This window comes from Cibotium barometz, chromosome 39, assembly GCF_041138505.1.
Source record: "Cibotium barometz isolate CiBa-2024 chromosome 39, ASM4113850v1, whole genome shotgun sequence".
In the NCBI taxonomy this organism is placed as follows: domain Eukaryota; kingdom Viridiplantae; phylum Streptophyta; class Polypodiopsida; order Cyatheales; family Cibotiaceae; genus Cibotium; species Cibotium barometz.
The window spans coordinates 11,671,323-11,743,411 of NC_141084.1; the positions used below are offsets into that span (position 1 = coordinate 11,671,323).

Consider the following 72,089-nt stretch of genomic DNA (forward strand, 5'->3'; position numbering starts at 1 on the left):
GCATCAGGAATATAATATATCTACAAGGGAAAGGGATCTAATGAGACATGTGTTGATTCAGATTTAGGGGGGGTGGTTCTCTATTGCCTTTGATGAATCTTGTTGGATGAAGGACTGGGCTTGGGTGAATGGGGTCAAATTGATGAAAGGTAAAACTAGGGCATTGTATGCAGAACTAAGGAAAGGGCATTTGAATGTGGATTACTGTAACATAATATGGAAGGTGATCTGGAGTCCTCGCTGTTGGAAAAAGAAATGGAAAGAATTGTGGAAGTGTCCTATTCCTGTTAAGTTTCAGGTGTTCTTGTGGAGAATCTACATGTGGGCTCTTCCTATTGGAGTGAAACTTGTGTAGAAGAACTTCACTAGTGGGTGCTGTCCCAGATGCAGAATTGCTTTAGAGGATGGCAAACATGCTTTTTGGAAATATCAGAGGAGCTTGGGGAAAAATAATGAAATGGGCGGAACATGGATTAGGGTTTGAGACAGAGTGGGGGGGCTGGATTAGGGTTTCAGACATAGTGGGTGGAACATGGAGTAGGGTTTCAGACATAGTGGGGGGATTGGATTTTGGGCAAATGGGTTTAATGCTCTGAGGGAGCAGATGTGCTATTCAATATAATAAGAGCTTGCTGTCTTTGGGAAATCTGGATTTCTAGGAACTGTATTGTGTTTCAGAATGCATTTGGATGTTGGCTGGATGTGACAGGAATGATGCATAAATGTATGTATATGTGTAGATCTATGATTTCTATGAATAGGTTAGAGATTGATGGTCTAGATTTGATGTTACAGAGAATACAGAAGGCATCAACTGATTATCGATTTGGCTTGGATCCCCTCTTGCATATTAGGGAAACCTAATTTGTAGTTGAATTGCTGCAGGTCTCTCCAGATGTGAAGCCTAAACAAGTGAAGCTTGGTCCCAAGATTAAAAGATGGTACTTGAAAGAGAAGCAGATAGACCATACCTTTGTGGCTTTCATAGAGAACCCACTGGGAACAAGGCCCACTATTAAGGTCTCGTCAAGGAAGGGAGATGTGTTGGAAAAACAGACCCCTAAAGCTTTAATGGAGGCTTCTATTCCATTTAATTATCACGTGCCTTGGGAACAATCCTCTTTTGTATTGGAGGAGGAGAGATGGAATCTGTTATGTGAATTGCTAAACAAGTGAATAGAGATGTGGGGGTAGGGATAGGATGTTGACACCTGGCGTCATTTTGATGTAAAACACTTTTTGCTAAGTTATATATATATATATATATATATATATATATTATTATTGGTCCCAAAAAAACTCAAAAAACCACAAATTTTAAGTATCTAGGAGCTTTTTTTGGTTCATCTAGGGATAATTAAAGGTCTAAGCAATTATTTCACCTTCACCTTGAGAAGACGTTGGAGCTACCAAAAGAAGAATATAGAAGAGGGTTGCCCGGTGCCAACAACGTGTGAAGAGGCCCTATATAAAATGACAGCTATAGCCAAAGTGGGTCTGCATTATTAAGAGTCTGGTGGTTTGTTGCAGTAATTTTAGATTTCTGTCAAGAAAAAGGGGAAAAAAAGAGGAGAAATGGCGGACGGGGATTCCAAGCCATGGTGGGCGATTGACAAGGCGGCCTGGAGGGAGCGCTTCGCCCTCTTCTACAAGCTCGCCAGCATCGCCGATGGCAGAGACAAGCCCTTGAAGCGTTGGTCGGACGCCGATGTTGAAGAATTCATCCACTCTGATCCCGTCTATGGACCTCAGGTTAGCTTAGCCCCCCCCCTTTTTTTTTTCATTCTTAAAAAAAGAAGAAAAGAAATGTTGGCTGCCATTTTTTTTTTGGGTAATATTAAATTACTGTTTTTCAAGAGCCCCTCTGCAATTTAGCCCTTTTGAACTTCAGCCTTTAATCTGTACGTCCTTCTTACCCCAAGGTTGCACATTATTTGTACATTTCGCTTACCCTAAGGTTGCACATTATTTGTACATTTCTCTTACCCTAAGGTTGCACATTCATCTGTACATGTTTCTTATCCTGAGGCTGCACACACATTTTTACATGTTTTTCCCTTCGATCTGTACACGTGTTTCTATACTCTTAGGCTCTTGTTTCGTACTCAAGTTTGCAACCAACTCTATACATGTGGCTTACCCAGTTTGCAAACAAATTTGCACATTTAGGATTGCAAAGAACCATGTACTTGGTTAAGTCATCAGTAGGGGTTGAATGAGTTGCCGATCCCCAAGCTATAGCCCCAGAGTGTGTATGTATTTACATATGTATGCATGTACATACGTATGTATTCGTGTGTGCACACACACACAAGGTTTTGGTTTGCCTGTCTTTCCCCTTTTTCATTTATGTAGGATTGGCAATGGCCTTAAGGTTTAACACAACAACTTTCGCTGTTCAGTTGAAGCTTGTCAGGCAAGCAGCAAAAGTCTCAGCAGTGGGAGCTGTTGTTGGAGGGCTGTCGACGTCAGCCCTGGTGTGGAGATTCGGAAAGAGTCCTCATGGTATGTTAAAGCCGATGGTAGTAGATTGGAATAAACCATGGATGTCACTGCTAGGTGTTACTTGGATATTATACACGGAGATGCCTTTTTTGTTACAAATTGTTGTGCTTGGAGCTCACTTTTTTGGTGAGTGATTTTTTAATGCAAACTATTGTGTTAGTTTGAGTTTATCTTACATTAAGCTTTTTTTTTCCCATTATTCTTGCCCCCCTCCCCACCCCCCCCCTCGGGGGCCGCCCACCTCCTTCTTTGAGCAGATCCTTTGTAGTCATAATTTGGTACTTAATTGGAGGCGGCTTGGTCTTCCTGCCTGAAGCTGTAACAACCCTTGGTCGCAATATGGCCACAATACCAATGGGGGCTAGCAAGGATTTGACTTGGGACCTCTCCTCCCCAAGTCACAAGCCCTCACCGCTAGGCTACGTGCCTATTGCTTATCGTTGTTATCTTAATTATTGTTGTTATGTTTCTTTGTAGTAGATTTTCAACCTGGTATTAGAGCTAGGTTAGCTAGCTAGGGGTTTAGCTTAAAAGAGAAAACTATACTCTTCTTCTTAGGTATTTTTCTTAGGGTTTATTAGAGAGAGAGAGAGGGCGTCTTCATCTTGGTGGAGAGAGAGAGAGAGAGAGAGAGAGAGAGAGAGAGAGAGATTAACATCTTCAAAAGCCCCCATGGGTCTATGAGACCAAAAAGTAGTTGAATGAATTTATATGGAGTCATGGAAAGCTGAAAAGGGAAAAAAAAACATGTGCAATGATAACCATAGAAGTACAAGTACACATCGTAAACTCATGTGGGTACAATGAGAGATAATAGTAGGTGTACATCATCATCATCCCGAAAATGTCGAATATGGGTAAATCTAGGACCTTAAAGAGGTTTTCTATATCCACTGCTCTTGGGGGGCATCCCTTCATCTCCATAGGAACTTGTGAATCTGAAGGTGCTGCATGGAGGTCCATCTTGGGCATGGGTGCCATGGAGGTCTGGCGTGTTGTGTTGATGGGCTTTGTCCAAGGTGACTCTTGGGAGTTGTGATGTAACATGCAGGGGAAGTATTCGTAATTTGAGGATCCTGTCACACAAATGGTCACACCGTCTTCTGTATTTTGAGTTTCGCGAGTCTAGCAATCCACTTTAAGACTTCAAACTTTAAGAGATTTGAGAGAGAGAGAGAGAGATAGAAATTGTACACCGTATGGGGTCCCGAATTACCCACTGAAGGGCCCCCTATCATGTTACCGGAATAGTGTTTGCTTTATTTCTTTGAAGGGACCGATGGTGGACTGATGATAAGCCAAACGCAAGAACTAGGAAGACCAAGAGTCGGGACTCCGGCTGAATTGTACATAGTTGTAGAAGCACCAATGATGACCAATCTCAAGCCTATGCACTTTTCCCAATGGATGTAGGAAGGTTGCAAATCTGAGGCTGAGAGAAGGGGCTGATTGGGACTGTTCTAGACTATGTATGAATGTTGAAAATGAGTATGAATGTTGAGTTTTACCTTCACCAAGTGGTTGTAGCAAAACGATGCATACGAGGGTGCTGAAAACTGTATGAATGCTGAAAACGCAAGAGGATCTGTAGGCTGAATGCTGTAGATGCTGTGTTTTACGGCATAGAGGCTGAATTGCTCAAGCATTGATGCTCCTAGATGCTGATGAGGAAAATGCTGAAGGATGAGGTGCTTAATTCTACAATCGCTTATGCTCCATGTGCTGAAGGCTCTAAGCGATGAGTGCTTGAATGCTGATTATGATATGAATGAATGAAAGGACTACATGCTCAACTATTTATATGGACAAGGGATGCTGGTCGGCTGGCTACAGAGTTGGCCGACTGCACTTGTCCAGGCAAAAATATATAAATGATGTAAAAATGCCCAATAAATGCTGTAAATTCTAGGGGGCAAGCATACTTCATGAGTGCACATGACGCATCGGAGACAAGGAAGAGTGGAGAGACATTATTCAAAGAGTTGTCCAATGCGGTGGAAGTAGTTGGTCCAGAGAAGGTGATACAGCTTGTGACCGATGGGGAGCTAGCAAATAGGGCAGCTGGTAGATTGTTGGAGGAGCGATATCCACATATCACTTTCTCCGTGTGCATGGCCCATTGTTTGAACAACCTGCTCAAAGACCTAGGACACATAAAGTGGGTAGCAGATACCATAGAGAAGGGCAACCAGATTGTGTCCTTCATTTACAGGCACACTTTCTTGTTGGCTAAGTTCAGGAAGAGGTTGCAAAGAGATCTTCGAAAGTATTCGGACACTTGTTTCGGATGCAACTTCTTGATGATGGAGTCCATACAGAAGAGCTCTAGTGCCCTAAAGCAACTCATGGGGTGAGTGATGAGTTTGACAAACATCATCTAGCACACACAAAAGCAGGGAAGGATTGCAAGACAAACATCGTAGACTCGGAATTTTGGGAGCAGTGGAGGAAAATTGTCGATCTAGGGAAGCCCATCATCCACTTGTTAAGGATGACAGATGCTTTGCAGCCATGTATTGGTCGAATTTATGAAGCAATGGACAAGATGATAGAGAAGGTGGTGCAAATAGAGACAAATAAAGTCTTGTATATGGAGATGAGGAACATATGCACTGACAGGTGGAGTGAGTACCATTCTCCCATGCATGCAGCAGCTCTTGTGGTCGACCCGTATTTCCAATCAGGGAAGCAGTATGCAGATGGGGAGGTGTTAGCTAGGTGGGACAAGGTGCTCGACAAACTTGTGCCGGATCCCACTCTACAAAGAACCATCAGGAATCAACTAGCTGACTACATGACTACAGGGCCCTCAAGAAGAGGTTTGGTAAAGCGAATGCTTTGCTGGATCGAATGACCACTGATCCATGTGTGTGGTGGGAAGATTATGGAGTAGATGCACCAGAGTTACAAGGGCTTGCCATCAAGATTCTAAGCCAAGCTGTTAGTTCGTCTTGCTTAGAGCAACTATGGAGCTCATTCAGCCATGTCGATTCAGAGAAGCGTAACCGTCTTGGCACTCTAAAAGCCAATGACTTGGTTTATGTGAGGGCCAATCTACGTCTTCTTGAGTGCTTGGAGTTTCCAGATGCTTGGAAGCATTGGTCCGAGGAGGACGAAGAGGATTTGGAGCGGATGGAGCATCCCTCTACTCCACCCGACATGGTTGCCAGTTCTTTTGCAACAGCAACAGGAGATTGTGGCTCGAACAAGCCTGATGATCATGACTTTTTCGAGCCGGAAGGCTTTTATTTCGGTTTTTGAGCTAGCCTCTCACTTATGAGACTTTTGTAACTTGTATTTATGTTTTTCATGGTTGTTCGTTATCTCTTCCAATAATTTATACTTAGTCGACTCCACCAGTCGGTTCTTACCGGTCCCGGTTCCTAGTGACAAGCGTTTCACGTTTCGACATGTTCATCGTTTCCGTTCCCGTTTCCCGTTTCTGGTGACTATGTTATGGTTATACTGTTGGACATCATGAAGTTGTAGATCGTGAATTCCATGGTCTAATTCCAATTTGTGGGTATGTGGATATCTTTTTGGGATATTGGCATTGTTATTAAATTCTGGATAACCCGGCATTGTTATTATATTATGGATAACCTGGTGCTAGACTCATGAAGCATCCCCAAAGCTTTTAACAAGTAAACTCCTTGGTAATTGTTGGGTGTTGGACTCACACACACACACACACAAACCTGCACATTAGGGTTAGGTGCAGCGTAGAGAAGCTGACACACAGAAATGAGAGAGAGAGCCAAAAGTGTGGTATCCACAAAATGCAAGTCAACCCTTGCATGTGTGCCACATCCATATAATATAGAAGTACAAAATATTATATGTTAGAGTGTCCTTTCACACTTGATGTCCAAGGGGAAAAACCACATGGGAAAAAGTGCCCTTGGTTAAGCCCTGTTCACACATAGCACTACCATAAGTGAGCATATGCCTACAAATCCCCCCTGTAGTGGAAGTGTGAAACTGTACAAGGTAGCAGATCACTCTCTGTTTTAGAGTAAGCCCAAAGCTTTGCGGAAAGCTTCAAACTTTTCTCGAGGTAAAGCCTTTGTGAATAGATCTGCAACATTATCCTGTGTAGGGCAATAAGATAAACTGATCTCCCTTGCATGTAGCCTCTCTCTGACATAGTGATAATGAATCTCTATGTGCTTGGTACGTGCATGAAATACTGGATTTCGTGCCACGGCCATAGCACTCTGGCTATCAGTGAGAATGGTGGTGGGTGTCTGCTGACACTCATGAAGATCAGCCACCAATAGTCTCCTCAACCATACACAATCTACTGTAGCTGTAAAGATTGCCCTGTACTCAGCCTCACAAGTAGATGTGGCAACAGTGGGTTGCTTTTTACTCAACCAAGATATGCATGAACTGCCAAGAAAAAAACAATTCCCACTGGTGGATTGCCTGGTATCATAATCACCAGCCCAATCTGAATCACTGTATGCATAAAGCTGCAAGCTGCCCCCCCTGGGATAGAACAAACCAAGATCCAGGGTACCCTTAAGATAACGAAAAATGCGTTTGACTGCTTGCCAATGCTTTGTGCCTGGGCTGTGCATGAATTTGCTCAACAAAGACACCCCAAAAGATATGTCTGGCCTCGTGTTACACAAGTAAATGAGGCATCCCACTGCCTGGCTGTAAATGCCGGCCTCAAAAGGCTCTCCAATATCATGCATAGTAAGCCGTACACCTGGTTCTACCGGAGTAGAAATGGGCTTACATTCATCCATGTGAAACCTTTTTAGCAAACTTTTTATGTACTTAGTTTGCTGCATAACAATGCCATCATCTGTATGCATAAACTGTATGCCGAGATAGTAGTGTAAAGGCTCCAAATATGACATCTCAAATTCAGCTTTCAAATCAGCTTTGAAATCTGAAATTTGTGCTTTGCTAGTATCTGTAATGAGCATGTCATCTACATACAAGATGACTATGAGAATATCGGCATCAATTTTCTTCACATACAATGTGCTTTCAGCTGGACTATTCTCACAACCTTGGCTGGCTAGATGAGCATGTTTCTTATCATACCAAGCTCTTGGAGCTTGCTTTAACCCATACAATGCTTTGTGTAACCTGCATACTTTATGTTCCTTGCCAGGAACTACAACACCAATGGGTTGATTTACATATACTTCCTCCTGTAAATCCCCATTTAAGAATGCAGTTTTGATGCAAAAGTCTCTTCATAATCTATTCCCTTTTTCTGGGAGTAGCCTTTAGCCACAAGTCTTGCTTTGTACCTGTCAATAGTACCATCAGACTTTCTTTTGACTTTGTACACCCACTTTGTTCCAATGACATGCTTGCCTTTAGGCAATTCCACAAGATCCCATGTATTGTTCTTCATGATAGAAGAAATTTCAGCTTGCATAGCTTGCAACCAATGCTCATTCTCATGTGCTTCTTCATAAGAAGAAGGCTCTTTTGAATCAAAGAGATCACCCATTGCTAATGCAGACTCCCCACGATGTATATTCAAAGCATGGCTGGAACTAGCCCTTGTTCTACTTGTGAGTGGAGCTGCAATTTTGCTTTCTTGCAAAGTTTTCAGCAACCATCTTGGCACTGACTTGGCTGTATCTATGGCTGTTTGCTTTTCCCTGACAAGATCTTCCACTTCTTCCATAGAAGGGGGTTGAATGGCTGGCTGTTCCACATGTTCTACATGAGGATTTTCTTGTGTAGGGGCTGGCTGATCTGAATCCCCCCTAATTGCAATGGGTAAAAGTCAATCAAACATGTCCTGTATACCTGTATCATTGCTTTTATACAAGCTGTACATGGGCTGTTCTAAATTTTCAGCAAATACCACATCTCTACTGACAAAAATTCTTCGTGTAGTTGGATTATAAAGACGGTATCCTATGCTCTCATTGCTGTAGCCCACAAAAATGCATTTAATTGCTTTGTCATCTAGCTTTGTTCGGAGTTGTTCTGGCACATGTGCATATGCCAAACACCCAAATGTACGCATATAATCCACTGTTGGCTTTCGGCTATACCAAGCCTCAAATGGTGTTTTGGTTTTCAAAGCTTTTGTTGGACACCTGTTCAACACATGAGTTGCACACATTATAGCTTCCATCCAAAATTTGTGAGGCAACTTTTGTGCTTTCACCATGCATCTTGCTATTTCCATGAGAGATCTATTTTTCCTTTTAGCTATACCATTCTGCTGCGGTGTATAAGGCACAGTACATTGGTGTTTGATGCCCTTTTGAAGCATATAATCCATGAATGTATTTGACATGTATTCTCCACCTCTATCTGAGCGGAGTGTTTGGACTTTACATCCATACATATTTTCAGCCATTGCTACAAAGTGTCGAAAGCATGTAAACACATCTGCTTTCGCTTTCAAGGGGTAAGCCCAAGCAAACCTGGAGTAGTCATCAATGAATGTGACGAAGTAAAGATGCCCTCCTATGGATGGTGTCCGCATTGGACCACAGACATCACTATGTATGAGCTGTAATTTACTTTCAGCTCTAACACCTCCATCTTTGGGGAATGGTTTTCGTTGCATCTTTCCCAAAATACACCCCTCACATACATGTCTTGGTGGAGACTCAAGAGGCGGCATATTATCAACTATATGATGCTTTTGCAAAAGTATCAAACTCTGAAAATGTACATGTCCAAAACAAGCATGCCATAGCTCTGCATCATGCATAGCAGGAGTGTGGGTAGCCACTGTATTTGCATCATAAGTGCGCTTGTCATAGCTGTCCAGCTTATACAAGCCTTTGTATCGTGTTCCAGAAGTGACTATTTCATAACCCTTTGATGGGTCTTTTACCAAACACTTCCCATCTTCAAATTCAACCTTTATACCTTGGTCGTTTATGGCTGAGACGGAGAGCAGATTTTTCTTTATCCCTGGAACATACAATACATTTTTCATACAAATATTGGCACCATTGGTTGCAATAAGTATGACATTTCCAATTCCCTTTATTGGATATGTGGTATGATTTGCACATGATACAGTGCGGCCATTTGAAGCATAAACCAAGTGCTGAAATACATCTTTGCATGAAGTGATGTGGCTCAAAGCACCACTATCAAAATACCATGATGCATTCTGTCTGTCAGATGCAATGCAAGACATATCAGTGTCTGAAGCACTTGGTGTGTCACTGTGACCAAAAAAGTGTACTCTTCCTGGATTACATTAGCTGATTACTGTGCTTTGTCATCAGAAGAGTCTGCTACTGCATTGCTTGCTTCTTTCCTTTTCTCTTTTGCAATCCGCTTCCTACATTCACTGATGTAGTGTCCAGGCTTATGGCAGTAGTGACATTTGCCCTTCTTTTTGGGCTTGTTTGCATCCCCTTTGTCAGACTTTTCACCACCAGAAGAGGGCTGTCCATGACCAGCCTTGCTAGACTGTTGTCTCCCATGCCTAAAGCTCTTTGCTTTACCCTTATCCTTGGCTGTAAATGCCTTGTCTCCACCACGGTTGCTCGATAAGTTTGCTCTTGTTTGCTCTTCCTGCAAGAGTAAACCCACAAGCTCTTCAAAAGTGACGGGATCAGCACCTCCTCTCATTGAGAGGTTGAGAGAGGTGTGAAAGCCCAAGTAGGAAGGTGGTAAAGAATGAAGAGTGTTGGTGACCATCTGTCTGTCTGGGATAACCTCATCAATGTTGAGCAATTGTTCCTACAAATCTTTCACTTTGGTGAGATGATCTGCCATGGAGTCACCCCCATCCATAGAAAGAAGATCCAATTGCCTCTTCAAGTAGGCAACTCTTGCCTCGTTGCCTACCTAATACATTGCTTCCAATGTGTCCCATGCAAGCTTCAATGTCTTGCAAGAACGAATGTGCGGAATAATAGTCCTTTTCACTGAAAGGGCTATCAATGACATGGCCTGTGCATCTCTAGGTTCTACATCAGGAGCTCTTTGAGCACCTCCCCTTTGAGGCGTGGCTGGGTGTATGGTAAGTGGGCGTGTGTCATCACCACACACGATGCTCCAAAGCCCTTTGGCTACCAGCAAATTACGGATCATGAAACTCCAGAGGGAGTAGTTAGATCCATCTAGCTTATCCTTCTGGGTGAGCACACCAAATACATCTGTAGCATTCTGTGCCATGTCAACAAAATATACCTGCAAGCAAACCAAGCACCAATGTGCACTGCCAGGCAACCAAATGTCCTGTGCAAATGTATGCTTGCAAATCAAAGCAAGTGTAAACTTGCACCAAATTGTCCAATTACACACAATGTGTATACATACGCGACAAATCGCGGCTGTAATGCCCAATTACATGCTCCAATCTGAAAATCCCCAATTTTTATGCACTCCAATCGCTTCAATGTGCATCTAATTGGCCAATTTTCACAAAAGCCCCAAATTTTTGCAAGCGAAAGAGGTTCAATTTGCTGATTTTGACCTCAATTTCGAAAACCCCCAAATTGCAACTTTCAATTTTCCTTTGAATTTGACTTGCACAGAAGTGTCTGCAAAATCTGCATATGACCTGCACTAGAATGGCTGCAAAATCTGTATTTGTATTTGGAAGAAAATGTGCAGGAAGAATACCTTTGGCAGCACGTGTGAAGCAGGAGCACACAGGCGAATAGAGTTGACGTGCAGAGGGTGAGGATGGGCAGCCGACGAGGAGTCGTCGTTGCAGCTAGGCAGCCGACGAGGAATCGTTGCAGCTGGCAGGTGTCTAGCTAGGCGGAGGGTGCGAACAACGGGCAGAAGCAAACACGGCGTGACGAGGTAGGCGGAGGCGGCAGCCGCGGGCTAGCAAGGAGGGCGCAGGGGGGGCCTGGAACGGGTTGGCCACGTGCGGAGGTCGGAGCAGGACGTGCCGGCCGGAATGGAGTAGGACGGCGTGGGCGTCGTGGGAACGGAACAGCAACGGGCGACGGCGGCTGGGACGGCACGACAGTCGTGAGCCTCGGGCGGGAGTCTGAGCAGCCGTAACAGAACAGCTGCAGCGACTCTGGTCGGCCGGAACGGAACGGCGAGGGCAGGAGCGGACCGGAGCAGCTATGGCGGACACTAGACGGAACGGAACAGAACACCGACGGACGAAGAGTCCACGGCCGGAAGGGAGCGCTGACGTGTGGTCGGCGGCCGGAACGCAGCAGCGTCGGAGCAGGGCGGTGGTGGTGGGCTCCCCACTAGTGCCGCCCGTTTCTGGTGGCCGGACGGTGGAGCAGCGAGACGGAACCAACGGACGGAAATCCACAGTCTGACGACGGAAATTCACAGGCTTTCTTCCAGCAGCAGAATTTCAGGGCCAGCTCCCAGCTCTGATACCAATTGTTGGGTGTTGGACTCACACACTCACACACACAAACCTGCACATTAGGGTTAGGTGCAGGGTCACACACAGAAATGAGAGAGAGAGAGAGAGAGAGAGAGAGAGAGAGAGAGAGAGCCAAAAGTGTGGTATCCATAAAATGCAAGTCAACCCTTGCATGTGTGCCACATCCATATAATATAGAAGTACAAAATATTATATGTTAGTGTCCTTTCACACTTGATGTCCAAGGAGAAAAACCACATGGGAAAAAGTGCCCTTGGTTAAGCCCTGTTCACACATAGCACTACCATAAGTGAGCATATGCCGACAGTAATATGACAAAATCCAAGGAGGTTGTCCGGTTCTAGTGTGGTGTCTAATATTTAAGTGTGCTTGTGGTTTTAAGTGTATAAAGTGTAGCATGCAATAGGTTGATTGTCGTAACGTGCAACGTGAGTCTGTGCAATTCCACTTTGAGAGAGTAGAGAAGAGAGAGACAGAAAATAGTAGTTGACATTGTATTGGGTCCCAATTTACCCATTGAAGCCACCCCCCACCACTGCAAGCAGGAGTATTTACTTATATTTCTTTGGAGAACTTTTACAATGAATATGAATTGCGACTGAGGACTACTAAACGCAAGGACGAAGTAGACCGAATGCAGGCTGATCCAGATGCTGTCCAAGCTCCTTTGAATTGCTCTTTAATGACCACTATGCAATCCCAAAACTGAGGGATGCACATATGCTGGCTGAATGCTGAAGATACTCTTCGTGGAAGCCTTGGGGATGCTGCTGAAAGTATGCACAAGGGAGCCGGTGGCTGCACACTTGAACTACTACTGTAAACTGATTTGTTTGATGGATGAATAATGTTGAATGCTAAGCGCTGCTTATATATGATGTATGCATGCTGGTCGGTTCACTTCAGATACTGTTGGCCAGTATACTTGGACAAAAAATGCCATTTAGCAACATTAAATGCTGCACAATATTCTCTTGCTGTCCTTTAATGCCTGGCCAACTGTTAGAATGCTGCCAACCTGTTGCTGATGGTTTTGATGATGGTTGACTGATGCCCTTAGGCATCTAGTGCTGGCCGACTGCAAGTATGGGCATCTACAAGCTGCCGACCGGCTGCCTATGCGTCAAATGGCCTTTGTTGCTGATGCCCTTATGGGCTGGCCATGCTATGGCCTGGCCTTTGGCTGGCCCATATGCCTATCTACCATGCAACTACATGCAACTCCTGCAAACCTACTGCAAAGGTTTGACTTCTACATGTCCTATTTGTCTCCAAAAATCTGAAGTAAACCTGGGATCCCTATCTGATGTTATTGTCCTTGGCAAACCTCCGATGGGGTACCAATGTCAAGTGAGCAATGTCTTCAGCTTTGGCCATTTGTTTGCATGGGATCAACATACATAATTTGCTGAATCGGTCAACAATGGTCATGCACTGTGTGTTTCGAGATCCAAATGTAGCGGGAAGAGGTCCAACAAAGTCCATATTGATATCTTGGAAAGGACCGTTTGGAATTGGCAAAGGTTAAAGTACCCTGCCTATTTTGTATGAGGTACCTTCACTTTTTGGCATATTTGGCATGCTTGGACATAGTGATACACATCTTGTCTCATCTTTTGCCAATGGAATGATCGCTCAAGTTTCTCCAATGTGCTGTTGATACCACGATGACCTCCAACGAGTCATGGGTATCATGGAGAAGTGCTCGTCGCTTTTCCTTGAGAATGCATAGCTGGTTCTTGTAAAATAACCAGCCATCATGAATGGTATAATGATTCGGTTTTTTTGGTAGGGCTGATCTATACTGAGTTTCGAATTCCAATGAATCGTCGTATTGTGCCTTCATACTGTCGAGATCTTTTCCCTGTATTTCAAGCACAGTGGACTCTTGCAAAGTTTGAATTATGCCTTTTCAATTGAGAGCATTGACAACGGGGTTATTTGAGCCAGGGATGTATTCAATAATACCTCCAAACTGTGGGAAGGTTTGACTCCATCTAGCTTGTCTGTCACTCCATTGGGCACTAGGCAAGTGCTTGATGATCTGTCTTAAAATTGGGAAATCTCTCCCGTAAAGGAAATGTTTCCAATGTTTAAGCACTGTCATCATCTCCAATAACTCCTTGTCATTCACATAATAATTCTTTTCTACATCATTTAATTTTTGGCTATAATAAGCCACTGGGCGCCCTGGACAACTCTTATGGCTAGATTGTTGGCACTGGTGATTATCTCGAAAAGATCATTCCATGGAGCCAATTTGAGAACCGGAGATTCAGAGGCAACCTTTTTCATTGCATGAAATGCCTCGAGTGCTTTGCTCGTGATGGACACCTTCTATCCATGCGTCTTCACATCCTTGAGCAGATTTGTAAGGTCATCGGAAAACTTGTCCATATGGGTACTGTATGCACGGCAAAGACCTACGAAAGAGCGGATCTCTTGTGCATTCTTAGTAACATCCCATTTGAGAATTGCACTTGCCTTTTCAGGGTCGAGACTAATCCTGTTTACATTGATAAGATCCTATGTAATGGATTTCTTCTACTCCAAATTCACTCTTCTTTGCATTGATGTAGAGCGCATTGTCGTGCAAAAGTTGCAAGACCTTTTCGGCATCCAGCGCATGCTGTTCTGCAGAAGCAGAAAAAATAAGTAAATCATCTAAAAAGATGAACAAGGATTTTCCTATGAGCTCCGCAAATACCTGAGATCTCCATCATCTTGTTAAATGTCGATGGTGCATTGGTGAGACCGAATAGCATCACCACAAACTTGTAATGGCCATGTTCAGTCTTGAAGGCTATTTTTGGAATGTCTGCCGTAAAGATCTGAACCTGATGATAGCCACTCTTGAGGTCTATCTTCAAAAAGAACTTTGCAGCGTTCAGTCGTGAAGGCTATTTTTAGAATGTCAGCCGTAAAGATCTGAACTTGATGATAGCCACTCTTAAGGTCTATCTTCAAAAAGAACTTTGCAGCGTTGAGTCGCTCAAGGATATACTCAATCTTGGGCGATAGGGAAACTTGCTGGGTGGTTATGTCCCGGGGACCAACTCAATGTGATGATCCTCAAGACGATTGGGTGGGAGCTGCGGTGGAAGATCATCCTTTAGCATGATGTCCTGAAACTGTGCTAGGAGACCATCCAATTTTAGCTTTAATGGGGTTGTTGATTGAACAACAGACTGTTGGCTACGGACATGTTCAGTGCACACTCAGCTCCTTTTCTGATAGCTCGTTGGGCGTGGATGTGTGAGATTAGGAGAATACCCAGAATGCTCCTATCCTCGTGAATTAGGACACGCTCAAGAACACCATCAACAATAGTGAAAGTGTCCTGCCTCCAATCAAGAATGGGTGCATAATCCCTAAACCGCTAAATGCCGAGAATCATATCACACCTTGCAAGAGGTGAGACAATGAAGTCTCGCTGAAAAGTGGTCTTCTGAACCATAAATGAGAATTGTTGAGCCTTCTGAGATATGTGAGTGTGAAGGCCAGGTGTGAACCCGTCCACGTGCTTGTATTGGTCATTTCTACGAGGCCCTGCTTTAGCATAACTAGCAAACATCATTTAAGTCTTTTCTAGCATTTTTATGAGTCTTTTTAGGCTATTTATGGCTCATGACTGTTGTCGGCCTGCTGCAACTGGCGGACTTGCTCATATGAGAGATATATAAGGGTTCACACCCTTCACCTCATATCTCATCTCACTTTTGCATATTTGCTGGAGGTCATTGGCTGTTGGAACAGTCTCTTATGCTTTTAAGCACCTATGGGCTTCATTTTCAGCAATAAACATCTGTCTACAGCCTTCTAGAGTTTGTACATGGGCCTACAACCTGTGTTTTCTCTATCTTTCATGGTATTAGAGCCAAATCTGTCCTATAGGCAGGAAAGTGCTGCGTTTTTCTTCTTGGAGAAGAGGCTTCCTCAAGAGTGCTGCGTTTTCTGCAACAACTGAAGCCTGGGATTGCTGCGTTTTTTGCTGTTGGAGACTGAGGCCTTCTTCTAGGTGCTGAGGGTAGGGTTCCTGAAAGATTTGCTTTCTCTATTTCTGTTTCCCAACCTCCCTCCCTTTATTCTTTCTCTTCTCTCGCTATGCACAGCTTGAGAGCACAGCTTGAGAGGAGGCTATTTGCTGTTTTTTTTTACAGCCCTCTTGCTTCAGAGAAGGTTTATTGTCAGAGGACATGGCGTCATGAGATTTCTCTATTGTTGTTGTTTCCCAGGAGGTTCCTCTTCCCAATCTTTCTTCTCTAAGTTTCTCTCATCGAGTTCTTGCTCCCACCCCTAGCCATATACCATCCTACACTCCTCCCCAAGTCAGTGACTCCATGAAGCTTACATCAACCAACTATCATACATGGTCTTTCTACACTCAGTTATTGCTGGAAGGAGCCGGTGTGTGGATGTCCATCTCCACACCTCACTTGGTGGACCCTACTTTGAGAAGCATATTGGATGCTCGGGCCCGTCTTATCATCATCCACTGCTTGAATCCGTCTATATTGGTACAATTTGTCTCTATCGAGAGTAATGCTCATCAGATGTGGACGGAGATCCATAGGATGTATGGGAGAGTTTCAACAGTGAAGATTGCCAAACTGGAGTCAGATTTGAAGAAGATTACGATCAAGGAGTCAGATAACATGGTCGAGAAGATTGGAGGGTTCACCTGTATCAAGTTGCAGCTTGAGAAGTATGGGAGCACAATCAACAATCCAATCCATAAGCTTCTTGGAAAATTGCCTGCCTTCTTTGATTCTTTTAGGGATCATATTTACTTCCGTGATCCTCTCCCCCCTTTTGAGGAAGTCGTGAGTTATCTCCATGACAAGTGCATACTTCGCGGAGAAGGCAAGTCAGAGTATGCTTTTGTTGCCCAGGACAAGGGAAAAGGCAAAGGTGAAGGAATAAAAGGAAACTCGAACAACAACAAAAACAAAGGCAAAGGCAAGGGTAAACATGATTCAAAGGAGTCCAAGGACAAAAGCAATGAGTGTGATTACTGTGGAGGAGAGGTCATACTGAGACGTGTTGCTTTGCTTGTTGCGATAGCTCTTGAGTAGCCAAAGCCAAGTATAAAGCCTAGGATGCTTCCAAAGACTACACCAAAGACAAGGGCAAGGACAAAGTTTTAGAGGAGGGGTCTCCAAAGTGGCATACATGGAAGTCACAGATTCATCCACTTCTTCACAGGATTCACTCCTTGTGATCATAGAGGTGACTTCTCGAGAAGAGGTCAGTGACACACGTGAAGCAGTAGAATGGGTTGGTGATAGTGGTGCTTCTGCCCACATGATCAATCAAGCATAGTGGTGCTTCTGCCCACATGATCAATCAAGCCTATATCCTGGGGGACTACCAGACTCTCTTCTTCAATTTGCATCAGCGACAACTCCTTGCTTCCTGTCATTGGTGTTGGTAATCTTTCTTTGGGTTCCTCTGCCACCTTACATGATGTTTTATATGTACCATGGATTTCCAAAATTTGTTTTCAGTGTACAAAGCTTCTCAGAAGGGTATTTTGATGATGAGGTCATTGAAGTGATCGACAAGAAGACTCTCTCGGTTGTTGCCAATGGAGTCCATGATGGGGGTCTCTATAAGATCACCAACTTTACTTCCCAGCTCACTTGCGCGGACTACCATATTCACGGCTTTTCTCTCCCTTGATGGCTTTGGTTTCTGAGGCAAATACTTCTCTGTGACATTCACGCTTCGGTCATGTACCCATTGCTGCCTTAGTGAAGTTCCATTCTCAGTAGGTTGTCAACGTTGTTGGGGTAAAGGCGTTATGCCCCCCTTATAGTGTGTACAAGCCCATAAGTTATAGTACATAGTACACTTAGTACTTTTAATGTACTAAGTGCACTATGTGTACTAGTGCAATATACATGTGTGATAGGGGAGTCACACACTCATGCTTTTTGGTGAGTTGACTTATCCCCACAACTCTCTCTCTCTCTCTCTCTCCCTTGCTTCTCTGTGTATGTCTCCCATGAATGAACTCTAACCCGGACTGTTTTTTCCCCATCAACTGGTATCAGAGCTTTGGTCACCAGGTTCCCCTCCCTCTCATCAAGAATTGTTTGCCCTTTTGCTAGTCGTTTGCTCATTCTGTGAGTCGCCTTTTTGCTGGTCGCCTTTGTGCAGCACTGGCTACTGGTCGACTGTGTGACCAGTCGCAGGCAGGTGGGTGGAGAGAAGCAGCAGCGTGGGCAGGCTCATCCACGCTGCCCAGCAGGCGAATCCACGCTGCCCAGTAGCAGCAGCTGTGCGCATAACCACAAGGCAGCGTGTAGCGTGGCTGAGGCAACGAGCGAAGGCGCCAGCGCTAAGCGTCCACCTCAGGCAAACAAGGCGCCGGCTGTGCGAACTAGGCGGAGGTCGAGTGTGAGCAGTCGAGCGGATACACAATCGAGCTGCAAGCGCTACCAGGCGGGCGTTGCATCACAACACAGGCGAAAGCAGCCAGGCGTGTTAATCATCAGCGCGTGGCCCAAAGCCGCCCTCGCTTCAGCCATCCGTTGCCACCACTGACGTGCACCACCGTACGTGTTCGCTCGTTGAACTCTGCCGTGACTGGTTATTCCAAAAGAAACGCAGAGAAGGGTCCTTCAAGACCGCTGGACTGGAGTCGCAGAGCTGAATGAAAGCCTTCAGCTGCGCGATCTTGCCTGCAACACCTTCGAGCAGGGATCCTCAAGCTGTAGCAGTGTAGTCGGTCTGCATCAATACAGCACCAGCATATTCATCACGCCCCCCCCCCCTCCTGCAACAGAAATCAATCTGCAAATCAGAGAAATTCAGAATTTCATAGGTACTTGCCTTTAATTTTTACGAATTTCTTATCAATTAAATCAATTGAGCAGGTACAGGTGCCCAATTGCTCAATTTTTGAGCAAAATTGGCAAAATTGGGTGACATTGGTCACAATCAGGATAAATTTGCAGCAAATTGGTCAAATCAGGATCAATTTGCAGGAAATTGGATGTCGAAATTTGGGGCTTTTGATGTAATTGTGCAATTAAGCACTCATACATGCTGTATGATGTGAAAAATCGCACATTTGGGCAAAATTGCAGCAAATTGCAGTGCAAATCAAGGGGCTTTTGTGCCGATTTGGTTGATTTGCATGCAGGCAATCGCATTTGATGCTGTGGATAATGTGTTGATGCCTTACAAGCACTCAATGTGCCTGTAAATCAAGGGGCTTTCATGTATTGGATGTATATGTGGCCAGGGGAAAGCATCGTGAACACTCTGGATGCCTTCATGTGCGTCAATGTACCATGTATGATCAGCAATTGATCTTAAATCAAGGGGCTTTTCAAGTTTGTATGCTTGTTGAGCTTGGCAAAGCAGCAGGCGAGACTTTTATGCCTTGAATCCTCAAAAATCAGCTTGCAGTCAAGGGGCTTTTGCCCAATTTCTGTTCGGGACTGTTGTATGCAGTGTACAGGACTGTAAAAGTCTGATTTTCACTCATTTGGACAGCCAGGAGAGCATTTATTGCTATTGTACCTGCTGGTACAGATTTGGCACAGCTTTGTGCATGTTTTGGCATGGCTGTACACTATTTTGAGTGACCAAAAGGTTCAATTTCAGCTGCTGAAATTGCCGGTACAGGTTTGGTACATCATTGGTGAGCACTTGGTACTGCTGTACAGTACTTTGGAAGGGCAAAAGAGCACATTTAAGGTGCTGTCCAAAATCTGCAGCAACCAGATTTTGGTGTTTTCATCACATAAAGTGGGAGAAAAGTTGCATTCTTGCTTCCGCAGTGGGAGATAAAGCTTGGGAGAATAACTGTGAGCACTTTGTGTGCTTTGGGTGCAGTGTTTGCACATTTTGCAGGGAGTCAGGCATTGACAGGTTGCATTTTGCTATGGCAACCACAGGTGAGAGCTCTTCATTGCTTCACATCAAGAAGCTTGAAGGCTCGCATAACTATGATATTTGGCAAACCCAGTGCTACAATGTGTTGCTCCAGAAAAAGCAGCACAAGCCTATCAAAGAAAGGGGTGTGATTCCCGCTTCTCTTACTGCTGAAGAGTGGGAAGATATGGATGAGCTGGCAAGATCTACTATCATGTTGTCTGTGTCAGACTCATTACTTTTCAGCATTCGTGAAGAGAAGACAGCTTGGGGAATGTGGCAGAGATTGCAGGACTTGTATGCCCAACAAAGTGCCTCAAGCAAAGTGTATTGGTTGAAGAAACTCATAGGTCTTCAGATGAAGGAAGGGGCATCTATGACAGCCCATCTCAATGAGTTTAATGGTATTGTCAGCCAAGTTATTAATCAAAAATTGGCAATGGACGATGAGTTCAAAGCCACTTTTTTGTTATGCACTTTGCCAGAGAGTTGGGACACATTCAGGACAGCCACTAGCAATTCGAATGCTATGCTGTCATATGCAGATGTTGAGGGTGCTCTTCTTCAAGAAGAGATGAACAGGAAGAACAACTCTGTTGGAAAGTCCAATGCAATGAATGCACGTGGGAGATCCCAGCAAAGGGGGGAAAGCCAAGAACGGGGAAGGAGCAAGTCTCGCTCCAAAAAGGATTTGGAATGCCATTATTGTGGCAAGAAGGGACACATTAAAAAGCAATGCTACAAATGGAAAAATGATCAAAAAGAAAAGGGAAAAGGCAAAGACAAAGACAAGGATGAAGCCAAAGATGTAAAGCCAAAGGGCAAAAGTGGAGTCAAGATTGAAGAAATCAATGTGTCACATGCAGGTGGCTGTCATGGCCCTGTGAAAATGTAGCAGGACAAGTGTGTGCATGGTGGTTGCAGAGTCAGAATATTTTATGATTCACATGGGGGGTGCCCGGACAGTGTTTAAGATGTGTGGACATCCCTAGGTGTGAAGGGGGAACATTAAAACATTAAGTTTTAATGTTTATTAAAGTTGCCCCTAGGCCTTAGTGGCCCTAGGGAACTTTTAAAGTTTGGGGGCCCTAGGAGTTTTATGGGGAGGAGGCCACTCCACTTTTGGAGTGAGTGCTTCTCTCTCCTCCCCCTCTCTCTAGCTTTTGGGAAAGGAATCGTGGAGGAGCCCTCATGCGCTTGTGTACATGCGTGGAGAAGCTGAAGAGAAGAGCCGACTGCAGATTTGCTGTGTGCTGAAGCTGATTTTCTGAGTAGAATCAGCCGTACAGCACTGTACGGCCAGAAACTGGGCACTCTCTTTCTCTCTCTTTCTTCTCTGTTGCTGGCGGCGCACAGAGCTGCTGCTGGAAACTCTGCGCAGAAGCTCTGTACAGGCTGTACAGCCTGTTTTCCAGCCCAAACCCTACTGTACGACTGCCGTACAGTGTACGGGCAGTCAGGTACAGCAAGTACAGGTGCAGGCGGCGTTTTTCTGGGTGCTGGACAGACCTGTGCAGACCTGTGTATGCTGATTCAGGCTGGTACAGAAGTGGACAGCAGGCTGTTTATGCTAGTACAACGCCTGGCACGTATCCCGAGGCGGTACAGACGGGTACTGTGCTGATTTTCAGATCTGTACTTTACAAGGACAGCATAGGAGTGAGCATCAGGAGGAAGATACAGGCAAGTGCAAGCACATGTGTGAAGCAGGATTGTGGATTCAAGTGCCTGCAGGCACAGATTAGTGCTGTTGCTTCCTCCAGTGTTGTTTCACGAGCTGAACTTGGTAAGCCTTGACTCTGTTCATCTATCTTTCTTTCTATTGCTTGATGTCTGCTACAGGTATGTGTTATCTGGCTCCTTGTGAGAGGAGGAGTATGGCAGATTGACAAGGGATTAAGACAGGGATTGAACAGCATATGTATGTTTGAGCTGAGAAGATGTATCATGCTCTTGAGTTAAGCCAGATGTATGCCCATGGCTGGCCTGCTTTGTGAACTTGGCTGATCAGAGGGAGGCACAGTGTGTTGCTTGAGGACACAGATCTGTGTGCATAGATCCTCTGTGCTGAGAAGGATTTGTGGGCAGTCAGATTGGACTTACAGGTGTAAACTCTTGGCTGGTTTTTGTGTTGTACTCAGCCATACATATTATTTTAATGGAATAAAGAAATACCGCAAGGGGCGCCAAGCTTTGGGGCCAACAGGTGTCGCTGTGTAGTGGACGGGTGATTGCTCCTACCGCACTCTGGTTTTCTATCAGAGGCCGGTTTCAAGGTTCCGTTGCCGGGACCAATCATCAACTTTCTGAAGGGGGTGAGCTTGTGGTTGCTTTGGAGAAAGCCATCGCTGAAAATTCAGCAATCATGTCTGATACAGAGGAAGAGTACTTCTATCAAGAAGAAGAAGAGCAAGAGACTTCTCCTGAAAGAGATGTATCTGAGGATATTTTTGCAGGAGAACAGGCTGCAGATGTTGAGCCTTATGAGGATGTAACACAGCCAGAAGATGTGCATGGTAAAGAGGATGATGATGCTCGGTTCAAAGATCGCTTGGCTAGTGTTATGGATACTTTTATGCAGCTCACACAGAGTGAGAGATTTGCTGAATTTTTGAGATCTCGCTCAGAGCCCCGCACAGAGCCCCAGAAAAAGAAGAAGGAGGTTCGTTCAAAGAAGGAAAACAAACAGGGGGAGCTAGAGTGCTCCTGCAAATAGTACACGGACACCGATTGGCCCCAAATCGCAGTGGCGCCCCTTGCGGTATTTCTTTAATTGATTATAAGAGCTTTGATTACAATATAAGGCTGGGAACTCAGCCGTCCCAGTAGAACTCCTGAAGCCTGCAAAGAACCTGCATCTGGCTTCTTGTCCACACGGCATCCACAAACAAGTCCAGCCATTGTTCATATCAAAAGACTCTCTCACATTGAGTCTGCATACAGAAGCTTTCTCCCATAATCAAGGCTGCCACAACCATCCATAGCCTCTCACACTATGAACAGCATCACACCCTGACACATCCAGTGCTCCTGCATCACAACACAGTCTCCCAAACTGTCTCTCAAAAGAGAACTCGCATCACAGCACATCATACCATACAGTTGACACACCTGTACAAACCCTCTCTACCTTCCAAGGGTACTATCCATCTCTGTCATGGATTCCCTGACCCCTGTCTTGTCAGTAGCAAGGCTGTACCAAACATGTGTCCACTCCTGTACCTTCTGCCTGCATGTGACCTATCTCCTGGAGAAACCCAAATACATGTTTCCTCGAGAAACCTATGACCTGTTTCCACATGAAACCCTTAGGCCTGTTTCCCCTTTGAAACTCCTGTTTCCATACATCAAGTTGCCTGTTCCCTCATGAAACATCTGGCAACATAGAGATGCCCATAGCTGTAGGTCTCTCTGTTCCTTTCTAGCAGGAAGAAAACAATCTGCTCCATGAGCACGCAGCCATGCGAGCTTGCATCACTCCCATGCCAAGAAACATAACCAAATGACCTGTGCCTGCAGCCAAAGACCCAAGCACATAGCTGAATTTGCATCCAAGCAAAAACAGCCCATAAACTGTCCCAAAACAGTCCCGAATCAAAGCAAAGAGAAACTGAAAGTTCCATCAGATGAACGCCATCGACATGATGTCTATGTTCATGGAAATCCAGCCCTCCTTTCTATATCAGCTGTCGTACAACAGTCGCCTATATCGGCTGTACCTGTCCGTACAAATATGCCTGCAGCAACTCTGTTCAAAGCAACTTCTGTCAGCCCTGTTGCAAAGAGGGAAAAGCCTTTGTGTGCTGTGTGCTGCAGCCTGACTGTGCGCTTAGAGAGAGAAAAACCAGCCAGCATTGCTGCCCAACTGTGCGCCTGGAGAGAGAGAGAATCAGCCAGCATCGCTGCCCATCCAGCCTACTATTTTTCCACGATCCCCAGGACCTGCATGCAGTCCAGCCGCCAGCTCTTTACACCTCCAACAGCCCTGTAGCTGCCTGCGCACAAAGAGACCTTGCAGCCTGCACCAGCCCTGTCCTTAACAGACACCTGGGAGAGAGAAAGAGTACAACGTGCTCTCTTGTGTACCCTGCCGAACAGCCCCTCTTCAGCGAAAAAGCACACACACATCTAGAGATAGGCGCCTCCTTTTGCCTGGCAGCCCCTCCTCTTTCCCAAAAAGCACACGTGGCCCCAAAATAGCTTATGGGCCACGTTTTTCTTTAATGATGGGCTTTAAAACTTTTGAAGGTTTTTAAGCCTTTGTCCCCACCAAAACCCTTTGTCCCCATGGGTTATGAGAGACTTTAATAACTTGGCCCCCTTCACACTTGGGGTTATCCACACATGGGCTTCCATCTTCACTCCCACCTGATGCCATTCACACTGTCCACCATGTCCCCGTGCACATCTGCATCTTGTCCAGAGAAAAACACAGGGTCGTGACATACCCCCCTCTTGAAAAATGGCAAGCGTCCTCGATTGCACTCAATGGCACAGTAAAGCATCTCATGAGCAAAGACTCCCATATGGCAAAAACAATGGCCTTCCAATGCATCTGGATGATAGAACAATCATCCTGCACAATAAGCCACACTGTCCTCTTGCTTGTTCCTTCAGAACCTACAGCAAAAGTCTAAAACCAAATGGAAACACGTTAACTGTGTTAGCCAAAAACAAAACCATGCATCATTCTACATATGGCAAACATATGCATGACACATATATGCATTCGCAAACAATATGCTCCTCAAGATGCTCTACCTACTCCAAAGTATCAGTCTAAGGGCTGCTCGCAAGCCTTACGCCCATGGGCATCTCGCAGGACCCACGACTGAAGGTAAAACATGAGCATATGCAAGCACTCAATGCATCCTGCACTGTGAGCTTTTTGGTAAAAAAGAGGGACTGTTGGGCAGAAAAAGCAGGAGGCGCCTATCTTTTGGTGTGGGGTGTGCTTTTCCAGTCAGGCTGCTCATCTGGATATACTGGCGGCTGTTGCTGAAGACTATGTGGGGCTGTTTTCTGTAAGCTGAGTGCTGTAACAGGCCGTACAGCAGCCGTATAGTGCTGTACGATTGCAGGTACTGCTGAGTACAGGTGGCGCAGAGCTATGGGACAGAGGCAGCCATAACAGGCGATTGACAACAGGTGGCTGCAGGTTCAGATACAGGCCGTACAACTCTGTACGACAGCCGTACAGTGTACGGACAGGGCTGACAGAAGTTGCTTTGAACAGAGTTGCTACAGGCGCAAGTGAATAGCTCCTTAGGCATGCGTTTTGGAGACTAAAGGGCTGGCTGCTGTGCTGTGCTACAGAACAGAGACACAGGCCCCCTTTCTCTCTCTCTCTCCCTCTGCTGAAAAGTAGACAAGAGCTGGTTTCTTTGGACACAAAGGTGGACAAGGGCTGGATTTCCATGAACATAGACATCATGTCGATGGCGTTCATCTGATGGAACTTTCAGCTTCTCTTTGCTTTGGATTCAGGACTGTTTTGGGACAGTTTACGTGCTGTTTTTGTGTGGCTGCAAATTCAGCTATGTGTGCTTGGGTTTTTGGCTACAGGCACAGGTCTTTTGGTTATGTTTCTTGGCATGGGAGTGTTGCAAGCTCGCATGGCTGCGTGCTCATGAAGCAGATTGTTTTCTTCCTGCTAGAAAGGAACAGTGGGACCTACAGTTATGGGCATCTCTATGTTGCCAGATGTTTCATGAGGGAACAGGTAACTAGATGTATGGAAACAGGACAGAAGTTTCAAAGGGAAACAGGCCTAAGGGTTTCATGTGGAAACAGGTCGTAGGTTTTCTCGAAGAGACATGTTTTTGGGTTTCTCCAGGAGATAGGTCACATGCAGGCAGAAGGTACAAGAGTGGACACATGTTTGGTACAGCCTTGCTACTGATAGGACAAGGGACAGGGAATCCATGACAGAGATGGATAGTACCCTTGGAAGGTAGAGAGGGTTTGTACGGGTGTGTCAGCTGTATGGTATGCTGTGCTGTGATGCGAGTTCTCTTTTGAGAGACAGTTTGGGAGTCTGTGTTATGATACAGAAGCACTGGATGTGTCAGGGTGTGATGCTGTTCATAGTGTGAGAGGCTATGGATGGTTGTGGCAGCCTTGATCATGGGAGAAAGCTTCTGTATGCAGACTCAATGTGAGAAGAGTCTTTCGATGTGAACAATGGCTGGACTTATTTGTGGATGCCGTGTGGAAAAGAAGCCAAATGCAGGTTCTTTGCAGGCTTCAGGAGTTTTGGGAAGCTCTACTCCCAGTGACTTCTTATCGTGCCGTGCCATTATCTGAGCAGGTAGAGAAGTATTGTTGTGGGCTGCCCAAGGAGGTACGAGATTATTGTATAAAGACAAGAGTAACGAACATGTCACAGATGATTGAAAATGCTATGACAGCTAATGCGTTACTCACAGGTGGTTCTTCTGGGTTTAAAGGCAGTAAGAAATTGGGCAAGAAAGCTGAAAAATTTGGGCATGCTTCTCGTGATACTAAAGGGTCTTCAGAGACAAAGTATAAGAAGTTGCCAATGCCCAAGAGGACTTCTGAGGAAAGACAGGCTTTGAGAGATGCTCAAAAGTGTTTTTACTGTACTGAAGAGGGGCATATGTCATTCAATTGTCCCAAGAGAACGTCCAAGAAGGACCCTGACAATAAAGGAGAGCCCAAGCCAAAGAAACCAAAGCCTTCTGCAGGCTTAGTTCCTGATCTTGTGGGGGAGCAGCTAAGTGGTGAAGCTACAGAGTTGTGCAGGGCATGGGGCAAAGTGAGAGATCAGAATGCTTTGATCTTCTTTGACACAGGTGCTAGAGCCAACTTCATTTCACCAGATTTGGCTGGCCGATTGGGGATTCGCGCAGAGGAGATGGGGCCGTTACATGAGGCAAATATGGCTTGTCCAGGGTATGCAGAACCCGTTACTCCTATCATTGGGAAGCTTCGGCTTCACTTGCAGGGTTATGTGGACAGCGAGGAGTTCTTCATCATGCCTTTGGATGGCTGTGATGTTTTGTTGGGGATGCCATGGTGCCACAGGGTACATGCGGTGGTGGATACTTACAACAGGAAAATTACTCTGACTCATAGAGGGAAAGAGCATGTATTGGATGTAAAACTCAAAGGGGAATCTGTTCCTATTGTATCCGCTTCGGCGATTTCATCAGTAATGAAAAAGCATCTTTCCGCGTACTTGATTTATGTAAAGGATGCACAGGATGATGAGTCTAAGTCTAATTTGTCAATGTTAGATAAGGACAGGGCTGATTTCTTAAGTGGGTTTCAAGACTGTTTTTCCGAGTCATTGCCAGGAGAATTACCTCCTGAGAGGCTAGAAGATCATGCCATAGATCTGATTCCTGGTAGTACTCCACCGAATAGACCGCCGTATCGTGTTAGTGCAGCCCAACAGGAAGAGATTATGAGTCAGGTGCAGGAGCTATTGAATAAGGGGTTGATTCAGCCTAGCTCATCACCCTTTTGCTCACCTGTGCTCTTAGTGCAGAAGAAGGATGGTTCTTGGCGCATGTGTATTGATTACAGGGCGCTGAACAAGAATACCATCAAGAATCGATTCCCCATACCGAGGATCGATGACATCTTGGACCGCTTACAGGGCTCCACAGTTTTTAGTCGTATTGATTTGAAAAGCGGGTATCATCAGATACGCATTAGACCCGAGGATGTGCATAAGACAGCATTCCGAACCACGTTTGGGTTGTATGAGTTCTTGGTTATGCCCTTTGGTTTAACAAATGCGCCTGCCACATTTAACAGAATGATGGACAGGATTTTCAGACCTCATAGAGAGTTTGTGGGCACATTCTTTGATGATATGATTGTGCATTCACGAACTGAGGAAGAGCATAGAAGGCATTTGGCCATTGTGTTTGCAGAACTCAGAAACCATAGATTGGTGGTTAATGGCAAGAAGAGTGAGTTCTTTTTGCAGGAGATACATTTCTTGGGGCATATTGTGTCTGGTCATGGAGTCCGTATGGATCCAGCAAAGGTGGAAGCAATACTTAATTGGCCAGCTTTGAGGACCGTGCATGATGTACGCAGCTTTCTAGGATTGTGTTCCTATTACAGGCGTTACATACGGCACTTTGCTGAAATTGCTTCACCTCTTCATGCTTTGACGAAGAAAGCAACTCCGTTTAGATGGGCTGATCGGGAAATTACAGCATTCAAAAAGCTCAAAGAAAAGCTTACTTCGGACCCAGTATTGGTGTTACCGGATCTCCGAAAGGCTTTTGTTGTCCAGTGTGATGCATGTGGAAGTAGCATTGGTGCAGTTCTCATGCAAGAGGGACATGTGATAGCCTATGAGAGTAGAGTTTTGCAAGATGCTGAGAAGCATTTACAGGTGTATGAGAAAGAGATGTTGGCTGTAATTCACGCTCTTTCTACATGGAAACACTACTTGCTTGGGGCTGATTTCACTGTGCAGACAGATCATCAGACCTTGCGATATTTCCTCACGCAGACTAAGCTTTCAGAGAAGCATATGCGTTGGGCAAACTTTTTGTCCATGTTTCACTTCCAGATTGTGCATGTGGAAGGCAAAAAGAATGTAGTGGCAGATGCTTTGTCACGCAAGCCACAGGTTTCTGCTGTTTCACTTGCTTATCATCATGAGCTTGATGAAATGAAAGAGCAGTATGCCCATGATGAGGATTTTGAAAGGTTGTATGATCAGATGTCTGAGGGTCAGCGGCATGAGCATTACACTCTCAGAGATGGGTTTTTATTGATGCATGGCAGACTGTGTGTTACCAGGCCATTGCGACTCAAGGTTATGATTGAAAGTCATGCTCCACCGTATGCAGGTCATAGAGGTATTGACGCCACGGTCAAAGCAGTGGAGACTTTCTTTTATTGGCCAACCTTGAGAAGAGATGTTGATGCCTTTGTGAGGCAATGCATCATATGTCAGAAGGTAAAGTTTGACCGTCAGAAGACACCAGGGTTATTACAGCCTTTACCTATTCCGGATAGACCTTGGGAGAGCATTGCCATGGATTTTGTGTTTGATCTTCCACGGACACAAACGGGAAATGATGGCATCTGGACTATCATATGCAGGTTCAGTAAGCAGGCACATTTCATTCCCGCGAGGAAGACAATTAAAGTGGATCATATGGTGAAGTTGTTCATGGCGAACATCTTCAAGTATCATGGCTTGCCTACGTCTATCATTAGTGACCGTGATCCACGGATGACGAGTTTGTTTTGGCGAGGGTTGTTTGACAACATGGGTACAACTCTCAAGTTTTCATCGTCATTTCATCCACAGACAGATGGTCAGTCAGAAGAGGCTAACTCTACAGTGTTGGATCTTCTCAAGTGTTATGTGTCAGAGCACAAGCAACAATGGGAAAAGTATCTTCCTCTAGTGGAGTTTGCATATAACAACACTGTACATAGCTCGACAGGCAAGGCGCCTTTTGAGATTGTAGAAGGAGGGAAGAAGGTACCACCCATTTTGCATACAAAGGATAAGATCTTTGAGGCTGATCAGTATGTGGAGAGCTTGGATGAAGCTTATCGGAGAGTTAAGTTGGCCCTCCAGAAAACTCAGCAGAAGCAAAAGAAAGCCGCAGACCGTCACAGACGTGATTTACAGTTTGCATTGGGTGATTGGGTTCTTTTGCGTTTTGAAAAGACTAGACTCAAGAAGATGAAGGGTAAAGAGCGCTTATTCCCTAAATTGAGCATGAGATATTATGGGCCTTTTCAGGTTTTGGAAAAGATTGGTGAGGTAACCTATCGTTTGAAGTTACCAGATCACTGGAGGATTCACAATGCTTTTCACGTGAGTCTTCTTAGACCTTTCCGTGGGGATGTGCCTGAGGATGTATCAGATGAGGCTCAGCCGGAAGTTGAGGAACTTGATGAGGTTCTGATTCCAGAGCAGATACTGGCACATAAAGAAAGGAAGGTACGAGGTAAAGTTTCCCGTCGCTATCTTGTGAAGTTCAAGAACTATTCACCGATGGATGCGAAGTGGATGGAGGAAGGTGACTTAACAGATTCACCTCAGGTTTTGCAGCTTTATCTCGATGCCTTTGAGTTAGAGCCGACTCTTATTGTGGCTCATTCAGGTTCAGCAGAGCATGGGTCTGGAGCATTACCTGATGCTCAAGAGGGGGGTAGCACCTCCACTCCCTTGATACAGACAGGCTCAGATGACATCTAGAGGTCGCTTGGTGCAGATTTTATCTCATCCGAAGGTACTGAGGCTGACAGTACATCTGTTTATGGGACTTCTATGATATATGTGTACTAGTCACATGGAGATTATTGTGGATATGTATGGTTCACAGTGGTATACAACTTGGACTATTATTATGCCATTGCTTTGCAGTGAATGATGATACATGTGTATGGCTCAGAGAGATTGGGACGCTGATCTTGCCATATTGTATATTTCACTTTGGATATTTTGATGCATCACCAGAATGCAATCGAGGACGCTTGCCATCTTTCAAGAGGGGGGTAGGTCATGGCCCTGTGAAAATGTAGCAGGACAAGTGTGTGCATGGTGGTTGCAGAGTCAGAATATTTTATGATTCACATGGGGGGTGCCCGGACAGTGTTTAAGATGTGTGGACATCCCTAGGTGTGAAGGGGGAACATTAAAACATTAAGTTTTAATGTTTATTAAAGTTGCCCCTAGGCCTTAGTGGCCCTAGGGAACTTTTAAAGTTTGGGGGCCCTAGGATTTTTATGGGGAGGAGGCCACTCCACTTTTGGAGTGAGTGCTTCTCTCTCCTCCCCCTCTCTCTAGCTTTTGGGAAAGGAATCGTGGAGGAGCCCTCATGCGCTTGTGTACATGCGTGGAGAAGCTGAAGAGAAGAGCCGACTGCAGATTTGCTGTGTGCTGAAGCTGATTTTCTGAGTAGAATCAGCCGTACAGCACTGTACGGCCAGAAACTGGGCACTCTCTTTCTCTCTCTTTCTTCTCTGTTGCTGGCGGCGCACAGAGCTGCTGCTGGAAACTCTGCGCAGAAGCTCTGTACAGGCTGTACAGCCTGTTTTCCAGCCCAAGCCCTACTGTACGACTGCCGTACAGTGTACGGGCAGTCAGGTACAGCAAGTACAGGTGCAGGCGGCGTTTTTCTGGGTGCTGGACAGACCTGTGCAGACCTGTGTATGCTGATTCAGGCTGGTACAGAAGTGGACAGCAGGCTGTTTATGCTAGTACAACGCTTGGCACGTATCCCGAGGCGGTACAGACGGGTACTGTGCTGATTTTCAGATCTGTACTTTACAAGGACAGCATAGGAGTGAGCATCAGGAGGAAGATACAGGCAAGTGCAAGCACATGTGTGAAGCAGGATTGTGGATTCAAGTGCCTGCAGGCACAGATTAGTGCTGTTGCTTCCTCCAGTGTTGTTTCACGAGCTGAACTTGGTAAGCCTTGACTCTGTTCATCTATCTTTCTTTCTATTGCTTGATGTCTGCTACAGGTATGTGTTATCTGGCTCCTTGTGAGAGGAGGAGTATGGCAGATTGACAAGGGATTAAGACAGGGATTGAACAGCATATGTATGTTTGAGCTGAGAAGATGTATCATGCTCTTGAGTTAAGCCAGATGTATGCCCATGGCTGGCCTGCTTTGTGAACTTGGCTGATCAGAGGGAGGCACAGTGTGTTGCTTGAGGACACAGATCTGTGTGCATAGATCCTCTGTGCTGAGAAGGATTTGTGGGCAGTCAGATTGGACTTACAGGTGTAAACTCTTGGCTGGTTTTTGTGTTGTACTCAGCCATACATATTATTTTAATGGAATAAAGAAATACCGCAAGGGGCGCCAAGCTTTGGGGCCAACAGGTGTCGCTGTGTATTCAGATTTGGGCACTCTAGCTCCAATCTGTGTTTTGTTTCTCATCTAGACTACAAGTGGACGGGTGATTGCTCCTACCGCACTCTGGTTTTCTATCAGAGGCCGGTTTCAGTGGTAGTGAGGATGAGGTCCTATTTACTTCTTCACTTGATGCCCATTCACTTCTTACAGGTGGTCATGGTATGCACTCATGGATCATTGATTCAGGTGCCTCCTTTCATGTCACAGGTTGCAGAGACTTGTTTGTCAGGTACACTGCTGGCAATGAAGGAGTGGTTTATTTGGGTGATAACCATGCATGCAAAATTCTTGGCAGAGGCGATGTGAGGCTTGTGTTTTCAGATGGCTCACAGCTTATGCTCCATGATGTCAGGCATGTGCCTGAGATCAAGAAGAATCTGCTTTCTACTGGACAGCTTGATGATGCTGATTATGTTACCACATTTGGTAGTGGAAAGTGGAAGATTAGTAAGGGCTCACTGGTTGTTGCCAGAGGCTCTAAGGTGGACACTCTTTACTTCATGCATGCAGGTGTTTGTCACCATGCTAATGTAAATGCAACCGAGCTGCCGGAAATTTCTATGTGGCATAGCCGGTTGGGACACATGAGTGTCAAGGGAATGGAGCGATTGTCTCGTTTGGGTTACTTGCCTTCTCTAAAGTTTTCAAGTTTTCAGTTTTGTGAGCATTGTATATATGGTAGGCAACTACAGTGCCCCCACAAGAAAGCTCTTGGACAGAAAGATGCTCAGTTAGAGCTTGTGCATACAGATGTATGTGAGATGCCTCAGCTTTCTTTGGGAGGGGCAAAATATTTTGTGTCTTTTATAGATGATGCCACACGCAAGGTGTGGGTTTATCCTCTTCGTTTGAAGAGTGATACATTCTCAGTGTTTGAGAAGTTTGTTGCTCTTGTTGAGAATCAAACTGGCAAAACACTGAAAGCTTTGCGTTCCGACAATGGTGGAGAGTACATGTCCAAACAGTTTCAGGACTTTTGTGATGCTAAAGGCATCAAGAGGGAGCTCTCTACTCCTTATGATCCTCCACAAAATGGGACAGCAGAGAGGATGAACAGGACCATACAGGAGAAGGTCCGTTCTATGTTGTCACATGCTGCATTACCTCATGGTTTTTGGGCTGAAGCTGTTATGACAGCCGTTCACCTTATAAACAGGTCACCTAACACGAGGCTTGGTGGGAAAGTGCCAGAAGAAGTATGGACAGGGAAGCCTCCGTCATACAAGCACTTGAGAGTGTTTGGTTGCGTTGCGTACGTGCACATACGCAGGGAAATGCGCACCAAACTTGATCCCAAGTCTCACAAATGCATATTCCTAGGATATGGTGACAGAGGTGAAATGGGGTATAGACTTTGGGATCCCATAAATAGAAAGATCATACGCAGCAATGATGTCATTTTTGATGAAACATGCATGTATAAGGAGCCTGCAAGGCAACAGGAGCCTGGCAGAGTCATCTTTGATGATGATGGACATCATGGACAACAACAAAGGGCTGTAAATCAGCCATTATAGCAGCAAAACCAGCCCTTAAATGGTGCTGAAAATGGTCCAAATGGATAGCCAGAGATGGCAGAAGATATCCCTATGGATATACCACAGTTGGAGGAGATACCGGGCATGATATTTCAGCCTTATGGCATGGAACAGGAGCCACCAATGGGTGATATGCAGGCTGGACAGCAACCTGCAAATGATGGTCATTGGGTACGGAGGTCCACTAGACCCTCCAGAGCCCCTGACAGGTTTGTTCCAGGGGTTGACTACTTGATGCTCACTGACTGTGGGGAGCCCTCATGTTATAAGGAGGCTTTACAGAGGGCAGACAAGGCTCTTTGGGAGCGTGCCATGAAGTCAGAGATGGAATCTCTGCACAAAAATGGAACATGGAAGTTGGTGCCTTTGCCTGCAGGCAAGAAGGTTTTGCCATGCAAGTGGGTTTACAGGCTCAAAGTTGCACCAGATGCAAAGCCAAGATACAAAGCCAGGTTAGTGGCTAAGGGCTTCAAGCAGGAATATGGTGTGGACTTTGATGAGATCTTCTCTCCAGTGGTCAAAATGACCACACTTAGAGCTGTGTTGGCTTTGGTTGCGCATGATGATCTGGACTTGATTCAGATGGATGTGAAGACTGCTTTTCTTCACGGTGATCTCCATGAGGAGATATATATGCAGCAGCCAGAGGGTTATACAGTAAGTGGAAAGGAGAAACTTGTATGCAAGCTGAAAAAGAGTCTTTATGGGCTCAAACAGGCACCAAGAGAATGGTATCATAAATTTGATACATTCATGAAATCTCAGAAATTCAGGAGAAGTGACATAGATCACTGCTTGTACACCAAGAAAGCTTTGGATGGCAGTCTCTTGATTCTCATTTTGTATGTTGATGATATGTTGATTGCCGGGAAATCTCGTAAAGAGATGGATGCCTTGAAGCAGAGGCTGCATCAAACCTTTGATATGAAGGATTTGGGTGATGCAAATCACATCTTGGGTATGCGGATACTTCGGGACAGAAATCAGCATGTGTTGTATTTGTCTCAGAAGGAATACATTGGCAAAGTCTTGCAGAGGTTCAATATGGACGGGGGGAAGAAAGCTAGTACTCCTTTGCCTCCATATGTGAAACTCAGTGCTATGGACAGCCCACAGTCCGATAGTGACAGGGCTGATATGGCCAAGATTCCGTATGCTTCAGCTTGTGGCAGTCTCATGTATGCCATGGTTGCTACTAGGCCGGACATTGCATTTGCAGTGGGAGTGGATTCTAGATACATGGCCAACCCTGGCAAGAAGCATTGGGAAGCAGTGAAAGGTGTCATGAGATACGTGAAGGGCACACAGGATTTGTGCATTTGCTTTGGCAAACAGGATGCATTAGTGCATGGTTACACGGATTCGGATTATGCCGGTCATCCAGATAACCGGAAGTCTACTACCGGTTATGTCTTTACATTCACAGGAGGTGCTGTGTCATGGATATCCAGGGTGCAGAAGTGCATTGCCTTATCTACTACAGAGGCCGAGTATATTGCAGCCACAGAGGCTTGCAAGGAGGCATTATGGCTATCTCGGTTAGTGGTTGATTTGGGTTATACAGGGGATATTCCATTGTTGCATTGTGACAGTCAGAGTGCCATCCAGTTGGCAAAGAACCCTGTCTTTCATGCAAAGACGAAGCATGTGGATGTGAAGTATCACTTCATCAGAGAGGTGATAGAGAACAAGCAAATTCAGCTTGTTAAGATTCACACGGATGACAACCCGGCTGATCTGTTGACGAAGAGTTTGCCTCCGGAGCGGTTTGCTCATTGCAGACACTTGATGGGCATTGGATGAGGCCAGTTTTCAGCCTTGATATGGCCTTGTATATTATCATGTACATGCTGATTTTTTCTTTTCCTTTACTTAAGGGCACTTTGCCTTTAAGTGGGAGGTTGTTGGGGTAAAGGCGTTATGCCCACCCTTATAGTGTGTACAAGCCCATAAGTTATAGTACATAGTACACTTAGTACTTTTAATGTACTAAGTGCACTATGTGTACTAGTGCAATATACATGTGTGATAGGGGAGTCACACACTCATGCTTTTTGGTGAGTTGACTTATCCCCACAACTCTCTCTCTCTCTCTCTCCCTTGCTTCTCTGTGTATGTCTCCCATGAATGAACTCTAACCCGGACTGTTTTTTCCCCATCAAACGGACTACCTCAGCCGAAGTCTCTTTCACATATTTGCTCATCCTGCATGATGCGCAAGCATCATCGAGATGCATTTCCAGAGTGCTCAATATTTTCTTCTTCTTGTGGATGATTTCATGCAAAGCCTAGGTATGTTTTTTGGCTCGCAAGTCAGATGCTTTTGTGTCATGTGCACAGTGTGTATCTACCGTGTGCTACACGCATGCAAGACTAGTTTCGAAGCTTGGGGAAGCTTGGAACTAGGCAGGCTGATTGACAAGTTGAGTTAGGGAAATACTAACGGGCGGGCACCCAAGTATGGACGGGCGGGCGCCCAAGTGTGGACGCCCGATGACCGGCCAAGAGCCTATAAAAGGATGACCAAGGTTAGTTATTGTATTATAGAGATTCTCGCGAGTTTGTGAGAGCTCTATGGTCTTGGAGCCTGGATCTAGTGCAGACGTGCACCTGCTTTACGTAGCCGAGGCCGACAGCAGTCTCGAGGCCCGCGAGGGCAGCTTCCTGGCGGTATGGAACGTCACGAGGAGGAGATTGGTCGGTACGTCATCCTAGTTAGCTCAGCTCGTGGCTCGGTGGGGACAGCCAAGACTGTGGGCTCGCCCACGGCTGTCATGGTTGGGAGGTGAGTTAAGCCTACATCCCCTTGCTTGTTTGTTTGTTCGTTTGTTTGCAGGATTCGAGTTTCGAACCAAGATCGATCACGAGGGGATCCGTGGGGATTTGACAGTGGTATCAGAGCATACCTCATGAACGAGCAAGTCGGTAGGTAGAGAAGATGAGGTTGAAGAACGGTTTGTGTTTAAAAAGCTTGCTGTTTTTTCTGTGCATACTGCAGTTTTCAAAAATAGTATATGTTTTCTTCATCAAAGACACCCATGTTGATGGGAGATGGTAGTGTAGTAGGGTTGATTGCTTTGCAAAGAAGAGGCATGTTTGTTGTGTATACGCATAAACCGCAGGGAGAGAAACAGGAAAAAAAAAAGCATGTTTGCTTTTCGTTGCTTTTTGGCGCAAGAGAGAGAGAGCGTTTGTGTGAACGATGCACTGGCGGCTGGCAGGTTGTGCGCTGGTGAATTTTGCAGGCGGTGGTTACCGGCGGCTGGAGGCGCCTAAGGCTAGGCGGCCAAGCAACCAGGCCAGGCCGGCGCCTAGGCTAGGCATGGCGGGCGCCCAAGCCACGTGGCCTTGTGGCCAGGCTAGCGCAGCCACGCCGGCAGGCGCCCAGGCCACGCCGGCAGGCGCCCAGGCCCATGCTGCCGTGCTGCCCAGGCCTACGCGGACTGGCACAGGCGTCGAAGGTACTTGCAGACAGGCGTCGGCAGTGCAACACTCGACGCCAGTATCCGCCGAACGAAAAGCATGCGCCGGCAGCTCACCGACGGGCGAATCCAGGGGGAGAAAAAAAAACCTAAGGAAAGCTTACGTTTTTTTTAGCTTTCGGTTTTTTTTTTTGGAGTTTAAAATTTTTAAGTTTTAAAAGAACCCCCTCTCTAAGGTTTCCAAGGTGTTTATTTTTTTTAAGACTTTAGAATATATATATATATATATATATATATACATACATATATATATATATATATACATACATATATATATATATATATACATACATATATATATATATATATATATACATACATATATATATATATATATATACATATATATATATATATATATACATATATATATATATATATATACATATACATATATATATATATATATATATACATATATATATATATATATATACATGTGTGTGTATATATATATATATATTTACAGGTTAAAAATAACAAATGTAAAACATTGGACGAGGCCATTCATTCAGCTCGTATCTATGATGATACGATGGTCTCTTTCAAGTCAAAACCCGTTATCGAGGAGGGGAACAAGCATAAAAGAAAGTTCTCCGCACCTATGGCTAACACGACTGAAGGCAAGTCTTCGGACCAACCTTCGAAGAATTCAAGTTCGACACCAGCGAAGAAGAAACGACTCCTTAGGGCTTTAAAGCTCAAGAAGGAAGGACGTTGTTTTATCTGCGAAGAAAAAGGACACATGCGTAACGAGTGTCCGAAGCAAAAGGGTACCAAGTCAAACGCAGGACCCAAGCCAAAGGCAGCTAACCAGTTGTCTTTGACAGGTAAGTCAATTACTGTACTTTCTCGTCCTAGTACTTGTTCTGATTGTCTGTTCAATTCTAAGGTATTTGGCATGCATGATCTTCTCCGAGTTTATGGAGAAGTGAATGGCCATAAAATTCACATTCTTTTAGACCCTGGCAGTTCGCATAACTTTGTTAACTACAAACTTGTGCAGAAATTGAGTCTTGATACGACACTCAGCGACCATACCTATGAGGTACGCCTGCTTGCGGGAAGGCAAGTTTGGGATCGCAAGGTTGAGATGCTTCCAATCCAGATTCAGGACTACAAAGACACTCTGGAATGCTATGTTATGCATCTGAAAAATGTAGACTTGTTATTAGGGATTGAGTGGTTTAAGACTCTTGACGTCCAGATAGATTGGTCTAGTCATATTTTTCTTTTCAGCATAGGGACACCAAGTATAGTATTTTAGGTGATTGTATCCATCTCTCTCAGGGACCCCTTGTAAATACAATTGATTTTGGAAATATAATGGATTCTTCTTTGTATACCGCTTTCCATTGTGTCTTGATTACACTTTCTTCTTTTCTCATCCCTTCCTTGGATGTGAATGAATTAAGTGTGTTTGAAAGCAAAGAATTACAGAAGATACTTGATTCGTTTCAAGATGTATTTCCTAAGGAATTGCCATCGGGTTTACCACCTGAACGGGCAGTAGATCATCGTATTGACTTGATCCCTGGTGCTCATCCTGTGAGTATTCCAGTGTTAGGCCACTTGTCTCACTTTGGTCCCACTTTCTTGCCACACATCCCAATCTAAGAGATGGGTCTTCCATAAACTTTATCTCTAAAAATATCCCATAGCCCACTTGTCATAGGTACTTTGGCAACTCTTGGTATTTGCTCAATTCTGGACGTAATGATGCAAACAGAATTTCCATCAGAGCCAAGCCAAAAATAGTAACGCCCCTAGATTTTAGGAGTGTGATCCTTTGTATTCCTGGATAATCCCCCATTCCCAAGGCTTTTATTTTCCAAATATTTAGACGTCCTGGAGTCCACCAGACCCCTTTCACCCCTTTCATATTGGGAAATGTCTAGGCTGGGGACACAAACGCAGCAAGAACAATCTCATGTGGCACTGATGGCTCATTCCTGATCATGAGAGAGAGAGAGAGAGAGAGGGGGGGGGGATTCAGCTTAGCTTTTTATGGTTCTAGCTCTAAAGTAAGGAACTTGCAGAGACGGTTCTTAATTTATCTATTCATAGGCATGGCACTTGAATGCCTGAGAGCTCAAAACTGATTTCGAAAAAGAAATACGGACTAGTTTTTGTAAAGTTTTTTCTTTAGTTTGCCGCCCAAGGTCTTTTCAACCTAATTTTGGAGTATGCTGGGCAGGGGTTTGTTCAGAGTGCCTGTTGGTATTTATGCAAAGGGTGTTACTTGTTGATCTTTAGAATTGAAAGTCTAAGTTACAATGAGCCCTAGTTTTCTGATTTTTGGTATCTATCTATTTTTTTTGTCAGGAGCGTTCCTCTCTCTTTTAGCGGGGTCAGCAGTTGGATGGTGTCTTGGACAAGAGGGTGCAACTGTTGCTTATGGGCTCCACAAATTTGATTGCATGGATACAAATCTGAAGTTCTTGGACTGGTGGAAGGAGAAGACGGAGGGTTCTCAGTGAAGAGGAGCTTTGAAGACTAGTTGTTTTGAGTGCAACCTGCATAAAGAACTCGTTCATGATTTCTAAGTGAAAATTCTGAAGGGTTTTACAAAATAACCTTTTAGGGATAACTTGCTTTTAACTTTGTTTATGCTCTTTTTAGTATCTGTAGACAAATGGGAATCATAATTGCCAGTGACCAAATTCTTGCTATTGGAGGTTGTATGTAGGTCTGTCTTAAGGCTGGATACACAAGTTTAACTGCCCATGCGATGGTGGGGCAGGAAGTTGGACGGCAAGGTTACCCATCCATCCCTGAGACGGGGGGACTGGATGGGCAGGGGTTTGCTTATGCGGCCTAAATAGTTCTGTATCTTGTTTTTTGAAGTATCAATTTCTTTTCTGAATGTATTGATGGTAGAGGAGTTAGAGATTTAATTTAAGGTGAGAGGACAAAGAAGGATTGTCTGATCCATTGGTGAAAGGGTGGGTGAGTGAGTATTGGTTGTCTTATTGCAGTGACATGTGGTGGCTTGGGTATCATGGTTGAGAAGAACCCTTATACACTGTCATGAATGTTCTTTTAGGCTCGTTTATGTATAGTGGTGCCTGTCAGCAAAAGGAGCATCCAGGCTGTGTGGCTTTCTGATAGATGAGCAATTGTACCCATCCATCACCTGCCAATTTAGTTTTGGTCTTTAACTGAAATGGTTTTTTGAGGGCTGGATATTTTGATTGTCATTGATCAAATCAGTGAATTGAGTTTGACAATATGATCGTGTCTTAGTTTTGGTCTTTAGCTCAAATGGCGTTTTACATGACATCATGATTGTGTAAATATAAAAACAGTGGATCGAATCTGAAATCAACAGCTGAGCTAACAAGTATGCCTGAAAAAGTTGAAAGCATGGATGGGGCACTCTTTTCTGAAGATAGTACATATCGATTGCATATTTGCTATTGAAGGCTATCTAGGAAAGCTCACATGTGAACAGGGTGCCCACAGGTGTTTGTTGTTAGGACTTTGAAGCAAGTAGGCTCGTGAAATTAATACTGAAGCTGGGCGCTTTAGAACTTTAGTCTTGAGAGGCATTGAGTATTTAATTGTAAAGTAAGGTTGTAAGTGGTGATACGAATGTTGAAATTTCTTTTTGGCACATAGCACAAGAGATATGAGGTTGTATGTAAAGAATCTCTCTCTCTCTCTCTCTCTCTCTCTCTCTCTCTCTCTCTCCCCCCCCCCCCCCCCCCAAAAAAAAAAAAACATCCTAGTGATAGGGGAACTCCAGGTAGAAATGGAAGCCCTAAAGGCTACCACTAGGACCATACAGTGGAAGAAGGGGGCCTGAATATACAGGAGGGTATAAGAGCAGACTTATTGTAGCCTTCAGGATGCAGGAGAGCAGCCCTTCATCATCAAATTCATTGACGCTACCTATAGGCATATGCCTTCTTAGACGATGGCTGCCCTCAAGGGCATACAAGTGTACATGGGGGATGATCTCACCTAAGCATAGGTGGCATACTAGCGTGAGGTGATGGTTACAGTTCATGAGGCCCGTAGGGCAGGCAAGTGGGCTATCTACAGAGATGGTGGCGTCATTAGGATTGAGAGCTGATCAAAATATGGATGCGGGGTCTACGAGACCAAACACTTGCGGTTAGTAGTATGGAAGTGCAATGGCACCTTGTGGTTAAATCTAGGAGGTTTGAGTGAGATTCACATGCAAGGATTTCATTTTTTTATACAAAGACTTGTCAGAGCTCAGAGTTGCACATGATTGATGGGATGCCCCAATGGCCCTCCTTTGATGCCCTCACCTCCTCCCCTTGGAGGTACTAGCACCATGGACAACTTGATGGGATCTTCCTCTTGGGCATACCTTCTCCCTGACCCACGCTCCTTTGAAGGTGACTATGCCTACCTCTCTTTCACTCTTACTTGCACACCACCATTCCTCCCCGCCACCACCCCCTATCTCACATTACACCTAGGTCCATTTTGTTCAGGAGCTTCACCCTATTTACTTTGATCATATCTATTGCCAGGATGTTGATCCTATTGTCCTCCTACCCGCCCTTGCATCACAACTCACCACCATACTCTAGGATGTCAATCCTACTATCTTCCTACACGACCTCACATCACAACTCACCACCATACTCCACATATCTACCGCCAACTCCAGGATGTCGATTCTATTGTCCTCCTACTTGTCCTCACATCACAGCTCACCACCATACTCCACATATCTACCACTTCTTTCATCTGTGTGCGGTTGGTCGTCTATCACTTACACCAAGGCTGAGGTAGATACAATGTTGAGAACCCCAAAATTCTAGGATTACATGAGAGGCATGTTGCTATAAGAAGGGAATTTAGGAGCAGCAGCGTTGGATGATGGTGTAAACACAATCGTAGAAACTATCCTAATACCACTTGACCCAAGGGTACATATAAATCGACATGCTGGAGCCATAAGAGGCCGAGGTAAGGGAGGGATAGACACACCAAGGGAGCCAATGAGAGTAGGATCTCATATGGGAGTCACAACACCCACATATCTATTAAGGATGACCGAAGAAATAGAAAGGGGGGTTGATAGGGAATTAGGTACTGCACGAGTGCCACAAAGAGCAACACCAGTCAATCCCAATCATGTGGCAAGATTAATGTCATAATTCTTAAGTGATGGTGGCGATTCCATACAACACTTGGAGATATTCTTAAGTGATGGTGGCGATTTCATAATTCTTAAGTGATGGTGGCGATTCCATACAACACTTGGAGATATTCGAATTGGTGTTTAAGGCTTGTGGACTGATCAGTGAGACAGACAAAAATATTTGTGTTTTCCTTTACACTAGAAGGGAAGGCACATGATTGGTATCGATTGCTTAAGTCAGATGACAGGATTACTTTCGCACGACCTAAGAGTACTACCATAGCTCCATAGCATGCATCGGGTCGAATAAGCATGACAACCTCGGAGAAACGAATAAAGGATATAGCACTGCACTCCTAGATAAGATAAAACTAAAAGAGGTAAGGGATGTATCCCCACAAACCAACTCCAGGATGTCGATTCTATTGTCCTCCTACTTGTCCTCACATCATAGCTCACCACCATACTCCACATATCTACCACTTCTTTCATCTGTGTGCGGTTGGTCGTCTATTGCCAAGACCCCTTGTGGTTCGATGTTGTAGAACTGTTGGTATGAAGACGAATGCCGAGCCACATGCTTTCGTCTTAAGCATGAGGTACGGATTAGGCAAATCACAAAGCGCCAAGCACAATGGATTTCTCAACGCTTCACCCAAAGCAAGAAATCAGAGTTCTATGCTTGGAAAGAGGATGAGTGGTTACCGACTCTTGTTAGGGCTGAACTGTAAAGAGGCTTGGAGGAAACTTCGAGAATATTGCCCGCCGTTGGCACTACTATGCATGCTCCCTCTATTATATTTCCCATCAGCCACCTCTACCCCCACGACCAATCCTTGCCCCACAACCTCCACCTTTTTCACAAAGAGCATGGTCCACAAGGCCGTTCGTAGACTACGTAATGGATGGTTCTAGGATCATGAGGGACTCATTGCTGAGTGCATTGTGTCCCTACTAGCCTATATGTTCGATAGACTGCCTAAGAGGCAGGCTCAAGATCATGAGGGATTTACTACCGAGTACATCGTGCCCCTACTAGCCTATATGTTCAATAGAGCCCTTTGTGAAGGATTTTTACTCTCTTGGTCTGCTGGGTGTAGAGACTGAGAAGATCTAACTGGATAACCTAGTTGGTGTCCTCGTGAGACAGCTGGAGAAAGGGGAGTCCAAATTGTACTTGAGGGGTGGAAAGTGGGCCACATGGATCCCATATCCTGAGAACCAAGTAGAAACTTGGACATACCATACTCCAAGGTGGCCCTCAAGGACTCTAAGGCAAGCCTCAGGTGTCTATGGGATCCATGTTAGTAATGCGATGGAGGTGTGTGATTGTGTGGAAGAGCGCCTTCACTATCATCAAGGCTACAACAAACTCTGCCTGGAAAAACTGGTGTGGAACTAATGGTTTGCTAAGGATCATATGGGAGAACATCATGACCTGGGGCATCTCAACTCGCTGCCAATCCTCATCGGATAAATGTGCCCCCTAAAAGACTGCTCCATATATCAAGGCTGGTGTGACAAGGGTGTCAAAAAGCTAATCCTTCCTCCTATGCTCCGAGACACATGGATCACACCTTTGGAGCTCCCGTTGAAGATGCACTTTTAAAGAGATCACTTTCTCACGCTCATTGATTTGACTTTTCTTCTCTATTATTCTTTTGATTTTTTAAATACTTTCAAAATCTTCAGTTACCTACACGAGTAGCCACTTCCACAAACTTGACCTCCATAATGACTTTTTATTTTTTGACCTCCACAATGACTTTTTATTTGAGCAAAAGAGCTCAACTTCTTAAGTTCTATAGAGAATAGCTTTTTTTGAGCGCATAAGATAACTATTATTCAGCATGTACTTGTTTGAAACTTTTTAAGTTCTATCAAGAATAGCTTTTTTTGAGCGCATAAGATGACAACTATTATTCAACATGTACTTGTTTGAAACAACTTCTTAAGTTCTATCGAGAATAGCTTTTTTTTAGTGCATAAGATGACAACCATTATTCAACATGTACTTGTTTGAAACAATGAAGCTTCTCATGGAACTTCCAATGCTAGCATTAGATTGCTCTCTTTCTCTTCATAATGATAGAAATTATAAACCTTGTTGCCACCATCAAAGTCTTGTCGCTAGTCGAGGTGGCAACTTTTGTGGCCACCTTTCCAACATATTATTGCCTCAGTTTGGCCTTGCGTGGCCTCCCTCCAAAACTTACATACATATGATGAGCCTCACTAGTATTGGAAATCAATGCTCCAACCTCGATCATTGTCATTGTGTGGGTGATGGGGTGCTCTATTTTGTAAGGCCCCTTGTATGAGGAGCAATTGTTGTGTTGAACACTTGATGTTTATGGCTTACTGGCTAAAAGCCCATAAACAAGGTGCTAAAGAGCTAAATGGAACACATAATAAGGGGCTCTCATTGCAAACCACACATGTAGCATTGTATTCATTCCATTCTCTCCATTCCAATACAAAGGGGATTTAAATAACCATGTCCTTATGACCTTTCAACTTCCATAAGAGCTTCTTGTCCCACTTCTCCACTCTCATGTGACTCCCACACGTGTAACTCCTAACTAGTTCTTGATGTGACATCTTGTAACTCCTATGGCTAATGACATAATCTCATTCTATGTTATTCTAAGTAGTCTATGAGATAACCTTAGGGAAATATGACATTGGATATGGATGGTCGAAGACCAGGTCAATGCCTAGTATATGTAAGGGAATATAACCCACATGATGGTAAAACAATGTTTTTATGAGGTACAAGCTATGCCAAATCAAATCATATAGCCCTAGGGACCATTCTACCATGCCCACTTGTGCTACATTAAAACATCAATCTGCTTGGTAGAATGGCCATAGGGAATCTGTGTGAAAAAGGCGTGACTATACAGGAGCATGTGCTTGAAAATATGATGTTGAAGTAAGTGCCATGGAATGCATCATATGGAGGAAAAGACACTAAGCATGCCATTGGGGCCAGAAAAATAAAATCTTGTGCATAGCCTTCCAAATATTACAATAAGTGATGCACCCAAGCATACATATCTAGATTATCAAGAAGGGTGATATGCAAAGCATCAAAATGATGGGCATGATCTGCCACACACCAAAGAACTGTTAGTCTATTGTATCCTCAGATTGTTGGGTTGTCGGACTATCGGATGCTCAAATGATCGGACTGATGGATTGTCGACGGATGGTTGGACTCGAATGTCACATGGTCGGACCACTGGATAGACAATCATAATCCAAAAATGCATCAAAATCAAAGGCACCTTGCATAGCCTTCATAGATGTACATGCAACCGGATCATGAATCATTCGACAGTTGGATGTCTGGATTGTTGGATCATCAGTCGCATTCGAGTCATCCAAAACCATATTAAATGCAAAAGCATTTTCCATAGCCTTCATATAGAAGTACATGCAAGCCCATCATAAGTTATAAGAGTTTCAATAGTTGGATCATCTAGAGCATGCAACATAGTTGGATCCAATGAAATAATCAACAAGTGGTAAGGCATCACAATCTGACCATTATCATATATCTGACCATGAATGTGCACAACTATATCATCCTCAAAAGGAAGATCATCAACATCGTATGGCTCAATTGGAGCCTCATCTAGTGAACCATCATAAATAACTAGAGCAACAACATCATGGGCAATGGTATCATCACATATTAAACTATCATCCATGGTCAAGGTATTTCCGAAGAGTCATCACATGTATCCACATCATTACATAGAACACTCTCATCATGGAGGAACTATATCCTCATTATTAGCATCATTATGCATAGCATCGTGAGACAAAATTATGCATCATCATGTGGTTGCTCATCAATGGATGCCTCCAAACCTACATCATCAGTTGGAACAATTGACTATGGCATGCTCACAATGGGAGCCTCAAACCTATTTCATCAGTCAAAATATTTGAATGTGCCATGCTATCATCCATATGGGCATCATATACCATAGCATGATCATAAAAGAGACTGGCATCATCAACTAAATCACTATATGTATTGGAGTCACAATTAACCTCACATGAAACATCCTCTTCATGAGGAACCATGGCACTATAGGCATTGTCATTATCACATTATCAAAAATCATCTCATTCTGATCCATTTTGATCGGACCCTTAATGTTCAAAACATTACCATACAAGCCAAAACATTTTGATCATCAGACTCTTAACCTGCAAAACATTATCATGCAAGCCATAGATACACAAAGCTGAATCAATGCAAGTCGGATCGTACATGTTAGGTGCATCCGAAGACTCCACTAGGCTCTCTTGGCCTTCCTCAGCTTCCCATGCTACCTCAATGTCGGATTCTTCCTCCGATAGCTCACTATCAGATTATTTTGAGTTCCTACTCCATTTTCTCCATCATTTTGATTAATCCACATACTTTTGATATTAAGATTTTAGACGATGCATATTTTAAAGAGGCATGTGATTCCCTCCATCATGATTCTGATGCCAATCATCACAAACTTTACCCAATGATCAAGGTATTTTTTATATTAATATTTCTAGATGATGCATATTTTCAAGAGACATGTGATCCCCTCTATCATGATTCTGATGCCAATCACAAGCTTTACCCAATGACTTATTGGATTTCATATTCTTACCATATGTACATTAAACATGCTTCGTGAAACATAGTGAACTCATCCTCCATTCAAGTTGAACATCACTTGTTGTGGTGGCCTTGGTGTGAGCAATACCCACATGTATGGAATTGGTACTTATGGTGATTTTTCCAATAATATTTCCATTTTTTCTTTCCCATTATGATTTTTTTGCAATTTGATTTGGCCTTAACTACCAAAAGAAATGTGAAAATAGAATTAAAAGACAACATATTTCACTTAGCGTGGGAGCTCATTTGGGAGAGAGGAAAGTTGTTGGAATTAGGGTTGCAGGAATGCACACACAACTTCAAGAAGATGAGGAAGCTTGAGCACAACACAGTAGTGTATTATGAGTGCCAAAAATGAAAGATAACCAGCCCTAGAAGATAATGGGCGTATATACAATGCACGGGGGAAAAAACCTCCTAGTGAGGGAAAAAGTGCCCCGGCGGTCCTAAGTGTGTTCACACACATCACTACTATAATATGGTAACAAATCCCCCCTGGAGTGATGCGGTGAACAAGAGCTAGCACTCATGTATAGGGAAGTGTCTAGCTATGTGGACGAATCCACAAAAGGGAGTAAGCCCAAAGCTTTGCGAAAAGCTTCGAACTTCTCACGAGGCAGAGCCTTTGTGAAAAGGTCTGCAAGGTTATCCTGTGTTGGCACATAAGCCAAACTGATCTCTCCTGCAGAGAGTCTCTCCCTGACATAATGGTAGTGCACCTCAATGTGCTTCGTACGAGCATGGAACACTGGGTTCCGCGCAACTGCCAATGCGCTCTGACTGTCAGTGAAGATGGTGGTGGCAGATGGCTGCCCAACACCCAAATCAGCCATAAGGCGTCTGAGCCACACACACTCAACCGTAGCTGTGAAAGCTGCCCTGTACTCAGCTTTACAACTAGAAGTGGCCACAGTAGGCTGCTTCTTGCTCAACCATGATATGCATGAGCTTCCAAGCATGAAGCAAAAACCACTCGTGGACACGCGTGTGTCATAACAACCAGCCCAGTCAGAATCTGAAAAAGCATGTAAATCTGGCGGCAATGATCCCCCCTTGGGATAAAACAACCCAAGATGCCGAGTACCACTCAAATAGCGAAAGATACGCTTCACTGCCTGCCAATGCTTAATGCCTGGGCTATGCATAAATCTGCTCACCTGTGAGACTGCAAACTGAATGTCTGGCCTCGTAATGCATACATAAATGAGGCAACCAACAGCTGTCTGATAGAGTGTGACATCAAAGTGATCTCCAGCATCATGAAGACTCAACTTCAAACCTGTCTCCATTGGAGTAGCAATAGGCTTGCAGTCTTCAAGGCCAAATCTCCGCAACAATGTTTCAATATACTTTGTCTGACACAAAGCAATACCTCCATCACACTGCTTAAATTGTATCCCCAAATAATGATGCAAATGCCCCAAATCTGACATCTCAAAAGAGGCATTCAAATCAGCCTTAAAATCAGCAATATGACTCTCATTTGGTCCTGTGAGCAGCATGTCATCGACATAGAGAGCAATGATTAGATGTACACCATCCACACGTTTAGCATACAAAGTGCTTTCTGTTGGACTATTCTGAAACCCATGTGCAGTCAAATATGCATGTATTTTTTCATACCAAGCTCGTGGAGCTTGCTTTAAACCATATAAAGCCTTTTTTAACCTGCACACTTTGTTTTCCTGCCCTCTTTGAACAAAACCACGAGGCTGCGATACATACACCTCCTCATGCAAATCTCCATTTAAGAACGCAGTCTTTATGTCCAGCTGATGTACATTCCAACCATTATGAGCTGCTAATGCACAGATGCTACGAACAGTGGTCATACGACATGTGGGAGCAAAAGTCTCATCAAAATCAATGCCCTTCTCTTGAGCATAACCTTTTGCAACAAGCCTAGCCTTATGGCGATCCACTGTGCCATCAGGCTTACGCTTCAATTTGTATACCCACTTAGTGCCAATGGCCTTCTTGCCAGGGGGCAAGTCACATAAAGACCATGTACCATTCTTCATAATAGCATCGTATTCTGCTTGCATAGCAGCCATCCAATTTTCTGAACTTTGTGCCTCATCAAATGAAACAGGCTCACTTTCATCGCACATACTAGAAACAGCCAATGCATAACAATCTGACGCATAAGAGGCACCATGAGAGCCAGAACGAGTGCGACTAGACAAAGGGGCATCCAACTTGCTGTCACGCAAAGTCTGCACCAGCCATCTAGGCATGTTCCTAGAGCCCTCAATCTCTTGTCTCTCATCCTCAAGTGCATCATGCACATCTGCATCAGATATAGGCTGATCTGTGCCATCATTTAAAACCTGCATAGGCTGAAAAACTGCCTCATGAGGTATTGCACTTGACTGTGCACCACTGAAAAGAGGCAACAATGTATCATACACATCACGTGAGCTGATATCTGTCTCCTTAGTACATGAAACCAAGGGCTGAACTGCATCTTCCACAAATACAACATCACGGCTAACCAAAATGCGCTTTGTCTGTGGATGATACAAACGATAGCCTTTGCTCTCAGCACTATATCCAACAAAAATACATTTGACAGCTTTGTCATCCAATTTTCTGCGATGTTGCACAGGCACTAATGCATATGCCAGGCAACCAAAAACACGTAAATGGCCAACAGATGGCTTGCGGCCATGCCAAGCCTCATATGGAGTGACAACCTGTAATGCTTTGGTGGGACACCTGTTTAGTACATAAGTGGCACACATGACAGCCTCAAGCCAAAAACCATGTGGTAGACTTTGACTCTTAACCATACATCTTGCCATTTCCATGAGAGACCTGTTTTTTCTCTCAGCCACACCATTTTGCTGTGGTGTATACGGCACTGTACATTGGTGTTTTATCCCACGCTCAGCCAGAAATGCATTAAATTCTGAAGACATATACTCCCCCCCTCGATCTGAACGGAGGGTGCCCATCTTACTTTGTGACACATTTTCAGCCATAACCAAAAACTGTTTGAAGCACAAAAACACTTCGGACTTTGCCTTCAAAGGATATACCCATGCATGCCTGGTAAAATCATCAATGAAAGTCACGAAGTAAAGGTAGTTTCCAAATGATGGAGTTTGCATGGGACCACAAACATCACTGTGAACAAGCTGCAATCTGCGTTCAGCTCTCACTGATCCATCTTTGGGAAAGGAAGCACGCTGCATTTTACCCAATATGCAGCCCTCACAAACATGCTTGACAGGTGCCTCAAGCTTAGGCAAAGAAGACACCATTTCAGATTTCTGCAGGCGCAGCAAACTTGCAAAATTCAGATGACCAAAACGTGCATGCCACAGTTTTGCATTTGAAATAGCCTGCGTATCCATAATAGCACATGCTGAATCCTCTACACATTTGCCATCCATATTGAGCTTATATAGCCCTCGACATAGTGAACCAGATGCTACAATGATGTCACCACAAGAGAGATCATGAACAGTACATCTGTCATCCACAAATTTTATAACCAAACCTGTTTTGGCAAATGCGGAGACTGACAGCAGATTCTTTTTGATCCCTGGCACATACAATGCATCAAAAAGTGTAAAGGTGTTGCCATTTGCAACATTCAGCACAATCTGTCCAACTCCTTCAACGGGATAAGAGGAGTTATTGGCACAAGTGACAGTATTCCCTGTGGGAGCAGACTCAAGGAAGGTGAATAAACTGCGCTGCGAGGTGATATGCTTAGTGGCACCACTGTCAAAGTACCATACATCTGAATCTACTGCAGACATACATGTGTCATGCAAAGATGGGTCATAACTGCACTGCGCATTGAATGCCCATTCTGTATCTAGCACAACATTAGCAGATTCATTGTTAGAAGGAGAGGCATCTGCAACAACAGCCATACCAGCCTCTTTCTTCTTAGCCTCTTTCGCAGCCAGCTTAGGACACGCTTTGACGACATGATCATTTCCCTTACAGTACTTGCAAAATGTCTTCTGTTTGTCACCCTTCTTCTCATCTTTGTCTTCCTTCTTTGGTTGCGCAGCATTTGCAGATTTCTGCTTACTAGAAGAAAAGCCAGCTTTACCTTTCCCGCTTCTCTGACTAGCAACAAAAGCTTGATCTGCGACACGCATAATATTCCTGTTTTGCCTTGACTGGTCTTCTTGCAGCAAAACAGAAACTAACTCCTCAAATGATAAGGCATTGGGATTGCCTTTCATCATCAAGCGAAGAGTGGAAGCAAAACCCTGATAAGAATCTGGTAAACCATTCAAAACAGTCTGCACAAGTGAACTGTCTGACAGGATTTCATCTGCAGAAATGAGCTGCTCTTTGAAATCCTTGATCTTTGTCAAAAAGCTATCCATAGAATCACCTTCGTTCATATGCTCACTCTCCAACTGTTTTCGGAGATAAGCAACACGAGCCTCATTTCTTGCCTGATACAATGTGGCAAGTACATCCCAAGCATCCTTAGAAGTCCTGCAGGAGCGAATATGTGGGATAATGGTACGTTTGACAGACAGCGCAATCAAGGCATGAGCCTGCGCATCTCTACCATCCCAACGAATCTGCTCTGCTGAAAGTGGTGGTTCTCGAACAGCTGCTACAGCACTTGTGCCTGCACCATCATCAACAGTACCTGTTTCTGATGTGTTTGCAGCATTCCCAGCCACAATAGGACGTGCATCAATACCCTGCACAATATTCCATAACCCCTTTGCTACCAATACATGTCGCATCATATATGCCCACAATGGATAGTTGGTGCCATCCAACTTATCCTCAGCAGCCAACATGCGGAATACATCATTGTTGTCAGCCATGGCCAATGACTGTACTACTAGATGTAAATGCTGTCTGTAAGAGGTAAACCTGTATAAAATCGACCTGTGCTGTGTAGCACAGCCCAAAACAGACGAATGGGCACCTGTCCTGCAGATTTTAATCTTGACAGAAAATCTGCACAGTAGGACGATTTTGCCTGCGCAGTACTTGGAATGCAAAAACGGAGGGCGAAATGACTTCAGATCAAAATTCTGAAATGATCAATCCCTTTGGGCTCTCCCACGGCATATACTAACCTGCAGACGCTCGTGAAACCTCGTCGCAATCGGAGGAGATGAAGCGGCAGGTGCCGGTGATGCTGCCCGGGAGGAGGAAGCCTGCTCTGATACCAATTGTTGGAATTAGGGTTGCAGGAATGCACACACAACTTCAAGAAGATGAGGAAGCTTGAGCACAACACAGTAGTGTATTATGAGTGCCAAAAATGAAAGATAACCAGCCCTAGAAGATAATGGGCGTATATACAATGCACGGGGGAAAAAACCTCCTAGTGAGGGAAAAAGTGCCCCGGCGGTCCTAAGTGTGTTCACACACATCACTACTATAATATGGTAACAAAAGTGCCCATCCAAGAGTATTTGAATAGCTCCCAAATGAGCTCATTTGGGAGAGAGGAAAGTGCCCATCCAAGGGTATTTGAATAGCTCCCAAATGAGCTCATTTGGGAGGGACAAAAGTGCCCATTCAAGAGTATTTGAATATCCCATGAGTGAAAAAGGAAAGCATGAGAACTCATTTGGGAGAGAGGAAAGTCACCATTCGCATAAGTAAAAAGGAAAGCATGAGAGCTCATTTGGGAGAGAGGAAAGTCACCATTCGCTAGTATTTGAATAGCGCATAAGTAAAAAGGAAAGGGAGGGCATAGTGACCTCTATTGCTTGTTGCAGTAAATATAGTGCTTAAAATAAGAAAAAAATTGCATTTGAGTTATGAAGAGAAGTTGTAGATAACATTGAGATCTACAAATTTGATTTTTATAGTGGGTTAATTCTTGACACTTTTATGAAGAGCTATGCCCTCTACAAGAAAGGATCGTTTTGTAGAAATGTACAACAAACAAAATTAAAAAATTTACCAGATGTCTGAACAAAAGTTGTATATTATCTTGAGAGGTACATCTTTGCTTTTAAAGCATATGAATCTAATGCTTCTTCGAAGAGTTATGCTTTTTGCATGGTTCAGTAGTTGTGAATGGATTTGCTTGGGGCTTCTTCTTCTCTTATTCTTCTTTACTTCATCTTCCTCTAATGCTTCTATGAAGAGTTATGCCGTTTGCATGGTTTAGTAGTTGTGCATGGATTTGGATGGGGTTTCTTCTTCTCTTATTCTTCTTTCCTTCATCTTCCTCTTGAGATTAAGAGGGTGGAGAGTGAAGTGGGCAAAGATGGGAGAGTGAGGAGGAATAAAATGGGTGAAAATGGGAGAGAGCTATCATAATGAAATGGGAGAGAGCTATCATAATGAAATGGATTCTAGGCTAAAACCCATAGGCTTGCCAAAGTGTTTATGGCTTACTGGCTAAGCCCATAAACAAGGTGCTATAGAGCTAAATAGAGCACATAATAAGGGAATCTTAGTGAAAAATACACATGTAGGTATCTCCACTCTCATGTAACTCCCACACTTGTTAACTCCTAGCAGTTCATATTCTTTTGGAAAGAAGAAGAAGAAGGTGTGAAATGCTTCTATTGCACAAGCCCGAGTATATGTAAAAAGCATGCAAGAATGGTGCTTTGAAGCCATCTCAAAGAATAAGTCAAGAAACATTACTAAAGTAGAGAATTGGAACTCTTTGTGTGGTGATTGAAGAAATCTATGCAGAGAATGGTGCTTTGAAGCTGTCTCAAAGAAGAAGAAGTCAAGCAACATTACTAAAGTATAATTAGAGCTCTTTGTAGTGATTGAAGAAATATATGCAAATTCAGAGCATTCTACAACATGTGATGTTTCATGGATCATCGATAAGAGCATCCTGATATATGAAAAGTCAAAAGGAATGGGATAGCTCCCTACTACAACTAATAGGGAAGTCTATCATAGGAATGATGCCAAATGTCTAGAAAAGCCATAGGGACTATCTTTTTTATGCTAAGTAATGGTGGTACTAAGAAGTTACCAAATGTCGTCTATGTACCAGATATAAAGAGGAACATGCCCTCTATTGTGTAGCCATAATAGATCGTGTTCACTTTGATCGAGCTGTAGTCACCTTGGATGCCAGTGGCAAAGTTGTTGGGAGAGGTACAAGGTGCAACCGTCTCTATGAATTATCAGTTTATTTTTGCACAGGATGATGTGGGCACTAGTTGGTTGTGTGGTGGACACTTGAGCTATGTGGTCTTGAAAGAGATGCATAAGTCTAAAATTGTGGCACACATACTAGCTTTTTAAGAGATGTCAGATGCATGTGAAGCTTGTATGATGGGCAAGTAACAACGGCAGATGCACATGAAGCTTGTATGATGCATAGGATGATGTGGGCACTAGCTGGCTGTGTGGCATGAGAGATTTGGGCCTTTGAGCTATGTGGCCTTGAAAGAGATGCATAACTGTAATATTGTGGCACACCTACTAGCTTTTTGAGATATGTTAGATGCATGTGAAGCTTGTATAATAGGCAAGAAAAAATAGCAAGAACCTTTTCTACAAGAGAGTAGCAAATAGTAAGTGTTGAGCTTATACATTGATCTTTGTGGTAAGATGCGTTGGGCGGTTCTTCCTATTTTGTGCTATTGGATTGATGACTTTAGTAGGAAAATATGGGTGTATTTTATTTGGGATGAGGTAGATACTTTTTGAAACGTTAAATTACGTCTCAAGTTGGTTAAGAATGAGCAAGGAAAGGAGGATGTTCGCGGCTCATCAAAAGGACCAAGTGGGATGCCAAAAGTAGAAAAGTGTATCTTCCTAGGGTATAGTATAAAATCAAGGGTTACATATTATATGAACCTAAGGCACTAAAGATCTTAGCTAACTGTGATTTGGCATTTGTGGAACGACCTCATCAAGTGTGGAGAAGGAGGCTCCATTCACTTGATGTAGTCTAGCAGACATTAAAGATAAATCTAATAGGTATGCTAACACACAAAGGAAAGTGCCATATTTGAAGTTGGTAAAGCAACTTTTTGACAGAAAATCTCCCCAGGATCTTGATGAGCCAACAATTGTTTGCCGGTCAAAGAGATTAGACGAGGAGAAGAGGGCATAAGCAGAAATTATCAATATGGCCTTGATGGCTGAGATAATGAAGGTGCAGTAAGTTTGGAGGAAGTTGATCCAAACTGGAAGGGGGACATGAAAAATAAGTATGACTCCATTATGAGGAACCACACTTGGGGTCTAGTGGATCCAAAGTGGATCATCTAGATAGACACAAGGTCATTCAAACCAAGTGGGTTTGGAAGACCAATTTCATATTTGATGGTACATTAGATAAGTATAAGGCACATCTCATGGCAACAAAGGGCTTTGCATAGGTCGAGGGATTTGATTTTCAAGAGACACACATCCATAGCTAGATTGAGCACAACACCATTCGCATAGTACTAGATGTGGTGGCTACTCACCATGGGAAGTGGCCAGTAATGCATAGAAGATAGATATGATCCGTCTTTCTAAATGGACATCTTAAAAGGACGAGGTGTATGTTTGTATGTTGGAAGAACCCCTAATATTTTTGATGCTTGATTCAAAAGGCAAGGTATAAAGGCTCCGAAAGGTATACATGTTGAAAAACATGCCCCTTGAGCTTCGTACGAGGAGATGAACACATATTTTATGAGTATTGATCTTTCTAAAAGCCTATCAAATGAAAATTTATATATTTTCCTAGGCAAGGAAAGTAAATGATCATAGTAATTTATGTAGATGACCTCATTTTGTGAGACCCCTAGCTCCCACTAAAAGAGAAACCACAACAGAACATTAATCTAAGGGTAGAGTGAAATCATTCGGTGCCTCCATACATCAATATCTTATCGCTCAGCAATCCAACAACTTTTTCAACATAGCTAGACAGTTCTTACGGTAGGAATCGAGTATGATTCCTCTAAGTAAAATTCTCACAAATAAGAGGCATCGGGCAGCTTCGTTGGGCTCAACACAATGTCTTATTCCTCAATTATGAAGGGAACGGGAATGGTTCTACCTTAGTTTCACTAAAGATTCCACAATCTAAAGTTGACTCCCATATTTCTCTAAGTTTAAAGATTACAATTAGGTTTGGCTACATCATCCCTCTTCTAGTGTAATGGGCAATGCTCACCTTAACTTGTCATGGGGAACTTGCCGGTTTTGGTCTCTAGGTTTAGAAAGCACTCGTAATTTAGGTCCACCTGACCCCGCTACCTTGTTACTGGCTACACCATTCCCCTCCTAGTGCAATGGACAATGCTCACCTTAACTTATCATGGGGAACTTGCTGGTGTCTAAGCTCATATCTTGGCAGACTCCAAGATTTGGTGGTAGCTAGCACCACTCTCTTACCTCTTCCTCAAGCTGTCACCATGAGGTTGTCATTCTTCATACAAGGACATTCACTTCTCTATACTCTCACACTCAAGATACAAGCATGAAAGGAACATGCACCAAGAATGTAGCTCTCTCCTCACTCTGTCTCCTCTCAACTCTCTCTCTCACACACACAATAGACAAGACAATAGACAAGCAAGAGAGCAAGGAGATAAGATTAGGCTCAATTGGCACAAAGGGGGATTGTATCTTGCATTATGAGAATAATGTTATTTGTACAACTAGCCCTTAATGAAAGATGAACTAGATGCTTACAAATTACATTTTTTGGCATAGCCATCTATTCTCATAATTACAACGTTTAGAGTGCCGTTTCATGACACTTATTATGCTATCTCCCGTATGTAATGGAGAGATGCTAAGTTAATCCCAAAATGGGGTTAACATCCCCTCTACCTGATCAAGATTCTATCCTCGAAATCTATTGCCACAGGGGTTGTTGGCCTAGATATTCTTTATAGCGGCTTTTCCTTGTCTAGAGGTCATACAATGTGCATCGTAGGAAGTACAAGGATCGAAAAGTGGTCTCGATCATGTCCTCAAGGTGGTATGCATGCATGAGGGAAGGTAGCCAGGGGCGATGATAATAATACATAATGCCACTGTTTGAGGGTCCTTTGTTGAGATCAAAATGCATACCTTCTGCTATGGACATAATCATCTTGAATGTCAAGAAGAAGGATGAATATCTTGAAAAACCTAACAGTTGCTATACAATGGCATGATCTGGAATTGTTTGTCATGCATTTATAGTCGTCAGCATAAACTATCATTGTTGATTTAGTGAAGCAAAAGAGTTGTTCTTGAAGTAAGGAAAATTATAAATAAAGTGTGAGTCTCGAGCATGCCTTATTTGGAATTCCCTAGCCATGAATCTTCCTTCGATTAGCACGTACAGGGTGTCCACATGCAGATGACTTGGAGATGCCATGTATATATTTGCATATTCTTTGATGGCGAGGAAAGGCAATCTCTAGGTTGGCTGGATACCATAGTTTCCAATTGCAACTCGGCTGGATACCATAGTTTTCAATTGCAACTTGGCCACACCATCAGCATTCATGTGTATCTCCTTATAGCCGCTCCGTGGCTCGATGCTGTGCTCGCGCCTCCACCGCATTTATGCATGGGTGATCATGAATGTGACTATTCGTCTCTCGAGCAAATATTACAGCCATGGGTTGGCTAGCCTTGAGCCTCTAGGTACATTCGACCATAAGGTCTCTTGTTTCTCCATGTGTCCTCCTAGTTCTGTATTATATGGCCTATCACCCACTAAAGGGTATGGTACATTGGATGGATGCATCCCCGTTCCATAAGCTTTCACTTGTAGGGGAGTGGTTGGGTCAAATAGGATAATCTACATAAAAGCTTACCGCAGACGAAGTTTCAAAAGTGGATTCCTACTCATTATAATCTCATAATCCAGAGCTGGGAGATCCAAGATGGGGTCGATTTAGAACCCATCACATTGTGGTCATGAGGCATAGGATCCCATGGTTCCTTAGGGGCTAGAGGGTTAGTGGAAAAATCATATGAAGAATCTGGGAAATCTCTCTCACTTAGTGGTGGGTTAGTGTCATCTGCATTTTTATTTTCATAAACAGTAGATAAGTAAGAAGTTATAGGACTAAACATCGGGTAGGTGTTATAGGTGTTGTCCTCTACATCATGCCTTTTATCCCCATCCCCATCATTGGAGGTGGCGGTGGTTTCTTTGTGAGATAATAAAATCATATAATAATGCATGCAAATCTTCTTCCTCAAGGAATGTGGGATACTCTATGTGCACTTGATCAAAGTCATATACTAATGCTGTTAATAAGGTTTGTAGGTGTGCACAAATAATATCAAAAAGATGGAGAATACCATAAGGATGATAAAGTTTATTGTTACATAAGAGAAGTTGGTGGTGGGTGTCCCAAGCTTCTACCCAGCCATCGTGTGTAAGCATCCAAGTTAGACTTTCTTGAATTTTTGGAAGGGGAGCTACACTAAAAGAGTTGGGGATATATGGTTTCATTAAGTCAATAGACTCCTCCCCCTTCCTAAAATTAGTAGAACTAATTAGTATCCTGTTGCACGATGATCAAAAGCTAAGAACTATGGGGTGTAGGGGATAGATATACATGGATTGAGCCTCATTAAGTTCAAGGGCCTTCGTGAATACAACCATAATAATAGGTTAGCCTATTGAGTAGTATTTTGTTGTATAAGTGTTAAGTCCCCCTGAGTTAGTTCCTCACTTAAGTTAATATTTTACTGGCATAAAGAGAGTGTTGGTGAAGAGAAAAATAGGGAGAAAGTCTGTTGAGGGGCCCAAGGAACCACTAGAAGGTCAACCAGTGGGACTGCCATATCCACTAGCTTACTATATGTATCATCTTACTCAAGCGGTGTGGCGAGTTCTACTTACAATCGTAGAGCTATTGTTGAAGTCCTTACTTAGATCTCCCCTTAGACTTTCTTCTTACCGAACACAGCATAGTAGAATAATCTGTCATCCTCGGTCGACCTGCCAATCTTTTGAGGAGAGAAGAAGGATCGCAACATAAATCCTCGAAAAGGAATGCAGATCCGCGATCTCGAGTTAACCTTTCAGAAAGAGATCGATGCTCTTAGATCATCCCTTCGATTACAAACTAAAGGCAAAAGTGGAGAACTAGAATGGAAATCAACATGTTGAACAATGAACAGGCTAAAGAAGGCGCAAGGAGAGATTCAGCCAAACCACATTGCTCTTGTAAAAAGAGAAACCCTATAGGTAGAGCCAAGAACCTCCGTAAAGATATTTCTTGTCATAGCCTTTCTTTTTTTTCCAGTCCCAACCTTCAAGGTTTGCAAAAGAACTCAACTCAAATGGAATGGTTTGCAGAAATGCAAAAGCACTCAAACAAAATGGTTTGCAAAAGTGCTCAAACGCGTGACTAGAAAAATAGAGAGCTACGTTTCTTGACCAAATCTTTACAAATTTTTGTCCTAACATGTAATTCTAACATCTAACATCTAACAACGGACCATGTACTCCCAATAGTTAGTAAACTAATCAAAGTTCTATGTTTTAGCATCATGGTAGGCAAGGAGACCCACTAGATTCACCGACTTCCTCGGGGGGTGATAACAGGACACCCTTGACTACAAGAAAAACGGAGTGCAAGATTCACAACATTTCTTTAAAGCTTTATTTTCGTTATTTAGATTGTTGAGCCCAACAAAATGGTAATAATGTTTTGTTTTCCCTTTGTAGATGAGCTTTAGGAGAAAACACATCTGTAGCATTAAAAGTGTGGAGCTTTTCAATAGGAAGGATGCTGATAGAAGGTGGATCCCTTAGCGGTTCAGGAAGTCAGACTGGATCACGTGAGCCCCATGACTCAAGGAGCATTCAAGGTAAAACAAAAAGACATTGGTCATTTTAACAAGTGTTGAAAAAGTAGGATCGTGGAGTTATGGAGGCGGCCAAATGGTGCGGTCGAGGTCCTTGTGCAGCATTTTTATATGCACACAGACATAATGCTACATCACCACGATGAAAGTACAAGATCTAAAACAAACAGTAAGGTTCAATAAATAGTCTTTATTTTTTTGTGTTCAATACCTAATTGTTTTGTGCTCTATAGCTAAGCATTAAAATTTTCTTACAACTTTATATCCATTGAATGTGGAGGAGTGGCAGAATGCAGAGTGCATTAGTGGAAGAATTAATGTCTCCCATATAGAGATAGACACATTACTATATGATAACCCACCCAACCATTTAGCAACACATGGAATCTTCTTTTATAAGTCCGTGTGTTTTGGCTAATGCAAACAATAATGTTGGTAGACTGGAGTCTCCCACTACCACCATTGTCTAGCCGAGAATGGGTTTGTTCTTGCACAGACATCATTACCGCATACAAAAAAAAGCTAAGAACACATATGTATGCAGCAATGAAACCATCAACATGTTCTAAGGATGTCCATCTGAGTTGGTTTATACCATTTAACGCCTTTGCATAGATGTTTGCATCATGTGAGGGGTGTCAAGAAAACAAAGTTGACATATCAAGTGATTGGATGAATCAATTTTTGGAGGAGAGAGGGGATGTAAAGAGGACCTCTATAGAAGATGCCATTGAATGCAATTTTTTTACAATGGATGGGAGTCTACTACTACTCCTAATGGATGGGAGTCTACTACTACTCCTAATCCTGCCGACTAGCATCCTCTAGTACGTGAAGCTTTGCTTTCTTTGAAGATGGCTCGACATCATCTTGCAGCCGTAAAACTGGTGAAACTCTTGGTCTTTTGGATCTGAGACGCTCCTTTTTTTCATATTCACTTAGTATCTTAGGATCCCTGAGATCCCAAATGTAAATCCATATGCGTATAGGCTAAGTAATATTTGCTCCTTAGAGCATACACTCTAAGGCCTTGCTCGAAGATTCACACCACTACCTGCTTCTCCAGAAGCATGATTTTGTCTACATTCTACCTAACGGTGTATCCCCCAAGATATCTAGATAATGTTTTGATTGCAAACAATGAGGAATCACATGTATAAGTAACACATGTGTGTCCTTCAAGAACTACATAAGATGATCAAGAACATTAGTAATTGTCAAATCCATTTGTGATATTATTGAATCAAAATCAATACAACACGAGAAAGGAACCCCCAACAACAGATTGCAAATATTCTTGCGTTGTAGTGATTTTACCCTAAAAACAATCTTATCTCGCATAACTTGCGAGGGGGGAGGGAGGGGGGTGGGGCTCATGTGCTCAATGCATTACAACGCGAGGAAGGGGTCCCTCTGATGTGACCCCTGATGTGACCCCACCTTAATTTGTACTAATTTGTCGCAAGTTATATTATATAAGATTATTTTAAGTGTGAAATCACTACAACAACGTGAGGAGGTTGGCACACAGTTGTTGGGGGTACCCTCCTTGCTTGTAGTGATTTCATACCTCCTCACTACAACAACGTGAGGAGGTTGGCACGCAGTTGTTGGGGGTACCCTCCTCGCTTGTAGTGATTTCATACCTCCTCACTACAACAACGTGAGGAGGTTGGCACACAGTTGTTGGGGGTACCCTCCTTGCTTGTAGTGATTTCATACCTCCTCACTACAACAACGTGAGGAGGTTGGCACGCAGTTGTTGGGGGTACCCTCCTCGCTTGTAGTGATTTCATACCTAAAATAATCTTATACAATATAACTTGTGACAAATTAGTACAAATCCAGGGGGGGTTCTTCATGTGTGCTCAATGCATTAGAATGCGCGGAGGGGTCCCTATGATGTGACTCCACCTCTACTCGCATCATAATGCATTGAACACATGAGCCCCCCTCTTCTTAATTTTTACTAATTAATATGATATAAGATTATTTTAAGTGTGAAATCGGTACAACGCAAGGAGGTTGGCATGCAATTTTTGGGGGTACCCTTCTCGCGCTGTATTGATTTATGAAGGGCATCTAGATGCATTACAATGCGAGGATAGGGTACCTTTGAAGTGACCCCCCACTTCTCACATTGCATTGAGTATGGTATATAAAAGATGTCTCGAATCATCACAACACAATACATTACAACAGGAGGAAGGGGAACCTTTTATGTGCAAGGCTCCCTACTACTCACATGGTAATGATTTTTCTATCGTTTTTACAACTGTGGTTTTCAATCTAGGCTGTTTGGCACGAGTCCCCTTGAGAATCTGGCAACTCATGGCACAAGAACATTCCCAAGATTGTCATCCCCAGAAACATGCTATAAAATATGAAGCCCTTCGCTAAAGTTGCTGATTGCAAATCCTACGAATATTAAGCTTATACAAGTGAAACCTGGCATTTGCTACCCCCTCTGATCCTGCTCATCGCTCTGTTGGATTTAATAAAACGAGAGAAGGTCCCCACGCACTAGGCCTGCTCATCATGTTGTATTGCATGGATTCAATACAACATGAAGAGGAGGGGACCCTCTCGAGCTAGCACAACTTTCATGATGAATGGTGGAAGCTCTTTGACCATGGCTCTCATCACACTATACTAATTATCTTAAAACACAAAAAATAAACGAGTCGGAAATAGATCAAACTATATGTGAGAACTAACCTAAAATTTTCATTGTGAGAATAGATCGCGATATAATTAATTTGGAGACCGTTGTGAGTCATTATTGCTCATGTCATCATTCTACATAGCCTCTATTTATGGTATTCATAATAGTATGGTTTTCTCACATTGCATTGAGTATGGTATATAAAAGACGTCTCGAATCATCACAACACAATACATTACAACAGGAGGAAGGGGAACCTTTTATGTGCAAGGCCCCCTACTACTCACATGGTAATGATTGGCACAAGAACATTCCCAAGATTGTCATCCCCAGAAACATGCTATAAAATATGAAGCCCTTCGCCAAAGTTGCTGATTGCAAATCCTACGAATATTAAGCTTATACAAGTGAAACCTGGCATTTGCTACCCCCCCCCTCTGATCCTGCTCATCGCTCTGTTGGATTTAATAAAACGAGAGAAGGAGGGGTTCCCCACGCGCTAGGCCTGCTCATCATGTTGTATTGCATGGATTCGATACAACATGAAGAGGAGGGGACCCTCTCGAGCTAGCACAACTTTCATGATGAATGGTGGAAGCTCTTTGACCATGGCTCTCATCACACTATACTAATTTGCGGAAGGAATTATCTTAAAACACAAAAAATAAACGAGTCGAAAATAGAATCAAACTATATGTGAGAACTAACCTAAAATTTTCATTGTGAGAATAGATCGCGATATAATTAATTTGGAGACCGTTGTGAGTCATTATTGCTCACGTCATCATTCTACATAGCCTCTATTTATGGTATTCATAATAGTATGGGCTTTTTGATTTGGCACTATTATTATACCCATGTTTTTAGTGTCTAAAAGTTTGAAAGTATCGATGGGAGGTGGTGAATATAGTGAAGCAGAAATTGAAACGAATCAAAATTTTATTCAAGTCACTGATTTATAATTGTGAAGTTTATTGAAGAATCAAATTTTCAATATCCAAAGCATTAAGCCCTGTGAATTAAATATGTTCTATCGGCTTTGGCTTCTTTCTCCTCTATCCTAACCTCAATCCTCCTATACCACTGCATGAGTAATTACCTCAATGCACTGACTTCATGGATTCCACCACCATGCGAGATGGCCTTCTAAAACCGACAACGAGCTTGCCCCATGCCTTGGGTAGACCAGATAGCTAAGCTTCCCTGATTTTCAAAGTAGGGACCATGAGCCTTCAGAATGTGTTGGAATAAAAATGGCAACATCATATGCACATTGGTTATTTTCAATAAGAATCACTAAACAACATAGTAACATACAAAATTGGGGATCTTACCATATAATGTGTTATGCTACTTGATGTCCATGCTTCCACCATCATGTGCTTATAAAACGTGGTCATAGCTTGTTTAAAGTCATTGGCATCTTCTTCGTTGAATGTCATTTTCTAGAGAAGTGTAGCAACCTTATGAAAGGCAATCCTTACACTAGCCTTTGCAATTCTAGTCTCGCCTTATTAGTACGATTTGGGATAGTCACATGTAACTTCCTCCATGCCTCATACTCCCATGGTTGAAGAACTAATAAATGGCCTTCATGGCTCTTTGGTGGTGATATAAATTTTCTAGCCTTGGCTCCACCAATACTTGGTTTGCATGGCATATTTCCACTTGCACCTGACGTCTTCTCATCTTTCTTGATTTCCACTTTTCCTTTGTGTAGACCCACACATAAAAGAACCTCCTTGACTCTCTTACACACTGCTTGGGTGTCTGTCTCATCGGTTGCATCTTATATGCAAAACATATATATTTATAAACCAAAATTTTCACAATTCTACAGACAGCATGTAGTGTACAAGGATGGACTCGTGTTAAAGGAATGTCAAGTATAGGGTCCCACTTTGGATCCACCCTAATCATTGTTCTACCATCCCATATGAATTGATCACCAGTCGGTGCACCATCCTTCCCAGTATTCATATTCCATGCTTGCATTTATTTGTTTGTAGATCATTGCATAGGATTGTCTACTCAAACCAACTTTTGTCACAAATACCTTGAGCTTCAGTTGTAGTAAATACATTCTTCACATCTTGCAATCATGTATGCATGAGATCATTACTAATTGTTCTGAACTTTGAATGACAGTGTAGACTTCACCATCACTTGTGAGAGTGCTCCATTGTCTTGCTTAAGGTTCTTCAGCTTATCAATCTCGGCATGTATACAGCATTTGTAGTTTCCACTCTTTTTTGACAATGCAGTAAGTGGTCTTTGTTCTCTTACTCGTTCATGTGCATCCAAAATTAGAGGTAGACCCATGTTTGACTGTCTTCTCTAATATCCCTTCTGATTTGTTGTTCTTAGCCTTTAGATCCTTTGCTTTTTGTTTCAATTCATGGTTCGGCAAATGCCGAGTATGAATAACTTCTACCAACTCATTGTATTCATTCTCCTTGTGAGATAGTCAAGCATTTAACTACTTGATATGAGCTTCCTTCATCATTAGCATCCTTTGTGATGATATCCAAATGCTTTGCATCTGACTAGCAAGCCTTGTTGTATAACCAAGCATTTACCTACTTGATCTGAGCTTCCTTCATCACATCAGCATCCTTTGTGACAATATTCAAACGCTTTGCACCTGACTAACAAGCCTTAACCAAGCAAGCCAGCATTGCCCTCATAAATATATTTGATCAAAGAAGTTAGGCCTGAAAATTTAGGTGGTTGTTAGGTCAAGGGATCATGTGAGTAAATTGATCCTTCCACCCATACATCAACATGCTTTCTCCCTAGTTCCTTGGCTTTGTTGCATTACATAAGGATTGACCTTAGAAGCCTCCGTTCTCTTATAGAGAGAAGCATATTCATCATCCAAGTCCACATGTATAAATCGCTTCTTAGAATTATCTCTAATATTCTATATACCATAAAACAATACTAAAATTACAATTAACTTCTCTCTTTGCAAAAATATACGATGTAGTAAAACATTATTATTAATTTCAAACACTTGCGATAACATAAAAATTAATACCCTCTTAACATATCCATACTTCCATTGAGTACTGTAACAACACTTCTTGATACAATAACATTTCTTGCTCATAGTAACGAGGAACAAGGAAATTTGGTGGCTAAAGAAAAAGAGGCCAGAAGACATTAGCACACATGGTTTTTTTTAATGTGGAAAAAAGCAATGGAGAGAGAATATAAGCCCTTGAATATGGAATTTCTCTATGTGATGGGTTTAGCAATTCAGAGATTAGGGAATTAAAGCACTTGTCCTCCTGATTGCATCCATACGGCTTGATCTTTGAGAGATAGAAGAGTAGTTAATTTATTTAGACCAAAACCCACCTCTATTTAATATCATTTAACTATTTAGAAAATTGGGTTTTGAAAGAGGAAGGGTGGTTTTGGTCTAAATAGAGGTGGTTTTTGAAAAAGATGATATTAATCTATAGCCCTTGATCTTATTCTTGATCCAATGCCCATATAATTCCCATAAACCATCCAACCTTTGTCCAAAGGTTTTCATGCCCTTCTTCTCTTACCCTTTGGATTTTTGGTGAACTCCTCTCTTTGTCCAAGCACTTGTACCCTTGCTGTAGCTTTTGAAGAAAATCAATGAAGACAAATATGACTTTTGATTCCACTTGAAAACACTAGAAAATCATCTCTCTTCATTGTTGTCCATGTATAAATAGAATGTGAGGAAAGAGGAGATTCAAGTGAAAGTTTAGAGACTTCCTTTTGAGAGTTTAAAGATTTGAATGGAGAAAAATTCAAATGGAGAAGAGTGACGACAACCACTATAACTTCATGAAAATGCACTAAGACATAACTTAAGCGTATTTAATTACGATGAAAAAAAAAACTTTTCAAAATACTAAGTTTGCTTCAAGATATATTCATGAAATATAGTTACATAATTACATATGTTCGAAATATTATGTACTTGTTTTCTCACTTCATAGAGTACTAGCTTTTCACATTTATGAATTTTCAGTCGCAATGGTCTAAAACCACCTCTATTTAGACCAAAAACCACCTCTATTTAATATCATTTAACTATTTAGAAAATTGGGTTTTGAAAGAGGAAGGGTGGTTTTGGTCTAAATAGAGGTGGTTTTTGAAAAAGATGATATTAATCTATAGCCCTTGATCTTATTCTTGATCCAATGCCCATATAATTCCCATAAACCATCCAACCTTTGTCCAAAGGTTTTCATGCCCTTCTTCTCTTACCCTTTGGATTTTTGGTGAACTCCTCTCTTTGTCCAAGCACTTGTACCCTTGCTGTAGCTTTTGAAGAAAATCAATGAAGACAAATATGACTTTTGATTCCACTTGAAAACACTAGAAAATCATCTCTCTTCATTGTTGTCCATGTATAAATAGAATGTGAGGAAAGAGGAGATTCAAGTGAAAGTTTAGAGACTTCCTTTTGAGAGTTTAAAGATTTGAATGGAGAAAAATTCAAATGGAGAAGAGTGACGACAACCACTATAACTTCATGAAAATGCACTAAGACATAACTTAAGCGTATTTAATTACGATGAAAAAAAAAACTTTTCAAAATACTAAGTTTGCTTCAAGATATATTCATGAAATATAGTTACATAATTACATATGTTCGAAATATTATGTACTTGTTTTCTCACTTCATAGAGTACTAGCTTTTCACATTTATGAATTTTCAGTCGCAATGGTTGAAGTTACGTAGAATTTAAACACATTAGAATAAAATAAGCATTGAATCTCTTTAGAAAATATTAAAAAAGGTGAATTTAGATGTTACACATACAGTGGCATTATATCATTTCTGATCTCGAAGGAAAATTTGAAATTGCAACATATCAAAGCAATTCTGTGTGAAAATATACATGCTACCCCTTGTCATACGAAGCATGTTTTACCCTCATCTTCTAGAACGGGTCCTTTTGATTCACTCTTCATCATCACTGCTGCTTGCACAATGAAGCAGCAACCCAGGGGTACCAAGTGCATCGAATTAGCAATGCTACAACCACACAGTACGATGATGTGTAAGTTGTATTTATATATGTATTTAAGTAGGGAAAGGAGGCAACATGCTCATAGGCTGCTTTATGCACCATCCTCAAGGCAAAATCCCATCCATGATACAAAACGCTTCATGGGCAATCTTCACGAGACTAAAAAAACCAGCTATGCAATTTTTATTAAGACAATGTACAAGAAATGATGACAATATGGCATTGATTGTGCCATGTTCTTAAAATCTGTTTTGAATCAAGTAATGGCAGGGTACAAAAAGGTGTGCATACATGACAAGCTGTTCCTTTCTCACTTTTTACCTGATTTCTTTGTGTGTTTAAGTCTCGCCAAGTGTGTTACATAAAAGCTTGAAATGAATTAGTGTTACAGAAAAAAATATTCACTCCACTCCCAGAATCCCATGGTATATAACAGTTCTCGTCAAATGTCTGCCTTGTGCTAATCTCTCCCTCTCTCTCGTTGGCTCTCAAAAGTCCTTAAAAACCCCGATGATATTAACTGAGGTTAAAGGGAAGCCTTGATCTTCTATTATACAGCCTCTTTTGTTGGTCCAAATAGATAAACAAATATGCTGCCTTCCCCTGGCATTGAACTTAGGCATCTATGGTCATATCTCTGCTTGATGCAAGAGTATAGCTGCAAGCAGTTTCAGACCATATCATCAAACACAAATCTTGTATTTCACCAACTAATCAATGGACAAAAGCCAACTAATCATGGCAAAATCGAACTAGTGAGTGAACAAAATCCATGGTCCAGAACTAGAACCCAGGAAGATACCTCTCTTCAGAAGTGTAAGCGTCTATTGAATCATCTGGCCTTCTCTTCCGCTGATCAAGTTCACAAGTTTGAATACCCAAAAAAAAAAAAAAAAAAGAGATGAAAAAAGCAAGCAACACGTGCACAGAGGTGCTCAAAAGAATAGTTCAATGACCGCATACCAGTGGCATAACAGGTTTTTCCAGTTCCCATGTCTCCTTGTCCATGTGAAGAACCTCCGAATCGCCATCATCATATTGAATCTGAATCACCATTACAAAACATGGTCACTATATATATAGTAAGAACAGCTGAAGTACCGAAGTACAAAGGAACCATTGTCCACAGTCATAAAAATCAACCTTGTGTGTACCATTGAGGTCGTCAAACTCAATGATCTTCCCACTGTAAAACCTGCCACATAAATTAATTCCGAATGATTAGTCTTATTTGTAGCTTTCACAGACTAGCGTATTTCTATTGATGCACTGCAGATGTGCCACATTGTAAGGCTGTTGATTATCTCCCACCTGGAGTTCGGCTATGATGCTGGGCCCTCTACTACCATGATCCTATGTAGCACACTGCCAATGTCGTCCTTCCCATAGTGCTTCGCCCATAATTAACCCCCATGGACAGCATTGGGCAGTTAACCAGCGAAACAAGTGTGCCCTTGTCAGGGTGAACGCTGCTTCGAAGGCGCTTCCAAAACTGTTGCATGGCATGCCCTGTTTAACCTGAGTAGAGAGCTGATGAAACTAGACCTCACACATCAGCCGAGTTAAAGAAGGGGTATTTGGGATGAACAGGTCATGCACGGTCACACCCTATTGAAGCCACTTGTAGGGCGCTGATGAAGCTAGGTCTCACACCTCAGGTGTGTCAAGGAAGGGGTATCTGGGATGAGTGGGTTGCGCAGGAGGGTCTCACCAGCACCACTCGCTTGGGTCCTACTGCACTCCACTCACTGGTACATTCTCCCATATCAAAAGTCCTCCAACCACCTTGATTCTCTGTACTAGGGTGCAGAGACCCTCCTCTCGGTGGCCAGAGCAGGTGGCCCCCATCAAAGACAGGTCGTTATGGCCACCATTGACCCAGAAAGGGATGCCAGCCACAGAGGCAATGGTGAGGCAAGAATCCGTTCTGACTACACCCAAGGAAAAGCATCTGCAACGTCAAGAAGGTGATCATAGCTCCACACAGCATAGTTACCAGGACTAGAAATGGGAAACAAAAACAGTGGGCATGTGAAACTCGCGGTGCCCGAGGGACTAGGGCCTTTGACACACTTGTTGATACCATCAATGCATATTAAAACATTAAAACATGGCCACAGCCTTAACACATATCCATCATCACTTTGCATAAAACATAAAAGCTGGACAAAACATCCACAAATGCTGAAAGTGGACCGCATAGAGGCCGGAATGGGCCGACCCCCCCTTGGAGTATTTTATTACCCAAGGAGAATAATATCAAAGCTTAAAGCTTTGAGGGCCTTACTCTCCCCAAGGGAGATGCCGGATTATCCATATACAACCATCGTTGGGCCAAACACATGGGCTATCATCAAAAGAAGCCCCTAAATACCATGAATGTGTGTAAACCACCTCTTCCCGCAAGGGTACTGATCTCCCCCATCACCACGGGTCTTCAAGATGCCATATGTGAAAGACTCAGCTGAGGCAAATAATATACCATATACATCACCATGAACAAGTTGGGCAACACCATGGACAACCAAAACAAGTCAAGACAATACCAATAGAGTTGGTTTCAAGAGTGTGATTCTTTGTATTCTAGGATAATCCCCCATTCCCAAAGCTTGTTCTTTCCGAATATTTGAACGTGCTAGAGTCCACCAGACCCCTTTCATACTGGGAAATATCTAGGCTGCTGACATCTTCCCGGCCTTTTTAAACAGTTGACCGCAACTGTGATAACTCTATTGCAGAAAAGCAAGGTTGTCCTGATCCAAAAGGATGAGCCTGGATCCAGTCAAGTAGAGTCCTCAAATAAAGGCCATCCAGCCATAAAGAGCGACTTTATACCAGTTAACTCCCAAGTGGATATCTATCATACTCTGCAGAGAAAGAGCTAGGCTCAAGTCGCATGTCAAAGTTACTGATCATATCAATACTCACTGATCACATCAGTGAAGGATAACATTGATTATGGAGCCTCTCAAAGTATTACCCAGTCTCACCACGCAAGCCTTGCCTAAGTGGAACTCTCATATCAATATCCAGTCTCACAACCATATACCCAAGCCACTTCGCAAGGGAAATAGTATAACAAATACTGTAGATATAGCCAAGGTATGAGAAAGATATCTGAGTCAAAACAAATCCACTGCATAAAACAACTCCACTTGGCCATATAGAGAATCCTTCATAATAAAAATTCATTTGGATAGAACATTCTTCCAATAGAACAATGCATAATATATATAAAATAACACTTTAGGATTTGGCTTTAAGCCCTTGTGATAACACTTTAGGATTTGGCTTTAAGCCCTTGTGATAACATTAATCCTGCATAGACATGCACAAGAAAAATAGCTAAAAAGATTATTCATTAATGGCTGGTCACACCACTTGGGATACAATATCTTGGGTTTTATCTAAACCCATGTAGACATCCTTCCCAACTTCTTGAAAGTTTTCCGCAATTGTAAGCTTCAAGCCATATATCCAAGATATATGCATGTCCCATCAAGTGGGCGAGACAAGACAATCTCAAAAATCCAATATGACTGAAAGAATCCATGTCTCAAATAAATGCGCGAGACTAAATAAGTCTTCATAATACCAATATCAAAATCATGTCCCAAAAATAAATGGACAAGACAAAACAGTCTCATAAGTCCAGATATCATAATCATGTCTCTGTGTCCATACTCCAAGTCGAATCCATCTCCAAAGAGCAGTTACTCGTTCCTCGCCCCCCATTGTCACGTCAAACGCATGCTACTCTCCACTGGCTTCCATGCTTACACATGCAAAGACCAGGCCGAGAAATAGAAGACCAATTCACCATGCGCGCGGATATAGAACATCCACTGGATCTGAGCACAGATGTCAAGTCCCCAGCATACCAGATTCTAGCCTACTAATACTTGGCGTGGACATAGTCCGCTCCCAACAAGGTGTCAGTTCCACATGACCCTGTCAGAATGCGCAGCGGAGATGATGACCAAATCTGGGAACACGAGCAAACGCAATGCAGAAAAACAGCACAAGAGAGGGAGAGAGATAGAGGTGTGTAACTCTGCTCTATATACACAAAGAAGATCCCGAATGATGCAATGAGTGGGGGGCCATGGGGCCATTTTATATGGCCCCATATGAGCAGTCGACCAGCATTATGGACAGCCGACAGCCTCACGACCAAGTCCTCTCCAGTCGGCCAGCCCAGAACTGGTCCACGACCTGCAAGAACTTCAGTCGGCCAGCTCCAGTGAATCAGCCCTCACACGTGTGGAGTCGGCCAGCAGTAAAGAGAAGCAGGACCCATAGGCTATAACACCTAGACTACTCAGGACAGCCTCCCACATCTGGTAAAAATAGGGAAAAAATATGGAGTGGGGAAAAATGAGAAAACACCTAGTACGAGCGAGCACACCCACAACAAAGACCCTGGTGTATATGTATAGACAGGAGATGACTTCTAACACCCCCTCTCAGCTCGCTGTGAAACCAACCACAGGGAGCTGGGGTGCCACCTGAGCAAAGCCTGAGATAGCGACTTCGTGAGTGAGAGGTCCACCGTACTGTCCTCCGTCGAACAGAACTCTAGCAAGATGTCATTAGCAACGAACTGTTCACGAGCAAAGTGCCTCTGGATGACCGTGGGTTCCTCCAGTAGAAGCCCAATCCTGCCATGCAACCTCTGCAATCTTACCACCTCACAAGCAGCCCGATACTCTGCCTCTGTCGATGACAAGGCAAAAGATGACTGCCTCTTACTGCTCCGTAAAACTACTCATGGGCTTGAAGTAGATCTCCTTGTGTCCGGATCTCCTCCCCAATCTGAGTCACTCCAACCGTGGAGTCGGACTCCGTCCATCAATCCCCCTCCTGTGTAAAAGAGCCCATGATCCTTCGCATGCCACAGAAACCACAAGATACGCAATCCTGCCTCCCAAAGAGTCATCTGCAACCATGAGCTCAACTGCCTCATCAGGAAGCTCCCGTCCAATCCGGTATCCATCAACCAAATCAATGGACCATTCTACTTCCGAGTCAAAGAGACATCACACTACTCACAAGGATCAACACCTGTTACGGTGAAAAGCCAAGTCCTGGAAACTTGCTGAACACCACGCAAGGATCAACCACCCTCTCTGAATCCGGAACCACAAAGCCTAGAGAATCCACCTCCTTCTGCAAGTAATCAACTGCCACCTGCTTGGCTTTTCGAGAGGTCCCCCGAGAGGTCCC

The 72,089-nt window shown here is 43.3% G+C and overlaps 2 protein-coding genes across 3 annotated transcripts in view; one reads left to right on the forward strand and one right to left on the reverse strand.

Moving 5' to 3' along the window:
* The first annotated feature begins 1,466 nt into the window (after window positions 1-1,466).
* Window positions 1,467-39,484, forward strand: LOC147615725 (succinate dehydrogenase subunit 6, mitochondrial-like). Of its 2 annotated transcripts, none has more exons than XM_086778304.1 (3): window positions 1,467-1,752; window positions 2,403-2,631; window positions 38,944-39,484. In XM_086778304.1, the coding sequence occupies exons 1-3, from the start codon at window positions 1,576-1,578 to the stop codon at window positions 39,096-39,098; spliced, it is 561 nt and encodes a 186-aa protein (XP_086634430.1). In that variant the 5' UTR covers window positions 1,467-1,575; the 3' UTR covers window positions 39,099-39,484. The 2 variants fall into 2 exon arrangements, with proteins under 2 accessions (XP_086634430.1, XP_086634431.1); XM_086778305.1 differs by having other exon boundaries at window positions 1,476-1,752; window positions 2,403-2,505.
* Window positions 39,485-67,069: 27,585 nt separating this feature from the next.
* LOC147615726 (histone-lysine N-methyltransferase ASHH3-like) overlaps window positions 67,070-72,089 on the reverse strand; it is a 22,668-nt gene continuing 17,648 nt past the window's right edge. Inside the window, exons 13-16 of the mRNA XM_086778306.1 lie at window positions 68,007-68,058; window positions 67,827-67,907; window positions 67,666-67,715; window positions 67,070-67,521 (exon numbers count right to left, since the gene is read on the reverse strand). Coding sequence (XP_086634432.1) covers window positions 67,479-67,521; window positions 67,666-67,715; window positions 67,827-67,907; window positions 68,007-68,058 — 226 coding nt within the window. The 3' untranslated portion in view covers window positions 67,070-67,478. The remainder of the gene's footprint in view (window positions 67,522-67,665; window positions 67,716-67,826; window positions 67,908-68,006; window positions 68,059-72,089) is intronic.

Coding starts and splice junctions, on each gene's coding strand:
- LOC147615725 (XM_086778304.1), top strand. CDS start 1,576: ATGGCGGACGGGGATTCCAAGCCATGGTGGGCGATTGACAAGGCGGCC. Junction 1,753..2,402: donor ATCCCGTCTATGGACCTCAG/GTTAGCTTAGCC, acceptor TTCGCTGTTCAG/TTGAAGCTTGTCAGGCAAGC. Junction 2,632..38,943: donor GCTTGGAGCTCACTTTTTTG/GTGAGTGATTTT, acceptor TTTTTTTGTCAG/GAGCGTTCCTCTCTCTTTTA.